Source organism: Microtus oregoni, unplaced genomic scaffold (assembly GCF_018167655.1).
Source record: "Microtus oregoni isolate MIOR12 unplaced genomic scaffold, Mior012 000097F_ref0000449, whole genome shotgun sequence".
In the NCBI taxonomy this organism is placed as follows: Eukaryota; Metazoa; Chordata; class Mammalia; order Rodentia; family Cricetidae; genus Microtus; species Microtus oregoni.
Genome location: NW_024544710.1, coordinates 2,500,915 through 2,573,003, shown reverse-complemented (window position 1 = coordinate 2,573,003; position 72,089 = coordinate 2,500,915). Strand labels below are relative to the sequence as shown.

At 40.8% G+C, this 72,089-nt stretch overlaps 2 protein-coding genes across 2 annotated transcripts; one reads left to right on the top strand and one right to left on the bottom strand.

The window, feature by feature from the left end:
• The first annotated feature begins 33,689 nt into the window (after nucleotides 1-33,689).
• Nucleotides 33,690-34,136, top strand: LOC121442832 (60S ribosomal protein L29-like). The gene has a single exon (XM_041644490.1). The coding sequence runs from the start codon at nucleotides 33,690-33,692 to the stop codon at nucleotides 34,134-34,136; it is 447 nt and encodes a 148-aa protein (XP_041500424.1).
• A 10,938-nt stretch (nucleotides 34,137-45,074) lies between these two features.
• LOC121442900 (polyadenylate-binding protein 1-like 2) lies at nucleotides 45,075-46,379 on the bottom strand. The gene has a single exon (XM_041644543.1). The coding sequence runs from the start codon at nucleotides 46,017-46,019 to the stop codon at nucleotides 45,150-45,152; it is 870 nt and encodes a 289-aa protein (XP_041500477.1). The 5' UTR covers nucleotides 46,020-46,379; the 3' UTR covers nucleotides 45,075-45,149.
• Nucleotides 46,380-72,089: the final 25,710 nt, after the last annotated feature.

Genomic DNA, 72,089 nt, shown 5'->3' with positions numbered 1-72,089 from the left:
AAAGAAGAACTAATACCAATACTTTTCAAATTGTTCCACACAATAGAAACAGAAGGAACATTGCCAAACTCTTTTTACAAGGCTACATTTACCCTGATTTCCAAACCACAGAAAGATGCAACTAAGAAAGAGAATTCCAGACCAATATCACTCATAAAAATTGATGTAAAAATACTCAATAGCATACTGGCAAACTGAATCCAAGAACATATCAGAAACATCATCCACCATGACCAAGAAGGCTTGATCCCAGAGATGCAGGGATGGTTCAAAATACAAAAATCCATCAATGATCTCCACCATATAAACAAACTGAAAGAAAAAACTACATGATCATCTCATTAGATTGCCTTTGACAAAATTCAACACCCCTTCATTAACAGTCTTGGAAAGAGCAGGGATTCTAGGAACACACCTAAACATAGTAAAGGCAATACACAGCAAGCCAACAGTCCACAACAAACTAAATGGAGAAAAACTCAAAGTGATTCCACTAAAATCAGGAACAAAACAAGGCTGTCCCCTCTCTCCATATCTCTTCAATATAGTACTTGAAGTTCTAGCTAAAGCAGTAAAACAACAAAGGAGATCAAGTGAATACAAATCTGAACACAAGAAGTCAAATTGTTGCTATTTGCTGATAATATGATAGTATCCATAAATAACCCCAAAAATTCTACCAGAGAACTCCTACAACTGATAAACACCTTCAGGAAAGCAGCAAGATACAAGATTAACTAAAAAAAATCAATGGCCCACCTATATGCAGATAATAAACAGGCTGAGAAAGAAATCAAAGAATCATCACCCTTTACAATAGCCACAAATGGCATAAAATACCTTGGGGCAACTCTAACCAAACAAATGAAGAATGTGTATGACAAGAACTTTACATCTTTGAAGAACAAAACTGAAGAAGACACCAGAAAATGCAAAGATCTCCCATGCTCTTGGGTAAGTAGTATTAACACAGTAAAAATGGCAGTCTTACCAAAAGCAATCAACAGATTCAATGCAGTACCCATCAAAAGTCCAGAAAAATTCTTCCCAGACTTCAAAAGAACAATAAACTTCATATGGAATAATAAAAATAAAACAGTATAGCCAAAACAATCTTGGACAATAAAGAAACTTCTGGAGGCATCACCATTCCTTGCTTTTAATACTACCGTAGAGCTACAGTAATGATAATAGATTAGTATTGGCATAAAAACAGATAGGAGGACCAATGGAATCAAATTGAAGACCCAGATATTAATCCAGATATCTATAAACACTTGATATTGACAAGAAGTTAAAATTATAAAATGGAAAAAAGAAAGCATATTTAAAACATGGTGATAACATATCTGGTGTTGGCATGTAGAAGAATAAAATAGTTTCATATCTATCACCATGCACAAAACTCAAATCAAAATGACTCAAATACCTCAGCATAAAACCAACCACACTGAGCCTCATAGAAGAGAAAGTGGGAAGTACCCTTGACTGTATAGGCACAGGAGACCACTTCCTAAACATAACCCCAGTAGCACAGACACTGAGAGAAACAATTAATAAATGGTATCTCCTAAAAGTGAGAAGCTTCTATAAAGCTAAGGACATGGTCAACAGAACAAAATGGCAGCCCACAGAATGGGAAAAGAACTTTACCAACCCCACATCTAAGAGAGGACTAATCTCAAAAATATACAGATAACTCACAAAACTACACCACAAAAGAATAAATAATCCAATAAAAATGGGATATAGACCCAAACAGAGAACTCTCAACAGACTGAAAGACACTTAAGAAAATGTTTGATATCCTTAGCCATCAGAGAAATGCAAGTCAAAAGTGACACTGAGAAACCCCCTTACACCTGTCAGAATGGTTAAGATCAAAAACACTGATGATAGCTGATGCTGGAGAAGATGTGGAATAAGGGCAACACTCCTCCATTGCTGGTGGGAGTGTAACCTTGTGCAGCCTCTTTGGAAATTAGCATGGCAGTTTCTCAAAAACATAGGAATCAATCTACCTCAGGACCTTGCAATACCACTTTTGGGCATACACTCAAAGAATACTCAATCATACCACAAGGACATTTGCCCAGCATTATTCATAATAGCCAGAACCTGAAAACAACCTAGATGCCCCTCAACTGAAGAACTGATAAGGAAAATGTGATACATTTATACAATAGAGTACTACTCAGCAGTAAAAAAATGGCATCTTGAAATTTGTAAGGAAGTAGACAGAGCTAGAAAATATCATCCTAAGTGAGTTAAGCCAGACCCAGAAAGACAAACATAATATGTACTTTCTCATACGTGGATATTAGACATAAAGAAAATAATAACCAGCCTACAGCCCACAACCCCAGAGAATGTAGACAAACAAAGAGAACCCTAAGAGACACATACATGGATCAACTTAGGAAGGCAAAAAGACAAGATCTCCTGAGTAGATTAGGAGCATGGGGGCAGAGGGAGTGTGGAACATGAGATGAGTGGAAGGAATGGAAGTGGGGAAAATGAATAGCTCAATAAAACAATGAAAAATGTACTACATTTATAATGTCTAATCCATTAGTATTTGGCAAATTCAGAGAAAATACTCTATTATCTGTCTTGGTAAGTCCAAAGTTTTTACCTAATTTGATTTCTATTATAACCAAGAAAGACTTTAACTATAACTATCTAGTCTCTAACTCCTTCAGAGACCTGAGAAGGATATAATATTACCTGAGTAAACAGGAATTGAAGAGTAAGAAACTTCCAAAACCATAAAATCATAGAGGCATCTGGGTGCATGGACACTCACTCCAAGGTTTTTCTGTAATGTTGGGGCATCCATCTTTAGCCTACAGTCCTAGAATATCTGACAGACTTTTATGTAAAGCAGGATTGTCCTACATTATCTTGGCAAAGTTAGGCAGTCACTTTCTTTTGTGCTCTGTTTATCCAGTTTGGACAGCATATTGTCACTGGTCAAGGCAAGGGAAGTTTCTTTCTAAAATGGGTATCTTTGCCACGTATTAAAGCAAATTCCAAATGGAGTTTTTTTATGTCTGCCATCCTCTTTTTGAGCAAATTGGAACAGATGTGTTTCACTGTAATGAAAAGACCTATGTTATTAAAACATTAAAATGTCATATTCTGTAGGTCTCTAGTGTTTGAAAACCATCTATTTATTTAAAGTATGTCTCTGATTGACCTTGAAATTATACCTAACATGATTATAAGTTTGATTGTTATAGATAACTAACTACTAACATGTATTTCTTTATTATCCTAAAAAGCTTTCAAGGAAAGAACTTGAAATTATATTTTTAAAAGAGCTGCATAGGTACAATACCTTAAACAATAACTAGAAACATATAATACAGTGTAACAAAAATAACCTTAAATTTGTATCAACATACAAAAATATCTTAAACAAGAATAGATTCACATATAATATGTTAACAAAAATAACCTTAAATTTGTATCAATAAACAAAAATCCATACCAATGTAAAATATTTGAGATTAATAGTTGTTTTTAGTTTAAAGTAGATTCAATAATCTGCCCTTTTATCCTATCATTTTCATGCAGCCTTTTTTTCTTTTCAGAATGAGATCCTTGAATCCAACCTCCCTTGTTTAGTTTCCTCCTTGACCATGACCAATAAAAACTTGTAACTGACTCCCTTAAATGATGAGAAACATCCATAATACACCTATTTACCAAAAACTACCCTCTCAATCTCTTGGAAATTTCGGTGTTGTGTTCTTAAAATTACTTCCTGTTGTTTAGGGGTGACAGTATCTTTTTTCCAGACAGGGTTTTTCTGTGTAACTAGCTGTCCTGGAACTAGCTCTGTAGACCAGACTGGCCTCAAACTCACAGAGATCTGCCTGCCTCTGCCTCCCGAGTGCTGGGATTAAAGGTGTGTGCCACCACCTCCCAACTGGCTGACAGTGTCTTTAAGGAACCCTGAGAATATTAAGATGATGGTCAAGTCCTGGGAGAGCTATCCATAACATTTGTTGTGTGGTCTTTGTGCAAAGGGAAAGCTCAAGGCTTATCTGTAGTCTTATTTGGAATAGTCTCTGAGACTGGACCATCTCAACTAGCAGCTTTGTAGTTGTTCTGGAATACAGACATTCTAAGAGGCTGGATCATTTGGGCTATTTTTCTTGTCTTTATTCATGTCTAGTCCTTTTGTTCTGAAAGCATATAAACTTTTAAAGATAACATAATACCAGTATTAACACAAATATGAAATATGCAGTATATGCAAAAGTCAGCTAAAGAGTTGTTTTATGTTTGATCAGATAAAAGACATCTGTCAACTTTTTTTTGAGACAAGGTTTCTCTGTAGCTTTGGTGCCTATCCTGGAACTAGCTCTTGTAGACCAGGCTGGCCTCGAACTCACAGAGATTTGCCTGCCTCTGCCTCCCGGGAGCTGGGATTAAAGCCGTGCACCACCATCACCTGGCAATATCTGTCAACCTTATAATTCTGTTTTGAGTTTGTAACCAAACTGTTATGAGGACTTTGTAGTCAACAAGATTTATCATGTCTCATTTCATCTCAGAGATATTCCCATGAGAGAGATCACCATATACATCACCTGTTGGATAGTCTTTCTTAGCTTTCCCCCTCATATCTATAGCTAAGATCCTCAGGAGGTCTCTCCTAGTCAAATATGATCTCAATTAACTTTGAAGGAACCATAGCTTTTCATTTTCAGTAGAAACAAAAGCATAACCTCTACCACAATGCAACACATTGTTCGACTTCCATTTTGAAAGCAAGTTATTCCTAAAGTATATAGGCTTGTTTAATTCAGTAGTCCCTCCCACAATCCAATGTCTCTCAGCAGCTGTCATTCTTTGTTCATTAGCATTCACAAAACTCAGTCAACTAAGCAGCATACAGGATCCAGATTCTTTGTGTATTTGCCATCTTTATATGGCTTTTAAAAACTGCTATTTTACCCTTTCTTTAAAGACTACATTGTTTTTAAACTATTTTTCTACAACTGTCTATCCTCATTTTTTCCTTCTTCAGCATCTAAGTACATTTTAAAAATACTCTACCATTTTAGAGTTTTTCTCTGTCTGGACCTGGCTATACTAAGCATTTGCAGTGTTCTCTGACAGAATGAAAACAAATCTCTCCCTTCCTTCCTTCCTTCCTTCCTTCCTTCCTTCCTTCCTTTGGATGCTTCATGATTTTAAATATATATCTTTCAAAAACACAACAGTTTCTATTTTCATTACAGTAGAGGTTTTCAGAAATTCATCTATTTATTTTATGTCCTGGCCGCATCCTCCCCCCATTCTTCCCTCCCTGTCAGTCTCCCAATTCCTACTCCCACCCCCAATCCTCTCCTCCTTTGTCTTTATCCAGGAAAGTACAGGTCTCCTATGAGTATTAATAAAACATGGTAGATAAAATTGCAGTAAGACTAAATACCTCTCCATGTATTAAGGCTGGGCAAGATGACCCAGTATGAGAAGTAGAATACCAAAAGCCACTAAAAAAGTTGGAGTCAGCCCCTGTTCCCGCTGTTAGGAGTTCCACAAGAGGACCAAGTTACACAACTATAGCATATGTGCAGGGTGCTTAAGTCAGTCTCATACATGCTCCCTGATTGTCATTTCAGTCTCTGTGAGCCCCTATGAGCCTAGCTTAATTGATTGTGTGAGCTTTCTCATGGTGTCCCTCTGGCTCCTATACTCATTTCCCCTCCTTTTCTACAGGACTCCCAAACTCTGCTTAGTGTTTGAATATGGATCTCTGTATCTGCCTCCATTAGTTGCTGGCTAATGCTTCTCTGATGACAATTGGGCCAGACACCAATCTGGTCATAGAAGATGGCCAGTTCAGGCTACTTATTGACTATTTGGTGTGGGAGAATTGTCTGTATTCCGTCAATCATATTATAAATAAATGCTAATTGGCCAGGCAGGAAATATAGGTAGGAAAACCAGACAGGAAGTAGAAATGATGTAATGAGACAGGAGAATTTTGGGAAGGAGGAAGTTAATTCCTCCCACTCTTGCCCAGACCACTGAAGCAGCAGGATGAGAGCTGCCCCACTGAAAAAAGGTACTGAGCCACATGGCTAACATAGATCAGAAAAATGGGTTAATCAAGATGTGAGAGTCATCCAGTGAGAGGCTAGAGCTAATGGGCCAATCAGCTTATAATTTATGGAGACCTATGTGTGATTTTTCTCTAGGGCTAAACAGTTGTGGGTGACCTGGTGGGAGGACAGAAACACAAACAAGCAGGCCTGACCCCTGCTCATGTTACAGATTGGCATCCACGTGGATAACTGCATCCACAAAAAGCCTGAGAAAGCTTGGGAAAGACTAGAGTAAAACATTTTGGTTTTGAGCCGTAGCAGGAAAAAGCTGCCGTTTTAAAATGCCGGCTTTCTGGGCCTTCCTGCCAGGGAAAACTCCTGACTCTTTCAAGCAGGCAGTCCAGACTATGGAGCTATGGACACAATGTTGCAGCTTGCTTCCTGGCAAGGACCTTAAAAAACACCATAGAGTTATGACAAAAAACTTCTCCATATTCCTTAGCAAATTAAAGACCCATGTGATCAAAAAAAGAGAGAGATACAGTAAAGAAAGATTCAAAGAGTAACAAAACCTCTAAATGGTTTACAGTGTGTTAAAAATATATACAGGCTAAAGATTAAAGTTCTCAAAAAAGAAAAAAAGAAAAAAAGAAAGAGTAGCCTGGGAGGCAGAGACAGATGGATCTCTATGAGTACAAGGATAGCCTGGTTTACAGAGGAAATTCGAGGACAAAGATACACAGAGAACCTGTCTCAAAAAGCCAAAAGTTAAAAGTAAAAATAAAAGAAATAGAGGTTAAAATATAGCCACGTAAAGATGGAAAATACAGAGAATCTTGATACTGTATGTTATTATGCTCTCTTTGAATTGTTTGAATGCTGATGAAGGAGAAACAGCTGCTAAAAGATACTTGCTTATAAATGCTGCAGAATTAATCCAAGATAGGTATTTTGAAAATGCCTTGGCTTTGAAGTCAAAAGGTATGTTACTTTGGAGAAGAGATTTTGCTTTTGTTTCTACAGAAAATGAGAGGCTGTGGATTTATTCAGAGTTAAGAAAAATCCAGTTTGATCAAGGAAGACCACCTGAGAAGTCTCTGACAGGAATAAATGGCCCAGATGTCTGAGTTCTTCATCCAAAACAGGTTCAAGACTGCTGCCTGAGATGATCAAGACTCACAGGATACTTCAGTCAGGACTTGATCATAACTCTAAATTTTCTTTAGGTCCCCATAAGATTATCAGTGCCCCCCACCAGCTGGAAGTAGCCTGAAATACTAAGCCCACATTCCCAAAAAATGGACTGTGGATATTTTCCCTTGTTTTCTTTTTTCTTTTTTTTTTTTAAAGAGGGGGAAATGGTGCAGGAGAATTGTCTGTATTCTGTCAATCATATTATAAATAAACGCTAATTGGCCAGGCAGGAAATATAGGTGGGAAAACCAGACAGGAAGTAGAAATGATGTAATGAGAACAGGAGAATTCTGGGAAGGAGGAAGTTAATTCCTCCCATTCTTGCCCAGACCACCGAAGCAGCAGGATGAGAGCTGCCCCACTGAAAAAAGGTACTGAGCCACATGGCTAACATAGATCAGAAAAATGGGTTAATCAAGATGTGAGAGTCATCCAGTGAGAGGCTAGAGCTAATGGGCCAATCAGCTTATAATTTATGGAGACCTATGTGTGATTTTTCTCTGGGACTAAACAGTTGTGGGGTACCTGGTGGGAGGCCAAAAACCCAAACAAACTAGCAGGCCCCTTCCTGTTACAACTATTGCTAGATGTCTTAGCTGGAGTACTCTCCATACACTTCTGGGAGAGTCCCCTGCATCAGGATTCTGCCAAACACCAAAAGGCCTACCCCCCAACAGTTCCCCTTAGCACTCTCCCTCTATATTCCTCCCCAACATGATAGTTCATGTTTCCATCCCCACCTGCCCTCAGTCCACTCATGAAATCTCTTCTACTTTCCTTTCCCAGGGAGATCTGGGTGTCCCCCCATGAATTCTTCTTGTTGCCTAGTTTCTTCGGATCTGTGAATTACAGCATAGTTATCCTTTATTTTACAGCTAATATCCACTTTTGAGTGAGTCTATAATGTGTTTCTCTTTATCTTCCTGGGTTTCCTCACTCAGGATGACTTTTTTTCTAGTTCTATTCATTTGCCTGCAGATTTCATGCCGTCCTTGTTTTTAATGGGCGAGTAATACACCATCATGTAAATGTACCACATTTTCTTTATCTATTCCTTGGTAGAGGTACAACTAGGTTGTTTCCAGGCTCTAGACAAATAAAGATGCTACAAACAAAGTTGAGCAAGTGTCCTTATGGTAAGTTTGAGCATTCTTAGGTAATGCCCCAGAGTGGTATAGCTAGGTTTTGTGGTAGATTGATTTCCAATTTTCTGAGGAACCACTACACTGACTTCAAAAGTGGCTCTACAAGTTTACACTTCCACTAGAAATGAAGGAGTGTTCCCCTTGATTCATACCCTCTCTAACATGAGCTGTCACTTGTGTATTTATCTTAGTAATTCAGAGAGCTGTAAGATAGAATTTCAGAGTCCTTTTGATTTGTATTTCCCTGCCTGATGACAAGAATGTTGAACATCTCTATAAGTGTGTTTTGGCCATTTAAGACTCTTTTGTTGAGAATTCTGTTTAAATTTGTACCCAATTTTTAATTGATTTGGTTTGTTGATATCGAATTTTTTGCATTCTTTATATATTTTGGAAATCAGCCCTCTGTTAGATGTTGGGTTGATGAAGATCTTTACCATTGGTTAATAAAGAATCTGCATAAGCTTATTGTAGCACAGAATAGGGCAAGACAGCAATTCCAAGAAGGTAGAGGAGGGGAGAGCAGGCGGAATCAGAGAGAAACCATGTAACTACCATAGGAGAAAGATGACAGACAGATGGAACCTTACTGGTTGGCCACAGCCATGTGGTGATACACAGATTAATAGAAGCGGGTTAACTTAATATATAAGAGCTGGTCATTAAGAAGCATGAGCTAATATGCCAACCAGTGTCATAATAATACAGTTTCTGTGTGATTATTTCAGGTCTGGGTGGCTGCAAAACGAACGAGCAGCCTCTGCCAACAGAATGACACCACCATCTGGGGTCATAGATCCACATAAGACCTAAAAAAGCTTAAGAAAAAAAAGGGCTTCTAGACCCAAAGAAATGGGGGTCAGTTGGAGCTTGTTGGTAGCCACATATTTTTAGATAATCTCTGTTTGCTGGTGGCAGTCAGAGGTGCAGCTCCATTAAGAGGTTTCCTAATTCAGCTTTAGCAACACAAACATTGCATGGCTTCTTTAAGATCCTGCTTCCTGGTTCATGCTGATGGAACAAACTCTGCCTTTTTAGGGAAGTCCTGTACTTAAATGGGGTCTGTGAGCAGTGTATTACAAATTGCTCAATGGCAACATAGACCTGCTGCATCCCTGGAGCTGAGGCAATGTTCATGGTGCAGAGAAGCAGTGAACATGACTCTGCCATGTTGGACTTGTTGAAGCAAACATCCAGGGGGGCCAAGGTTGGTCCTACCCATGCCTGCTTAGAATTTAAAAAGAAAAAAAGCACATCTGGTCAAAAAATAATTACAGATACACATGCAATAAAGACAAATTCAGATGGAAAAGATCCCTAAGTACATCATGGTGTTGGCTAAATATACATAGGCTTGGAAGAGAGAAATAGTTATAAAAGGAAGTAAGTGCATTTTTCAAAAAAAAAAACAAAGTCTTTAAAGAGACTGAGTACAGACAGTCATAGATCAAAGGAGTAAAGTAAAATAAGTCATGTAAGGATGGAATAGACACAGAGAGTCTGGATTATATATATTACTCCATTTTCTTTAAATGTTTTGACTGTGAATGAGCTATTTACAGAGAGACATTTCATTTTACGGGTTGCTGAACTAAACCTATATACATACATATATATATATATATATATATATATATATATATATATATATATTTAAAGATAGCTTGACTTCAAAATTTGGGTCTCAGGATATGTTGCTTTGGAAAAGAAGTTATTCTTTTGTTTCCACAGAGGATGAGAACCTGTGGATTACTTCCAGACTAATGTGGTTCAATGGAACAAGACCCCCTGAAAGGTCTCCATAAACCCCTAAAATTAATTTGCCCAACAAAAAGCAGGAAATTTTTTGGAGAAAACTACACCCAAATGCCCTAAATGATTGTTTATGTTTGTTTACGTTTAGAAAAGGATATTCTATAGAGATAAATACTTGGCATTTGTATGAATCTTGGCCTATTGATACAAATTTAAGGTCAATTTTGTTACATGTCTATTTTTGCCCTTGATTAAGGTATTGTATTTGTGCAGCTCATTTAAAAATGTAATGTATAATTAAGAAATACAGGTTAACAGTCATCTATAATAGTCAAGCTTATAGTCATGTTATGTTTTCTAGATATACAGAGATGTATTTCAGATGGATAGCTATTCTTCAAACCTTTCAAGGACATATAGAATATGGCATTTAAAATATTTTAAGAACTCAGACTTTTCTCAACAGTGAGACATGTCTGCTCCTGGCAGCACCAATTACTTCAGAGAAGTTGATGGGCATTGAAGAAACTTGTTATGGAGTTTGCCTTCAATGTGACAAGGCTAGCAACTTTGGTAAGAAACTGTTCTTGCCTGGACTGCTTGATAGTATGCTATATAAACTGCACATGTAGGACCCACAAAAGAATGACTGCTGAAGTAGCTTAAAGAAGGTTAGACAGTCCTTCAGGATTTCTGCTTCATGAAAGAGACTACCAGGCATTTTGCAGGACACAAAAGAAAGCAACTGATGAACTTAGCCAATAAAAGGCATAAGAAATGTTTAAATTTCCTACTTCATGGAAAATTCTGCCAGGTACTATGGACCTATAGGCTGAAGATGGATGCATCAATGTTACAGATGAACTTTTGGTGACTATACAGATAATGAGATGTCTCTATCAATTCTAGAGTTTTGGAAGTTGCTTACAATGCACTTCTTGTTAACTTAAATAATATTATATCCTTCTGGGGTCTTTGATGGAGTTGAAGAAAGATAGTTATAATAATTATAAAAGATAAATTAGATATAAAACTTTAGACCTACAAAGATAGGATAGATGATAGAGTATTTTCCTTAATTTGTCAATTGTAAATGGACTAAATATTATAACTATAATTCTTGCTTTATAACTGTTTTGTTATATGTAATTTTACTTTATTAAAGTTAAAACCTTCCTTTTTATTTAGACAGAAAAGGGGAGGTGATGTGAGATTCCCCTCTGCATGCTATGAATAAAGAAACTGCTTTGGGCCTATTGCAGCACAAAATAGGGAATTCCAAGTAGATAGAGGAGGAGGGAGTAGGCAGAGTCAGAGAGATGCCATGTAACCACCACAGGAGGCAGACATGCTGGAATCTTGCTGGAAAATGACAAACCTCATGGTAAAATATAAAATAATGGAAATGGGTTAATTTAAAATATAAGAGCTAGCTAGCAGTATGCGTAAGCTATTGACCAAACAGTATTGCAATTAATATCATTTCTGTGTGATTATTTCAGATCTGGGTGGCTGGCAAACAAACAAGCAGTCTTTGTCTACATCCATCCACTTGACTAGAGTTTCCTGGTAGAGTTTTGGGGGGGCACTTATGTATATTATTATATTTTCTGTAAATACTGATACTTTGACTTCTTCCTTTACAATTTGTATCCCCCTTGATTGCTAGACTTTAAAAAAGGTATGGAAAAGAGTGGACAAACATGTCTTGTTCCTGATTTTAGTGGAATTGTTTTGAGCTTCTCTCCATTTAATTTGTGGTTGGTAATCAGCTTTCTGTTTGTCGCTTTTATTATGTTTACGTATGTCCCTTGTATCCATGATCTTTCCAAGACTTTTAACATGAAGGGGTGTTGGATTTTGTCAAAGGCTTTTTTAGCATCTAAGGAGATAATTATATGTTTTTTCTTTCAGTTTGTTTATATGATGGATTACATTGACAGATATTCATATGTTGAACCCTTCCTGCATCTCTGGGATGAAACCTACTTGGTTATAGTGTTATGACCTTTTTTTTTTTTAACATGTTCTTGGTTTCATTTTTGCCAGTATTTTATTGAGTATTTTGCACCAATATTCATAAATGAAATTGGTGTCTAATTCTCTTTCTTCATTGGGTCTTTGTGTTGTTTGGGTGTCAGAGTGACTGTGGCCTCATAGGAAAAATTTAGTGATGTTCATTCTGTTTTTATTTTGTGGAATATTTTGAAGACTATTGTTATTAGCTCTTCTTTGAAAGTCTGCTAGAACTCTGCACTAAAACTATCTGGCCATGGGCTTTTTTTTTTTTGGTTCAGAGATATTTAATGACTACTTCTATTTCTTTAGGGGTTATTGGTCTATTTAAATTGTTTAAATGGCCCCAGCAACCCCCCCCCCCAACCCTGCCCTGCTGTATGCTAGAACCAGTGCTCAAGAATAGTTTTCTGTTCCTACACTAAGGCTACTCACCCAGAGCGGTGAGTGCCTGCCTATCGGGCAGGCCTCAAGGACCCCCGAAAGGGAGCCCGGGCACCTTCAGCTTGTGCTCCAGGGGTGCCTGTGCTCTCCTGGATCTCGCCCGGCCTGCCCCATTTTTCCTTTTGTCCCCAGATAATCGGGCTGCCAGGCGGCCCTGTTTAGGTACTGAGGAGTTCCATCTGGACAGGTGAGTGTGTGCTACCCAGGGGCAGATTGACCCAGAAGAGACCACAAACCCCCCTCCCCCAGCTCCTTCTGCAGGGCTGTCTTTCTTACACACGACCCCCCCCCCTCCCACAAGCCTGCGTTTTCTGCTAGGTCCTTTGCTCAGGAACAGTTTTCTGCTCCTACACTAAGGCTACCCACCCAGAGCGGTGAGTGCCTGCCTACCGGGGCAGGCCTCAAGGACCCCCCCACAAAGGAAGCACGCACACCTTCAGCTTTTGCGGCAGGGTGTCCTGTGTTCTACTCGTCCCCGCCCTGCCCCCGCCCCAAGTTCTCCCTTTTGTCCGCGGGTCATTGGACTACAAGGCGTCTATGTTTCGGTGCTGAGGAGTTCCATCTGGATGGGACGGTTCCTGCTTCTACACTGAAGAGTTACACCCAGAGAGTCAGTCACAGCAAAGACTGGACCAAGACACCAGGCCTCTCCTGGCTCCATTTGAAGGAAGAGATGGGAAGGCACCAAGGCAAGAATTCCTCCAACAACCTGAAAGGCAACATGACATCACCAGAATCCAGGGATCCCGAAATAAGAAGAATTGTACACCCTACTCTAGAAGAATTAGAGGAAATCGACTCAAAAGTGAATTATATGAAAATAATAGAAGACCTTAAACAGGAGGTGAAAAACTGCCATAAACAATTAGAGATCACAAACAAAAAGGTAGAGGAAATGAATAAATCGCTCAAAGATACCCAAGAAAACCAAGAGAAACAAGAAAAAGCAATCAAACAGGTAAGGGAAGAGGTTCAAGACTTGAAGAATGAAATGGAAGTAATGAAGAAAACACAAACCGAGGGAAGGATGGAGATGAAAAATCTGGGTAAACGAACAGGAACTACAGAGACAAGTACTACCAACAGATTACAAAAGATAGAAGAAAGAATTTCAGACACTGAAGATACCATAGAGAAAATAAACACACTGATCAAACAAAACAGCAAAACCAACAAATTCTCATCACAAAACATTCAGGAAATCTGGGACACAATAAAAAGACCAAACCTAAGAATAATTGGGATAGAAGAAGTATAAGAAGTACAGCTCAATGGTCCAGAAAATATATTTAATAAAATTATAGAAGAAAACTTTCCCAACCTAAAGAAGGATATTCCTTTGAAGGTTCAAGAAGCATACAGAATACTGAATAGACTGGACCAAAAAAAAAAATCTCCTCGCCATATAATAATCAAAACACAAAACATACAGAATAAAGAAAGAATATTAAGAGCTGCAAAGCAAAAAGGCCAAGTTACTAATACAGGTAAACCTATCAGACTTACACCTGATTTCTCTATGGAATCAATGAAAGCCAGAAGGTCCGGGATAGATGTACTGCAGAAACTAAGAGACCAAGGATGCAAGCCCAGACTACTATATCCAGCCAAGCTATCGTTCACTATAAATGGAGAAAACAAAATTTTCCAGGATAAAAACAAATTTAAACAATACGCAGCCACAAATCCAGCCTTACAGAAAGTAATAGAAGGAAAATCACAAACCAAGGAGTCCAACAATGACCACAATAACTCAAACATCTAGAGACCCTTCACGAGCACAACTAAAAGAAAGGAAACACACAAACTATACTATTAAAAAAGTGACCGGAGTTAACAACCATTGGTCATTAATATCACTTAATGTCAATGGACTCAACTCACCTATAAAAAGGCACAGGCTAAGAGATTGGATACGAAAACAGGATCCAACATTCTGCTGTTTACAAAAAACACACCTCAACCACAAAGACAGGCACCTACTCAGAGTAAAGGGCTGGGGAAAGGTTTATCAAGCAAATGGACCTAAGAAACAAGCAGGTGTGGCCATACTAATTTCTAACAAAGTTGACTTCAAACTTAAATTAATCAGAAGAAATGGAGAGGGACATTTTATACTCATAACAGGAACAATTCATCAGGATGAAGTCTCAATCCTGAATATCTATGCCCCTAATATAAAAGCACCCACGTACGTAAAAGAAACATTGCTAAAACTCAAGGTTGCCATCAAACCGCACACACTAATAGTAGGAGACTTCAACACTCCTCTCTCACCAATGGACAGGTCAATCAGACAGAAATCTAACAGAGAAATAAGATAATTAATAGAGGTAATAAATCAAATGGACTTAACAGACATCTATAGAAAATTCCACCCAAATAGGAAAGAATATACCTTCTTTTCTGCAGCTCATGGAACCTTCTCGAAAATTGACCACATACTTGGTAACAAAGCAAACTTCCACAGTTACAAAAAAATATTAGTAACCACCTGGGTCTTATCAGATCACCATGGATTAAAGTTAGAATTCAACAACAATGCTACCCCCAGAAAGCCTACAAACTCATGGAAACTGAACAGTCAACTACTGAACCACACCTGGATCAAGGAAGAAATAAAGAAAGAAATTAAAGTCTTCCTTGAATAAAATGAAAATAAAGAAACAACATACTCAAACTTATGGGACACTATGAAAGCACACTGAGAGAAAGTTCATAGCACTACGTGCCCACTTAAAGAAAACAGAAAAAGCACACATTGGAGACTTAACAACCCACCTGAAAGCTCTAGAAAAAAAAAAGCAGACTCACCTAGGAGCAGTAGAAGACTGGAAATAAACAAACTGAGGGCTGAAATCAACAAAATAGAAACACAGAAAACAATACAAAGAATCAATGAAACAAAAAGCTGGTTCCTGGAGAAAATCAACAAGATTGATAAACCCCTATCCAAACTAATCAAACGGCAGAGAGAGAATATGCAAATTAATAGGATCAGAAATGAAAAGGGGGACATAACCACAGAAACAGAGGAAATTCAGAGAATCGTTAGATCTTACTACAAAAGCCTGTATGCCACAAAATTGGAAAATGTAAAAGAAATGGACACCTTTTTAGATAAATACCATATACCAAAGTTAAACCAGGACCAGGTGAACAATCTAAATAGACCTGTTAGTCGCGAAGAATTAGAAGCTGTTATCAAAAACCCCCCTACCAAAAAAAGCCCAGGACCAGATGGTTTCAATGCGGAATTATACCAGAACTTCCAAGAAGAGCTAATACCTATACTCCTTAATGTATTCCACAATATAGAAACAGAAGAGTCATTGCCAAATTCCTTTTATGAAGCTACAGGCACTCTGATACCAAAACCACACAAAGACTCAACCAAGAAAGAGAATTACAGGCCAATCTCACTCATGAATATCGACACAAAAATCCTCAACAAAATACTGGCAAACCGTATCCAAGAACACATTAGGAAAATTATCCATTATGATCAAGTAGGCTTCATCCCAGAGATGCAGGGCTGGTTCAACATACGAAAATCTATCAATGTAATCCATCATATAAATAAACTGAAAGAAAAAACCATATGATCATTTCATTAGATGCTGAAAAAGCATTTGACAAAATTCAACATCCTTTTATGATAAAAGTATTGGAGAGATTAGGGATACAAGGGTCATACCTAAATATAATAAAACCTATATACAGCAAGCCGACAGCTAACATCAAATTAAATGGAGAGAAACTCAAAGCCATCCCACTAAACTCAGGAACACGACAAGGCTGTCCACTCTCGCCATACCTCTTCAATATAGTGCTTGAAGTTCTAGCAATAGCAATAAGACAACATAATGGGATCAAGGGGATTCAAATAGGAAAGGAAGAAGTTAAACTTTCGTTATTTGCAGATGATATGATAGTGTACATAAGCGACCTCCATAACTCCACCAAATAACTTTTACAGCTGATAAACAGCTTTAGTAATGTGGCAGGATACAAGATCAACTCCAAAAAATCAGTCGCCCTCTTATACACAAATGATATGGAAGCAGGGAGGGAAATCAGAGAAGCTTCGTTTTTTATGATAGCCACAAACAGCATAAAATATCTTGGGGTAACTCTAACCAAGGAAGTGAAAGATCTATTTGACAAGAACTTTAAGGCGTTGAAGAAAGAAATTGAAGAGGATACCAGAAAATGGAAGGACCACCCTTGCTCTTGGATTGGGAGGATCAACATAGTAAAAATGGCAATTCTACCAAAGGAAATTTATAGATTCAATGCAATCCCCATCAAGGTCCCATCAAAATTCTTCACAGATCTTGAGAGGACAATAATCAACTTTATATGGAAAAACAAAAAACCCAGGATAGCCAAAACAATCCTATACAATAAAGGATCTTCTGGAGGCATTACCATCACTGACTTCAAACTCTATTACAGAGCTACAATAATGAAAACAGCGTGGTACTGGCATAAAAACATAGAAGTCGACCAATGAAATCGTATAGAAGACCCAGATTTTAACCCACAAACCTATGAACTCCTCATTTTCGATAAAGGAGCTAAAAGTATACAATGGAAGAAAGAAAGCATCTTAAACAAGTGGTGCTGGCACATCTGGATGCCAACCTGTAGAAGAATGAAAATACACCCATATCTATCACCATGCACAAACCTCAACTCCAAATGGATTAAAGACCTCAATATCAGTCAGAACACATTGAACCTGATAGAATAAAAGTGGGAAGTACTCTACAACAGATGGGCACAGGAGATCGCTTCCTAGGTATAACCCCAGCAGCACAGACATTAAGGGCAACATTGAATAAATGGGACCTACTAAAACTGAGAAGCTTCTGTAAAGCAAAGGACACTGTCACTATGACAAAAAGGCAACCTACTGACTGGGAGAAGATGTTCACCAACCCCGCAACAGACAAAGGTTTGATCCCCAAAATATATGGAGAACTCAAGAAACTAGACTTCAAAATGCTAATTAACCCAATTAAAAATGGGGCACTGAACTGAACAGAGAATTCTCAAAAGAAGAAGTTCAAATGGCTAAAAGACACTTAAGGTCATGCTCAACCTCCTTAGCAATCAGGGAAATGCAAATCAAAACAACTTTGAGATATCATCTTATACCTGTCAGAATGGCTAAAATCAAAAACTCCAATGATAGCATTTGCTGCAGAGGCTGTGGAGGAAGGGGTACCCTCATCCATTGCTGGTGGGAATGCAATCTTGTGCAACCACTTTGGAAAGCAGTGTGGTGGTTTCTCAGGAAATTCGGGATCAACCTACCCCTGGACCCAGCAATACCACTCTTGGGAATATACCCAAGAGATGCCCGATCATATGACAAAAGCATTTGTTCAACTATATTCATAGCAGTACTATTTGTAATAGCCAGAACCTGGAAACAACCTAGTTGTCCTTCATTGGAAGAATGGATGAAGAAAGTGTGGAATATATACACATTAGAGTACTACGCTGTGGTAAAAAACAATGACTTCTCGAATTTTGCTTGCAAATGGATAGAAATAGAAAACACTATCCTGAGTGAGGTAACCCAGACCCAAAAAGATGAACAGGGGATGTACTCACTCATAATTGGTTTCTAGCCATAAATAAGGGTCATGGAGTCTACAATTGGTGATCCTAAAGAAGCTAAATAAGAAGGTGAACCCAAGGAAAAATATATAGTTATCCTCTTGGCTATGGGAAGTAGACAAAATTTCCGGGGAGAAAATTGGGATCTTGGGGGTGGGGTGGGATGGGGGTAAGGGGAGATGGGGAGAAAAAAGGGAGAAGGGGAGGATGGGGGGAACTGGGGAAACAGGATGATTGGGATAAAGGAAGGGTGGATAGGGGAGCACGGAAGCACAATTCTTAGTTAAGGGAGCCACCTTAGGGTTGGCAAGAGACTTGAACCTAGAGTGGCTCCCAGGTGCCCAAGGCGATGTTCCCAGTTAGTTCGTTGGGCAGCTGAGGATAGGTAACCTGAAATGACCCTATCCTATAGCAATAATGACGAATATCTTGCATATCACCATAGAACCTTCATCTGGTGATGGATGGAGATAGAGACAGAGACCCACACTGGAGCACTGGGCTGAGCTCCCAAGGTCCCAATGAGGAGCAGAAGGAGGGAGAAGATGAGCAAGGAAGTCAGGACCACGAGGGGTGCACCCACCCACTGAGACTGTGGAGCTGATCTATTGGGAGCTCACCAAGGCCAGCTGGACTATGACTGAAAAAGCATGGGATAAAACCGGACTCTCTGAACATGGCGAATAATGAGGGCTGATGAGAAGCCAAGGAAAATGGCACGGGGTTTTGATCCTATTTCATGTTCTGGCTTTGTGGGAGCCTAGCCAGTTTGGATGTTCACCTTTCTAGACATGGACGGAGGGGTGAGGACCTTGGACTTTCCACAGGGCAGGGAACCCCCACTGCTTTTTGGACTGGAGAGGGAGGGGGAGAGGATTGGGGGGAGGGGAGAAGGCTGGGAGGAGGGGGAAACTTTTTTTTCCTTTTCTCAATAAAAAAAATTAAAAAAGAAAAAAATTGTTTAAATGATCTTTATTTAACTTAGGTAAGTGGTATCTATCAAGAATTTTTGTCTGTTTCTTTTAGATTTTCCAGACTAGTGGAGTACATGTTTTGGAAGTATTATCTAATGATTCTCTGTATTTCCTTGGAGTCTGTTGTTATGTTTCCCTTTTTCTTCTGATTTTATTGATTTGGATATTCTCTCTTTGTCTTTTAGTTAGTTTGGATAAGGGTTTATCTGTTTTGTTGATTTTCTTGAAGAACCAGTTCTCTGTTTCAGTAATTGTTTGTATTGTTCTCTTTTCTATTTTATTGATCTCAGCCCTCAGTTTGATTATTTCCTGCTACCTACTCCTCTTAGGTGTGTCTTCTTCTTTTGGTTCTAGAAGTTTCAGGTGTGCTGTTATGTTCCTAGTTTGAGATCTCTCCAAATTCTTCATGAAGGCACTTAGTGCTATGAACTTTCCTTTCAGCACTGCTTTCATTGTTTCCTACAAGTTTCAGTATGTTGCACATAATTTTCATTGAATTCAAGGAAGTTTTTACTTTCTTTATTTCTTCCTTGTCACAGTTGTAACTCAGCAGAGAATTATTCAGTTTCCATGAGTTTGTATCCTTTCTGTTGTTTCTATTGTTGAAATCCAGCTTCAGTCCATGGTGGTCTGATGAGATAAGATATAGGGGGTTATTTCAATTTTTTTATATCTGTTGAGACTTGTTTTTTGGCCAAGTATATGATCAGTTTTGGAGAAAGTTTCATATATTACTGAAAAGAAGGCATATTCTTTTGTGTTTTGGTGCAATGTTCTGTAGAAATATCAGTTTTATTTGAGTCAAAATAAGTTATTTCTGTTATTTCTTTGTTTAATTTCTGTCTAGATGACCTGTCCATTGGTGATGATGGACTGTAAAGTTTCCCACTATTATTGTGCCAGGTTCTACATGTGATTTAAGGATTAATAAGGTTTCTTTTCCAAATGTAGTTGATCTTACATTTGGGACATAGATTTTCAGAATTGAGACATGACCTTGGTGAATTTATCCTTTGATGAATATGAAATGCCCTTCTCCAACTCCTTTGATTAATTTTACTTTGAAGTCTATTTTGTTAGATATTAGAATAGCTACATCAGCTTGCTTCTTAGGTCCATTTGATTGTAAAATATTTTTCAAACCCTTTACTCTGAGGTAATGTTGATCTTTGATGTTAAGGCACAATTTTTGTATGCAGCAAAATGTTGGATATTATTTCTGTATCTAATCCTGTCTTAGTTAGGGTTTCTATTGCTGTGACAAAATGCCATGACCTTAAAAGCAAAGAAGAAAGGGTTTGTTTAGCTTATACTTCAGCATTGTTGGTCTTCACTGAAGGAAGTGAGGATAGGAACTCAAACAGGGCAGGATCCTAGAGGCAGGAAATGATACAGAGACCTTGGAGGGGTGCTGTTTACTAGTTTGCTTCCCATGGCTTTCTCACCCTACCATCTTATAGAATCCAGAGCCAGCAGCCCATGGAAGGCACCACCCACCATGGACTGGGCCCTCCCCCATTGATCACTAACTGAGATAATGCCTTGCAGCTGGATCTCATGGAGGTATTTCCTCAGCTGAGGCTCCTTCCTCTGATGACTTTATAGCTTGTGTCAGTTTGACACACAAAACCACCCAGTACAAATCTGTTAGCCTGTGTCTTTTCATCAGTAAGTTGAATCCACTGGTATGGAGGAATATTAATGACCAATGTTTGTTAATTCTTCTTTTGTTGTTAGTAGTGTGTGTGTGTGTGTGTGTGTGTGTGTGTGTGTTGTTCCAATTCTTTGAGTTTTGCTGGTGTGAAATTATCTATTGCCTGTGTTTTATGGGTGTAGTTAACTTCCTGGAGTTGGAGTTTTCCTTCATGTACCTTCTGTCAAACTGGGTTTATAAAAAGAATTGTTTAAATTTGACTTTGTGCTGAAATATCTTGTTTTCTCCATCTATAGTGATCGATAGTTTTGAGGGCTATAGTAGTCTGGTCTGACATCTGTGGTGTCTTAGGGTCTGCAAGACATCATGCCAGGGCTTCTGAGATTTAGGGTCTTCATTGAGAAGTTGGGTGTGAGTCTAATAGGTCTTCCTTTATATGGTACTTAGCCCTTTTCCCTTGCCACTTTTAATATTCTTTTTTTGTTCTGTATGTTTAGTGTTTTATTAGGTGGTAAGGAAATTTTCTCTTCTGATCCAATCTATTCGGTGTTCTATATGTTCCTTCTACTTGTATAGGCATATCTTTATTTAGTTTGGGAAAAACTTCTTGTATGATTTTGTTTATTCTCTGTTTTTTTTTAACTGGGTTTCTTCTTCTTCTATTCCTATTGTTCTTATGTTTGGTCTTTTCATAGTGTCCCAGATTTTCTGGATATTTTGTGTTAGTAATTTTTTATATTTAACATTTTCTTTGGCTGATGAATCTATTTCCTCTATTGTGTCTTCAATGCCTGAGAGTCTCTCTTTAATTTGTGTTTTCTTTATTGCTTCTATTTCCATTTTCAGGTCTTGAACAGTTTATCTGTTTGTTTTTTCATGGTTTTCTTTTAGTAATTTATTGATTTCTTCTAATTTTTTTGTTTCTCTTTTCCTCAATGTCTTTAAGAGATGTGTTAATATCCTCTTTAAGGACTTCTATTATCTTCATAAAGTAATTTTAAGGTCATTTTCTTGTGTTGAATTGTTCAGGTATTATTGTTGTAGCATAACTGGGCTATGGTGATGTCATAATGCTTTTTCTGTTATTGACTGTGTTATTACACTGGCATTTAGGACTTATGATTTGAAATGATTTTAGGTCTAGGTGATGATTCCTGCATTTGCCTTTGTTGGATGGGTGTTTTTTCCCCTTGGTTTCTCTGTCCTTTCTGGTGTTCTGGCTTAAATCACCAAGTATTCTGCTGACTAGTATGTTTTCAGGTTCAGTAGGGTGTCCCTTCTGGGATTTGGGAGGCTAGGGGTTCCCTAGATCCACCCCTCTCCTTTCCTAAAGCCAAAGTACTCTTCAAAAGTTGTAGACCAGGATATGAAGAGCAGGGGAGGGGGTGTAGACTGGCATCCCTAGATCTGGTCTTGCCTCTGTGATCCCTAGGATCAGCCTGGCTTCCAGTACAGCTGCCAGCCTGGGGGTCCCTAGATCCATCCTGTGCTCCAGTAAGGCTGAATTCTTCTGAAGTTGTAGACCTGGGGTTTCTAAATCTGGACTGGCCTCTGGGGTTCCTAGAATCAGCCTGGCCTGTTGTAAGAGTGCGGGGCTGTGGGTGCAGTCTGGTGTTGTTGGGAAGGCTTTAAGGAGTGTTAGCTGGCAGCAGGCAGTGCCTTACCTGAGGTTCCTTGAGTCTGCCTGGCCTCTGGTAAAGCCAAAGACCTCTTCCAAAGTAGTCATCTGAGATATGGGGCCCAGGGATGGGTCTGGGGTTTTACTGGATGGTGGGTAGAGTTTTTTCCCCTGGGGTCTCTGGGACCACTCTGGCCTCCAATACAGCTGCCAGGGGCTGTGAGACTTAATGTTGAGTCCAGGGGAGGGAGTGCAGTCTGAGTTTGCTGGACAGGCTTTGAATAATGTTAGTGGGCAGTGGGTGGTACCTGAGACAAATCTTAAACTGCCATGTCAGTTGCTATGTGGCTCAGTTTAGTGCATGGTGTTGGTTCCTGGTGCTGGTGCTGGTGGTTGGCTCCAGCCCACAGGCAGCAGCCAGTAGCTGTGTCTCTGTCTGGCTAGTTTGCCTGAGAGACAACAGGAGTAGGAAGCTACATCTGACTCCTTGTCCCGAACTTTTCTTAACTTTCTCAGGCCATGTGTTTGTATATTCAAGCCTCCACATTGGTTGCAATATGTAGACAAATTTTTCTTTAGGCCACCAGCTCACAAAAAAATATACAGAGACTTATTAATTATGAAAGCTCAACCTATACCTTATGTTCATCCCACTAGCTCTTATAACTTAAATTAACCCATTTATATTAATCTATGTCTTGCCCTATGGCTTTTTACATCTCTTCCATTTTGTACCTCCTGTTACCTCCCCATGTCTTCTGGCACCTAGATTCATTCTCCTCTCTGCCCAAAAGTCCCACCTAAACTCTTCCTGCTTAGCTATTGGCCATTCAGCTCTTTATTAAACCAATCAGAAGATGCCTTGGCAAAGACACATCTTCGCAGTGTACAAAAAAAATTCTGCAACAGTGTGCTTTGGAAAATAACATTGGGTTATCACAAGCTTAACCATGTTGTGACTCCAATTGCAGCTTCCGTATAGTACATGATTTCATTGATTGAGAAAATTAACATATTCAGCACACAGCTACTGACATAGCAAATTCCCTTTTCCTCTCCTACATCAGGCCCACCAGAGGCAGTTTGATTTCAGGTTACAAGGCCACCAATAACCACTGGTCTATCTCAGATCATATTATCTGTGCATATGTACAAACAAACTTAGATTTTTAAGATTCTTTCATCCTCTGAGATTATGTGCTTGCATCATTTCCTCTTTCCTTTTCTGTTTCCAAAGGCACCTACATACCTTCCTTTTTCTTTTTCAAACTTATGGCCTCTTTTTTTCTTTTTTTATATATTTTTATTTTTCGATTCAAAAATTTCCACTTCCTCTCCTCCTCCCATTCCTCTCCTGATCTCCCACTCACTCTCCTCTCTGCCCCTCCAGTCTTAAGAGAAGGCAGGGTACCCTGCCCTGTGGGAAGTCCAAGGCCCTCCCCACTCCATCCAGGCCTAGGACGGTGTTCATCAAAATAGACTAGGGTCCCAAAAAGCCAGTACATGCAGTAGAAACAAGTCCCAGTGCCTTTATCAATGGCTTCTCAATTAGCCCCATTGTCAGCCACATTCAGAGAATCCAGTTTGATCACATGCTCATTCAGTCCAGCTGGATTTGGTGAGCTCCCATTAGATCAGGCACACTGTCTCAGTGGGTGGACCAACCCCTCACGGTCCTGACTTCCTTACTCATCTTCTGCCTCCTTCTGCTCTTTAACTGGACCTGGGGAGCTCAGTCCAGTGCTCCAGTGTGGGTCTCTGTCTCTATCTCCATCCATCACCAAATGAAGATTCTATGGTGATATTCAAGATATTCATGAGTGTGGCTTTGGGACAAGGCCAGTTCAGGCACCCTCTCCTCTGCTGTCCAAGGACCTAGCAGGGGACATCCCCATGGACACCTGGGATCCCCTCTAGAGTCAAGTCTCTTGCCAACCCTAAAATGGTTCTCTTAATGAAGATATCTTCTTCCCTGCTCGTATATCTGTCCTTCCTCTATCTCAACTCTCCCACTCCCCAAGCTTTCCTAATCCTTCCCTTCTCCCTTCTCTCTCCCCCTCTCTCCTTTCCCTCATCCCACCCCCACCCCCGTGCTCCCAAGTTTTGCCTGGCGATCTTGTCTGCTTCCAATTTCCAGGAGAATCTATAGATGTCTTTGTTTGGGTTCACCTTATTGTTTGGCTTCTCTAGACTTGTTAACTATAGGCTCAATGTCCTTTGTTTATGGCTAGAATCCACTAATGAGTGAGTACATACCATATTTATCTTTTTGGGTCTGGGTTATCTCATTCAGGATAGTGTTTTCTATTTCCATTCATTTGCATCCAAAATTCAAGATGTCATTTTTTTCCACTGAGTAGTACTCTAATGTGTATATGTTCCACACTTTCTTTATCCATTCTTCCATTGAAGGGCATCTAAGTTGTTTCCAGGTTCTGGCTATTACAAACACTGCTGCTATGAACATAGTTGAACAAATGATTTTGTAGTATGATTGGGCATCTCTTGGGTATATTCCCAAGAGTGGTATTGCTGGATCCTGAGGTAGGTTGATTCCCAATTTCCTAAGAAACCGCCACGCTGATTTCCAAAGTGGTTGCACAAGTTTGCATTCCCTCCAGCAAAGGATGAGTGTACCCCTTACTCCACATCCTCTCCAGCATAGGATATCATTGGTATTTTTGATTTTAGCCATTCTGACAGGTGTAAGATGGCATCTCAAAGTTGTTTTGATTTGCATTTCCCTGATCGCTAAGGAAGTTGGACATGACCTTAAGTATCTTTTGGCCATTTGAACTTCTGTTGAGAATTCTCTGTTCAGTTCAGTACCCTATTTTTTAATTGAGTTATTTAGAATTTTAAAGTATCTTGGGGTAACACTAACCAAGGAAGTGAAAGTTCTATTTGACAAGAACTTTAAGGCTTTGAAGAAAGAAATTGAAGAGGATACCAGAAAATGGAAGGATCTCCCATGCTCTTGGATTGGTAGGATCAACATAGTAAAAATGGCAATTCTACCAAAGGCAATCTATAAATTCAACGCAATCCCTATCAAAATTCCAACAAAATTCTTCACAGACCTTGAGAGAACAATAATCAACTTTATGTGGAAAAACAAAAACCCCAGGATAGCCAAAACAATCCTATACAATAAAGGTACTTCTGGAGGCATTACCATCCCTGACTTCAAACTCTGTTGCAGAGCTACAATAATGAAAACAGCTTGGTATTGGCATAAAAACATAGAAGTCGACCAATGGAATCAAATCGAAGACCCAGATATTAACCCACAAACCTATGAACACCTGATTTTCAACAAAGGAGCCAAAATTATACAATGGAAGAAAGAAAGCATCTTCAACAAATGGTGCTAGCGTAACTGGATGTCAACCTGTAGAAGAATGAAAATAGATCCTCTATCACAAGGCACAAAACTCAAGTCCAAATGGATTAAAAACCTTAATATAAATCCGACCACACTTAACCTGATAGAAGAGAAAATGGGAAGTCGACTGCAACACATGGGCACAGGAGACCACTTCCTACGTATAACCCCAGTAGCACAGACAATAAGAGCAACAATGAATAAATGGGACCCCCTGAAACTGAGACGGTTCTGTAAAGCAAAGGACACTGTCATTAAGACAAAAAGGCATCCTACTGACTGGGAGAAGATCTTCACCAACCCCGCGTCAGACAAAGGTCTGATCTCCACAATATATGGCCTCTTTTTTCATTAATTGTTTCACAATATGCCTAAAATACACATGTACAATTGACTCAGTCTGTGTTATTTGCACATATGTTTTCTGGGCTGACCATTGGGTGCTGAATAACAAATTGGTGTGCTCTTCACTAGGGAAGATTATTTTGCCTACTCTCAGCATTCCTAATTGTCCATAGTTTTTTGTTTTTTGATTTTTGTTGTTGTTGTTCAGTGGTGAAGTCCCCTGGCTCTTCCCATCCGCTTTAACATGTCTGTCGTTGCTTTCCTTGTTTAGCTCATGCTTTGGCAGTCAGGTTGATGAGATTCTACAAGAGTAGCTTCTGACATTCCTAGCGGACACAATTTCACAGTAAATTCCCCATTTCTCTGGCTCTTACAGTCTTTCTCCCCCCTCTTCCACAATGATTTCTGAGCTTAGGTATGGGAACTGTATTGTAGTTGTTTCTGTTGGGACAACTCTGGAGTTTGCTTAGTTGTAGTTCACTGTAATGGTCTCCTTCTGTTGCAAAGAGAAATTTCCTTGATGAGCAGTGATGGCTTATCCATGATATGCATGTGGATATTAAGATAAATATTTAAAATGCAGTTAGGGATTATGCTGGTTTATTAAATTGGTAGCTGTAGGTTTTTCTCTAGGATTCATGAGTTGACTAGCCCTGGGTAGTTGACAAGATTTCCAGTATCAGGCATGATTTCCTCTTGTTGAGCAGGTCTTAAGTACGATTAGAGAGCTCTACCACCAAAGTATGTGTGCCACTACTGCACTATTATATTTATCATAGGTTGGGCAAGACTGTTGGTTGCTTCTTCCCTTTGAAAGCTTGCATGGTATCTTCTGGTACCATGAAGCTATTAGCCTTTAGGTCAGTTCCAGCTCAGGGGCCTTTGAACTCTGTATTTGAAGTATATGGTGTCTCTAATGATTGGAACTTACCTTCTACTTCTGGGGATAAATACTGGCCAATAGCAATAATAGTCTGTGGTGTTTGAGGAGTCTCCTAGAAAACAACGACAAACGATTCAAAAGAGGACATTTTATGTCTGCTGTTGGGGTTTTTGTTAGATAGTCTTTGGCTTTTGGACTGTGCATTAACAGCCCAGATGGGGAAACTTTCTTTAAACTATACAAATATATTTATACACTAATTTATTTGCATTATAAGTATTTTATGTAGGTAATTAAATATGATTCCCTATGACTTTTTCAGACATCTTTAGTCTTATTATATCCTCCTCCCTTCTCCTTCTGTATTTACCTCATTCCACCCTCCTAATTACAGAGCCCATTTTCCCATTTCTCCCATAAGACTCCTTATACCCTGCTATTCTACTCTCCATGTCTTATCCCAGCAATGGTCCCTTATCATTTTCTTGGTTCCTGGATTTGCACCTGAAGATTTGGAGCTAAGGAGCCACAGATGAGAGAGAACATGCTACATTTGTATCTCTGTGTATGAGCTCTCTTTTATACTCCATTTACTTGAAAAGTTCATGATTTCATTTTTCTTTACAGCTGAGTAGTATTCCATAGTGTATATGTACCACATTTTCATTATCCATTCATAAGTTGAAAGACATTTAAGTTGTTTCCATTTCTTAGCTATTGTGAATAGAGCAACAATGAACATGGCTGCGCAGGTACCTGTGGAGTAGGTCAGATCTTTTAAGCACACGAGTGCTGTGGGATCCTGTATACTGTGAATATGTATTGTTCTCATTGGTTGATAAATAAAGCTGCTTTGGTGTTGAAGGGAGCTGCGGGCTGCTTTCTGCCACCCAGCTCCTGGCCACCTGGCTAGCTTATGCCCTGAAATAACAACACACAAACTGTATTCATTTAAACACTGCTTGGCCCATTTCTATTAATGTGTGTAGCACCGAGGTGCACTTACCAGGAAGATTCTAGCCTATGTCCATCCTGGGTTGGAGCTTCATTGTGTCTGCCCCAGAGAGAAGAGCTAAGGCGTATGAGCTCACTTTCTCTTCCTCCCAGCATTCTGTTCTGTTTACTCCACCCACGTAAAGGCTGGCCTATCAAATGGGCCAAGGCACTTTCTTTATTAGCCAATGACCTTCCTCCATCACTTTGGCCCATGGCAAGGCAGGATAGTACCAGGTGGAAAATCCGAGCAGAGATACAGATGAAGAAGGGCAGCGTCTGAGAGATGCCAGTCATCCACCTAGGAAGCAAGACATGTAGAAAATGAGGCAACACCACAGCGATGTGACAATGCATAAATTAATAGAAATGGGGTAATTTAAATGTATGAGCTATTATAGTAATAAGCCTGAGCCATCAGTCAAACATTTATAATTAATATGAAGCCTCTGAGTAATTTGGGAACTGGCAGGTGGGAGAGAAACCTCCATTTACATATGCCAAAGAATAGTTTAGGTTTTCCAACTTAGGGAATACACCTTAAAGTATTGCCTTAAAATGTTCTTTTTAAAAATTATTTATTTATTTATTATCTATACAATATTCTGTCTGAATGTATGCCTGAAGGCCAGAAGAGGGCACCAGACCTCATTGCAGATGGTTGTGAGCCACCATGTGGTTGCTGGGAATTGAACTCAGGACCTTTGGAAGAGCAGGCAATGCTCTTAACGGCTGAAGCCATCTCTCCAGCCCCGCCTTAAAATGTTCTTAATGTCTTTTTTGTCTATTGTAATGTTTTCATGTTCATTTATGATTCTGCTAATTTGTATCCTCTTTTTCTTTCTTTTGGTTAGTTGAGCCATTGAGAAATCAGCTGTTATTTTGTGGGTTTTCCTTTATATATGCCTCATGTGTTTTCTCTCATAATGTTCAAGTACATTCTTTGTTGTATATACTTAGTGTTTTTACTATAATATAATATTCCATGGAGATTTTCTTTTCTGGTATTATCTATTTGACTTTATGTGTGCTTCTTGTACATATATGGTTATATATTTCCTTAGTTTGAAAAAGTTTTCTTCTATAGTCATTTTAAGATCTGTTGTGTCATTGACTTGGGATTCTTCTTCTTTACCTAAGCCTGTAATTCAAAGATTTGGTCTTCTGAGGCTAGATAGCCCAGTGATCTAAGGGAAACTCAAAAACTACTGTACTAAAAAGAATATAGCAATAAAATGACTCCTAATGACATTCTGTTATACACATAAAGATCAGGACCTTGTTTAGCCACCATCAATGAAGCTTTCTCCTACAGCAGACAGGAATGAATACAGTGACCCACAGCCAGACATTAGGCAGAGAATGTGGAACCTTGGAATACTCAGCCCTGTATTGGATGTTTCTTCACCAGAAATCTTCCCTCAGGGCTTAGAGAATCCCCCACAGAAGAGGAGGCATAAAGAATGGAAGAGCCAGAAGAAACAAAGATCTCTAAGTCATCAAGATTAGCATGTATATTAACTCACAGAATTTGCATGGATCTGCACCAGATGGGGCTCTAACTCATAAAAAATCTCCAATTGATAACAACTTGCAAATGAAAATTTAGTTTCTTCCAAAGGGAGTGTCACTAGGGAAACAAACTATTCTTAAGGGCAGGCTGCATGCAGTAGTAGATGACCTACAGAAATGGTCAACAGAAAATGAACTCAATAGCATCTTTGAGGGGCTTCCTTATCTTATAATGTCATGTCAGGGCTTTTATTTTTTAATTCTCTCTCTCTCTCTCTCTCTCTCTCTCTCTCTCTCCTACAGATCCTCTGCATATATATTATGGCTTCCAGTTTTATGTTTCTATGGGATTCCTAAGTGTGTGAATGAATGAATCTCTGCATCTATAGCTGTTTTTTGTATCTTTTCTTGGTCTCTTTTCCTTCTGTTTGTTTATATTTTATTGTTATCCCTTAGGGGCCTGTTAGGGGTTTTTTTTTTTTAGTTTTTCAAGACAGGGTTTCTCTGTAGGTTGGAGCCTGTTAGGATTTTAATGAGAAACAAAAAGAGTGGATCTAGATGGGAGAGGAGGTGGAAAGGAACTAGGAGGGTAAAGGGAGGGAAAACTGTAATCAGAATATATTAATGTGATGAAAAATCTACTTTCTTATAGAACCCAGAATTACAAGCCCAGAGGTGGTACCCCCTACAATGGGCTGTGCCCTCCCCTATCAATCACTAATTAAGAAAATGCTCTATTGACTATATTACAGCCCAATGTTATGTAGGCATTTTCTTAGTTGAGATTCTTTTCTCTCAGATGACTTTAGTTTGTATCAAGATGACATAAAACTAGCCAGTCCTGGATTGTCTTAGTCATTTCCATAAACTTTATCTTTGTGTTTTCTTGGATATCTCTCAAGCGTTTATTCTTCTTAGTTTGAGCTGTTTCTTTGTGTCTTCTTTAAATTCTCTGATTACTTTTTAACCTTTTGTCTTTTAATTTACTCTTTTCTTATAGAATACATAGCAACCACAACCTCCCTGCTGTGAGAGCTCCTTCAGCCAATAGCCTTTAAGAGACCAACCCACTTGAGCACAGTCTCTTATACTATAAATGCAGCTGTAAAACATTTGCTCTCTCTTGCTCTCGGCTCTCTATTCTGGCTGCTAGATTCAGTTTCTGTTCCCTGTTCATGCAGAGGACTGTGAGTCTACCCCAAAATAAAGAATCCTTTATTATATGTAGTTCTGAACTAGTGTGGGATTATTTTGTAACTTCAGTCATCATCATCTGGCACCCAAACTTTGGGTTTTCTCTTTATCTTGGGCCCCCAACTCAGAATCATTTGATTGCCTTAATAACTGCTCTTAATTTGTTAAACAAAGGATTTTTTCAGTACCTAAGTAAGCAACACGTGCTATTCACTGCTGCTAGCATCTCCCAGCCACGTGGCTGCAACTGTGAAACCTGGCCAATAATGATTATTACACCTACTCCAATTCATTGTAATTGCCTTATAACAAATAAGACAAAAATTACTGGTAACATAACGAACCAGGAGTTCAATAATTATTTTGCTTATACTATGAATGGTATTCTACAAAGCTTATGTGATTTTCCTTCTACATATCATTATTTGATTCTAGGAATTAGTTTTGTTTCTTATATTATCTCATTAAAAGTTGTTTGATAATAGGACTAAGATTGAGGCACTTTCAGAAATAATAGTCTTTACAGATTAACAATGAACGGCTAGTTGAGAAGATCAATACTATAGAGAGGGATAGCATCATTTTGACAAAATTATTGGAAAGAATTTGTGTTGTTGAATTTAACAATCATAATCTGTTGAAAAGTCATGATAGATTAATGGATAAGGTATCTCTCCAGGAAGGTAGTAGGCTAACAATCAAAATTATGTTCAAGGATGAGACATCTTTATTGGACAAGTTTCATGCCCTGGAATCCTCAGTTAGAACAGAACATTGGAAAAGAGATTCAGACATCACAAAAGGCAGTAGTAAAAAGAATTGAAAAGATTGAAGAATTTATTGAAATTGGTGATCAGGGACAGAAGGTACAAGGGCAGGATTTAGCTTTATCAGTACATGGCAGACTCTGGGATGACTTACACAAAGTTTTGACTGCATATCCAGTAATTTCCTCAGAAAAAAACATCTGGCACAAAGTGCCCTAAGGTAGTCAAAGAATATGCATGAGAAACAATACATATGTGCAATCTAAAAGAAATTAAACAGGCAATAGTTTCATAAGGGCTACATTCACCTTTTGTCACAGAAAGGGTGATAATGTGGGCTTCAAGCACTAAGGCTACCCCGCACGATTGGCTTCAATTAGTCTCAGTGGTCCTAGAAGATGTACCTCAGCTGCTTTGGAAATGTTATTGTAGAGAATAGGCCAAAATTTTAGAATAACAGGGGAAAGCAAAAGGATTTGAGACTTCCCAAGATCAAATTCTTGGTGAGGGTCATTACTCTGATCATCAGGAACAGGCTCACTATGATGAACACACCTTGTCCCTATGTAGCAAGCAGCCTTAAATGCTTGGGAAGGATTTAGGAACTATGAAATAGAATTGAATCATGTATTATGGTTAAACAGGGTCAGAAATAATGCTTTAGTGACTTCTTACAAAGATTAACTAAGGCCGTAAAAATAGAAGTGACAGACCCTGAAGCTAGACATGCACTTATTGAATCTTTGGATTTTCAAAATGCCAACATAGAATGTAAGAAGACCCTTGAGCTTTTAAAGGCTAGATCAGAACCCATAGATGAATGAATATTGCATATAATAAATGTTGAAATATTTGACTATAGTACTGAGGCTTGGGTAGGAGAAGTGATTTCCAATGGTATGAGGAGATACCAAAATGCCAAAAGTTTTAATTGTGGTAAAATATGACATCTAAACATGGAATATAGACAAGAAATTCCTAGGAATAATGTCTCTTCTAGGAATGAAAAGAATAGGAGGACTCAGTCTTCTGGTATATGTAGGAGGTGTGACAAAGGCTGACATTGGACCAATGAATGTAGGTCAACAAAAGACAGACAAGGCAACCCAATACCACTGGGAACTCCTTGGGGAAGCCTCTCACAGGCTCCCATATCAAACAAGGTCCAGTCATTCTCAGTCACTGTGAAGAATATGTCTCACCAGGAAAATTAAACAATCCAGTGCCTAATTTAAAAAAAAACCATACTATTATGGATGATGGAATAGACATGGAGGATGAATCAAAACTCCAGTAGTAAATATATATTTTGGAAGAGTTCTATAAATGATCAAAGACCAAAGCTAAGGGTGCATATAAATGACATTGTAATTGAGGGATGACTAGACATAAGTGTGGATGTGAGTATCATTACTCCAGAATCTTGGCATACAGATTGGCCTCTTCAAGAGGCAGATATTTAATTTCTAGGAATTGGAACCCTATCTCAAGTGAAACAAAGCATGAGGTGGGTTGAATGCATAGAGCCAGAAGGACAGAAAGGGAGGCTAATGCCATATGTAGCTAATATTACAGTGAATTTTTGGGGTCATGGCCTATTGCAGCAATGGAATACCCATAGTAACACTCCTTTCATCTCCAAAACTCATGTTACTGAGAAGGATATTATAAGATATTAGAAACAAAGGTCACAAGCCATTCTTGCTGTACAAGAACATAAAGCAATAGCAAACCTTTAGAGTTACTGATAGCCTTGCCTTTAAAATGGTTAACTGAGAAACCCATATGGGTTAAACAATGGCCTTTAACAGAAAACAAACTATAGGTTTTAGAACAGATGGTACAGGAGCAACTAGATGCTTGCCATATCAAAGAATCTACCACCTCTTAAGATTCTCCCATATTTGTTAAAAAGAAATCTCGAAAATGGAAAATGGTGACAGATCTAAGAGTGGTCAACAAGGTTATTCAACCTGTGGGCTCTCTACAATCTAGAATTTCTGTCTTCTCTATTACCAAAAGGATGGCCTCTCATAGTTATTTATTTAAAAGATTGTTTCTCTCTTTCTCTTCCGGTCGCAGGTGCTTTGGGAGCCGCCGATTACCGTCCAGCCATGGCCAAGTCCAAGAACCACACCACACACAACCAGTCCTGGAAATGGCACAGAAACGACATCAAGAAACCCCTGTCACAAAGATACGAATCTCTCAAGGGGGTTGATCCCAAGTTCCTGAGGAACATGCGCTTTGCCAAGAAGCACAACAAGAAAGGCCTGAAGAAGATGCAGGCAAATAATGCAAAGGCCATGAGCGCACGTGCGGAGGCCATCAAGGCCCTGGTGAAGCCCCAGGTGGTGAAGCCCAAGGTGCCAAAGGGCCCCACCTGCAAACTCACCCGTCTGGCTTTAATTGCTCACCCCAAACTTGGGAAGAAGGTTAGAAGCTACATGGCCAGGGGTCGTAGGCTCCAAAAAACAAAGCCCAAGGTTCAAGCCAAGGCAGAGGCCTCAGCTGCAGCTCAGGCTCCCAAAGGTGCCCAGGCCCCTGTGAAGGCCCCATAAAAAAGGTCGCAGTCTGCCAGTGTGAAGACAGATGGACTGGTGTGAACACCTACAAAGTATTTGCAGATGTTCAGGACCTTATGCTGTTTTTACAAATAAACTTGAGGCAAGTTCTGTCAAAAAAAAAGATTGTTTCTTCACTATACCTTTAAAAGAAAAGGACATATAAAAATTTGCTTTCACAATGCCTACTTATAATAATTCTCAGCCTACTAGGAGATACCAGTGGACTATCCTCCCACAGGGAATGCTCAATATCCCCACCCAGTGCCAATACTTTCAAAGGCAGCCATTGAAAGTTATATGTAAGCAATTTCCAAAGTCTGCAATGACATTTTTATCTGACCCAAATGCAGATACTTTAGAAAGAATGTTTTAAGAAGTAAAGAAAGTTTTACCTAAATGGGGATTACAAATTGCTCCTGAAAAAAATACAAAGAGGAGATTCTGTCAGTTACCTATGTCACAAAATAGATTTACAGAAAATTAGAATACAAAAGGCACAAATTAGGGGAGACCAATTGTAGACTCTTAATGACTTTAAAGATTGTTAGGAAACATTTCCAGTCCACGACTGACTGTTGGGATAACACCTGACCTAATAGATCATTTAAACAAAACCTGAGATGTTGACAAAGACAAATAGTCCCAGGGAATTGACAGCTGAAGTGAAAAAAAATTGTTGATGATTGTTGAGGAGAAATTACAGGAGGCACATGTCGATAGAATGAATCCAAATCTTAATTGTATTCTAGTCATATTGCCTTTCAGAATTTTCCCTACAGTAATTTTTATGCAGAAGGAAGGTATTAACTTAGAATGGATCTTTTTACCACATAAACCAAGTAAAAAATTAGACTTATGTGGAAAAGTCTCTGAATTAATTATAAAAGGAAAATGGCAACTTCACCAACTAGCAGGTATAGACCCAGCAGAGATTATAGTGCCTTTTACTACTAATGAAATTTTTAAAAAAAAAATATGGGAAGACAATGAACCCTGGCAAAGGGTTTGTAATAATTTTTGGGAGAAATTAATAGCAATTATCCAAAAAGCAATAGACTTAACCTTATAGAGAGAACTTCTTGCATTCTTCCCCAAATTCTACGTGATGCACCAATAACTGGAGCCATACATTTTATACTGATACAAATAAATAAGAAAAGGCAGGTTACAAATCAGAAGAATTAAGTAAGGTGGAACAAGGCCCTTATAATTCTGTCTAAAAGGCAGAGTTGTATGCTATTCTCAGGGCACTAAGGAATTTTAAAGAATCTCTCATAATAGTTACTGATTCACAATATGCAGAAAGAGCTGTCTTGCATGTTGAAACTGCTGAATTTATACCAGATGATACAGAATTGACTTCATTATTCATTCAAGTTCAAGAAATAACCAGGAATAGGCTATGTCCCACATACATTAACACACATCCAATCCCATACGGGTCTGCCGAGTTTTCTAGCACAATGTAATGCAGAAATTCATCAATTATTGATTAGAAGTGTGCTGAAGGCCTCAGAATTTCACAAGAAACATTATGTCAACAGCAAAGATTTAAAGAAAGAATTTTCTATTGCGTGGCAACAAGCTAAGGAGATTATAAAGAGATGTCCTACTTGTTCTTTCTATAACCAAACATCATTACCTGCAGGGAGTAACCCAAAGTGTACTCAAAGGAATTAAATCTGGCAGATGGATGTGTTCCACTTTACAGAACTTGGCAAATTAAAATAAGTACACTACACCATTGACACTTATTCGGGTTTTCAATGAGCAACTTCCTTGAGCTCAGAAAAGGCTGATTCAGTAATAACACATTTATTAGAAGTTATGGCCATTATGGGTATACCTGCACAAATAAAAACCGACAACATGTCTCTAAGAAAATGAAAGTTTTTTTGCTTTTTATAATATAAAGCATATTACAGGTGTACACCAAACAATCCTATAGATAAGTTAGTTGTACACACATCAAATCGAACTATCAAGGATATGCTAAACAAACAGAAAGGGATGGAAAATACCCCAAGAAATGAATTTCATAAGGCTTTATTAACCTTGAATTTTCTTGACGCTAGTAAGAAAGGAATGATGGCTGCAGAGAGACATTGGATAATAGAAAAAAAACCTTCTGAATTAAATCAGCCAGTATATTTCAAGGATGTGTTTACCTCACAATGGAAACCAGGAGATGTGTTATATTGGGGAAGGGGTTTTGCTCTTGTTTCTACAGGAGAAGAAAACCTGTGGATACCATCAGAATTAATATAGATTCGGCTTGAAAAAGAGAAACCTTTTGAGAAAGAGAAATGCCAGCTCATCCACAGAGGTGACAACCAATCATACTCATCTTCAAATACTCGAGAGACCTTGGACATCTAGATGCTTAGACATGAAAAGGTAGCTATCCAGAAAGAATCAACAAGCAAAGAGAAATCTGATTTATGATGCTGTATCATCTACAAGGTAAAAATCTGGACATGTTTACATCTCTAATTAAAATAAGGCTTTGGAATTGGGCAATGGCTATTCTTCTCTACATCCAAGCATGTTTTTAAAAGAAAAAAACAGTATTTCTGTCTCATGTCAGGAGCCATCTGGTATGGGACAGAAACAAAATAGATTTTAAGGAAATATTTTACTTTTCTCCATGCTCATTTTGCATATATTGTATCTTTCATTGAATATATGTCTATATGAATCATGATTAAGTTTTCAACAATGAACAGTAGATTTTCCTGAAGTAAGTTTTGAAGCTTCCAGGAATAAGATGGGGCCCCACAAGAATGACTCCACCTGGTTGATATGATGTCGTAATGCTGATACCGCGACTGTGAGATTGGTTTTGGGGTAACAGCTGTGTAAATGGTGCACCTTCTTACAACATTCTGTCCAGAACTCCAAATAAGAACTAAAAAAAAGGCAAAAAAAACCCTATTGACTACTCAGAGACCATTTGCAATTATACAAAACATCAATCTTGAAATTCAACCATCATTTTGTTTTTACAGGATCCCATAGAAAGAATATCGCCCCCGTGACAGCTGGAAGCAATTCTAGAAGATGACATCCTCTCTCCCAACAAAGTTTGTCCTCATGATTAGAGACATAATTTAGGTGTTGATTATTACTTGTATAGGGTTAGGGGTTGGGGTGAAAATTATGTAGGCCCAGAGATCTCAAAAAACAAAAACAATGACAACAAAAACAAAACAAAGAGGGAAAACTGAATGGGATAATAGGTAGATTAGTGTGAATATACTCACACTAATAATAGTGAGTAATAGAGTGAATACTTGTGAGCTATTTTTTATGGACAATTTACATTGGTATAGATTTTTTATATTGATACAAGTTCAAATTATATTTGTTATATTGAATATGCTCCTATTTCTGTTTACAATGTTTGTACACCTATGCTAAGTTATTTTCTCAGAATGTGTGCTTACATGTTTCTACCTCAGTTTAAGACATTTTGGATATTGATACAATTTTAGGATATATTTATCATATTGCAGTATATATTTCTACTTCTGATCAAGATATTTATACATTGTTTATATTTTGAGGTCATTGTCCTCCTTTACTGCACAGATTTTTTTAAAGATTATTTAATAGTATTCTACTATGAAGTCTTAATCTTTAAGTTATATAGGTATTAAGTATTATAGGTCAATAGTCATTCATGTTTGTTATATTTTTAGTCAGACTAATTAGGTTCTTTAGATACACAGAGATTGGTTTCTGCATAGATAGATAACCTTCAATCACTTCAAAGATCTGTAGAACATGGTATTCAAATAACTTAGGATTCTGTTGATGTGGGACACAATTGCTCCTGGCAGCACCAATCTATTTCCAAGAGAGTATTGAGCACCAAAGACACTCCACTTGGAGCTTGTTTTCTTCTTGGCACAACTGGCCTTTGGGCAAAGAACTGCCCATGCCTCGACCACTGACAAAATATATAATGTCCAGACTGGTCAAGCAGGATAAGAGAAAAAAGACTGCCAAACCTTGCCAAGACAGGGTAAGATGGTTCTGTAAATTTTCCTGCCTCTGAAAATAGTCTGTCAGTTACTCTATGCCCTAGCCAAAGTTGGTTGCTCCAACACTGCAAATGAGACTTTGGGTGATTACCCAGGTAGCCAGTTGTCTCTGTCATTTGTTGCACATTTTGGAAGCTGCTTGATTGTACTTCCTGCCTACTCAAGTAATATTATCTCTCTTCTCTGGCCTTCAATGGGGTTGAAGATTAGACAGTCATAGTTACCTTCCTCTTGTGATTTATCCAAGCTCTTTCTAATACAAGATTTAGACTTCATAGGATAGAATGTTTATTAAAAGATTAGAATATGTTCCTTGCTTAATATTGTTTATGCTGGTTGTAATTCTAACTTTGTACATGATATCTGTTCCTAGTGTATATAGTTTCTATTGGGTTCGGAACTCTCTTATTTAAACAAAAAGGGTAGGTGCTGTGGGAGCTCCTTCAGCCAATAGCCTTTAAGATACCACCCCACTTGGGTGTGGACTCATCCTATAAACACAGCTGTAAAGCATATGCTCACTCTCTTGCTTCTGGCTGCTAGATTCTGTTCCTGTTCCCCATTTGTGAGGAGGACTGTGATTTGTGAGTCTACCCCTAAATAAATAACCCTTTATTATACATAGTTCTGAACTAGAGTGGGATTATTTTGTAACTTCCATCATCACCTCCCCTTCCTCCACTCCTCTCATCTCCCCCTACACACACACACCTCTCTTCTTCCTCAAGTCTACTGCTATTCTGTTTTCCTTCAGAAAAGAACAGTCCTCCCAGTGATATCAACCAGATGTGGCATAACAAGATGCAATAAGACTGGGCACAAACCCTGATATCAAGGCTGGCCAAGGCAACTCAATGGGGGAAAGGATCCCAAAAGCAAGCAAAGAGTCAGAGATACCCCCACTCCCATTGCTGAGAGTCCCACAAGAACAGCAAGTTACACAGCCATAATATATATGCAGAAAACCTAGCTCAGACCTATACAGGCTCCCTGATTGTTGCTTCAGTCTCTTTGAGCACATATAAATTCTGGTTAATTTATTTTGTGGGCCATGCTCTTGCAATGTCCTGGAAACGTCTGACTCCTTCAATACCTCCTCCCCCTCTTCTGCGGGGTTCCCTGAGCTCTGCCTAATGTTTGGCTGTGGATCTCTGCAGCTGCTCCCATAAATTGCTTGGTGAAGTGTCTCTGATGACAAATTGGACTAGGCACAAATCTATGAATATAATAGATATTGCTAGGAAATATTTCATTAAACTTTTAATTGCCAGTCTTGTTTGATTTTACCCTAGGTCTCTGAGCCATCAGGCCATCCTGGTACTGTCAGGCATTGGGCTCCCTGTTGTGATCTGGGTCTCAAGTTAAACCCACAAGTCATTGGCTGGCTATACCCACAAGCTCTAGGTCACCATTCCCCTGAATTCTTCCATGAAGTCTGTTCTTTATAATTTTGTTTTCTGGAGTTCATCTAGGTAATTATTAATGACAAACATCTGTACAGGACTGATAGGTTTTAGAGGGGAGATACTGGTTTTATATTGCATTTTTATGGTGAGGTTTTGTTAATTCTTTCTGATATGAACAGGTTGGGGCAGAAGAGAGGATGTGTGAGTTATTGGAAATGGTTTAAGTGAAATTAAATCAGATTAACAAAGAAGACTGAGTTGCTGTGCAGGATGTACATCCTGGTCAAAGCCTGGAGGTAGGGATAGATCTGCCTGGATAGAGAATTTAGATTTGGTATAGAAGGATTCTATGGATCAGGGACAGGCAGGGTAGGTTCTGTAAGAAGCCTAGTGGGTGATTGCACTGCAGGCAGGGGTGGACAGGCTAGGCAGGAGCACTAGATGTGGGGCTGGGATAGATCTGGAGAACTGGGAAGAGTACATGGAGGATGCAGTCAGGCATATCTACTGGGATAGACCCTGAAGAAGGATGTATATGATCTGGCTGGGTGGGGAAGTTGGATCAAAAAATTTAATTTAATCTTGAATTATTTTCTCTTCAAGTTACATTGATAACATTATGCTAATGGCATCTAGCAACATCTCTTGACTTAATGTTAAGACACCTGTCAGAGACTGGAAAATAAATCCAATTGAAAAGTCATTTCTATTTTCATGAAATTTCAGCGAATCCAGGGATAATGGGACATATTGGGATAAACTGTTACATCTGGCCCTTCCCATAATTAAGAGGTACTATGGTCATTGGAAGTATTTAGATCACCAAGGCAACACATTCTTTACTTGAATGTGTTACTCTTGCCAATTAATTAATTTACCTAAAACTGCTAGTTTTCAATAGATACCAGAATAGTAAACTTTTAAAGCTTGACTTATGTTTTATCCACTGGTAGTATAGCAAAGTCAAAATTAAATGTAGTAGTTGAGAGCCTTGTACAGAAAAATGTGTACATTTAGATAGGTAAGAATGACACAGAATATAAGTAAATCCAATCTTAAAAGCAGAAATTGGGCCACAAAACTAACATTCTTTTAAAATGCACTATAATATTTTTCTGTTTGTTATACAAGCATTTGCTGTAGAAATGATTATGGAAGTAACTATGAATTAAAATAAAAAGTCAGCATAGATGTTTTAAACTAATGCCAAATGGAGAAGAAATAAAATTTCTGACAACATGAAAATGAAAAATGAGTTAATATACAGACACAACAAAATTTGAAAGACCACTTGAAGTGATGTGAAAAAATAACAACAGAAATGCCAGGTGTGCATTACTGAATAAAGATTGTGAATCAATGTAAAAATGTAAGCATGGTTTGATATTTTACATACAAGAAATATGTTAATTATAATATACAACAAAATATGTATATATTTCTGGAAATACATTGTACAGAACTAAGTAAGAATCAAAGTATAAGAAATTGCTAATGTTTGTCCTCTATTAATAGAACTATATGAAATTAAAATCACTATATAACAGTAATGTGAAACTCTAAACTTGTCTATAAGAATGTGCAGGGACTAATATTAAATGACAGCCATGAATATTCTTAGCATCTTTGGTTCAAATGAGAAAAACCGAAATAACAGACATACATTTTAATTCAGAAAAAAAATGGGGCCAGACAAAGATCAAGCTTATCAAAATAGGGCTTTGGCATAGATCAAAATATGATACAAATAGATATACAAATACAAATAGATATACATCATATAAATAGATAGACTAATCATTGATTTTTACTTTTGTAACTTTACCTATATTTTAAAACTAAGTTATTTGACTTACAAGAAAAAAAGTGTATATAAAATGAAAGCAAACAAAAAGGAGGTATAGTTTTCATAGAATGATATTAGTAAAAACAGTTTCTAATAACTGGGGGGAAACTTGTGCAGGAAAATGGACATTCATCTAACATGTTAATATAAAATGATACATCTAGGTTGGAACAGTTAATGGCATTTAAAAGACCCCCACCCCTCTTTCTCTCTCGGCTTTTTGAGACAGGGTTTCTATGTGTAGCCGTGGCTATCTTGGAACTAGCTTTGTAGACCAGGCTGGCCTCGAAATCACAACAATCTGCCAGCCTCTGCCTCCCAAGTGCTGGGATTAAAAGTGTGTACTACAACTGCCCAGTAACCTCTACTTTTTAATACTTTTAGGCATTTATCTGAAGCAAACAATACAAGGCTACTACCTAATATATATATATATATATATATATATATATATATATATATGTACGTATGTATGTTCAGGTGTTCTGAGGAAATTTTAGAAACTACTTTTATGTCCAAGGTAAAGAAACACTTAAAAAAATAATGATATGCCTATAGAATTAGCGAGTTTTGAAAAAATATTAAATAGCAAAAAATGTGTTTTATGTGTGTTTATATGTGAGAAATTCCACATAATATATTCAATATAAATATTTAGAATACACATTTAATATTGAATATATTCAGTATTTGATATTTGCTTTAAAATGTACTAATAGGCAGTAAAATAAATGCTTATTTTAAAGCAGTTGGTGTGTTTAATAGTTATGTCATTTTCTAAAAAAAGAACTCTATTTGTAAAATAAAAGAAAAATATCTACAAGTCTCATCAATTACTTATGACTTGAAAATACTAACACAAGAAGAGAAATATGTAATATTTATACTGTTGACAGGCATAAATGTTATGGAAATAGCATTTGATAAAAGTGACTAATGTATATAAGCCAAATAAATATCCCTAGAAGTACTAGAAACACTTAAAAGTACTTTCTTCATAATACTGAGCATACTGGAGCTTCAAAGACTCAAGCCATTGAAAAGTATGGTAGAAATTATACCTCATCCATAAAAAGGAAATTTTAAAACATGTATATTTAATATGTGGAAAGTGTGTGCTACTTGTAAGTATCAATAACATTATTGATACTAGGCTTTTGTAAGTATCAATAATATATGCAATATATTATGTGGAATTTCTCACATATAAACACACATAAAACACATTTTTGCTATTTAATACTTTTTCAAAACTAGCTAATTCTATAGGCATATCATTATTTTTTAAGTGTTTCTTTACCTTGGACATAAAAGTAGTTTCTAAAATTTCCCCAGAACACCTGAACATATATGTTTTTTTTTTCAGGTAGTAGCCTTGTATTGTTTGCTTCAGATAAATGCCTAAAAGTATTAAAAAGTAGAGGTTACTGGGCAGTTGTAGCACACACTTAATATAAAAAGCCTCAAATAGTGAAAATATCTCAAAGTAAAACATATTTCACTTTAGGCTTTTGTAAGTATCAGTTAGTTTTATGCAGATGTTCCACATTTCAAAATTTATGTTGTCAAGTAGTTCAGTAGTTTTTGATTTTGACTTAGTGAGGATACTTTAAGTACTTCTATGAATTTAATAAAGATATATAATTAAATAAATAAAACAAGGTCTCCAATTGCCCTAAAAAATAATAGGTATACAAAAGTGAATGTCATACCCACTCTAGAAAATTGACCAGATGCTTAAAACTTCTGGCACTTGTGTTATTCTGAGAAGAAAATATGACTACCTTGATAGAAGGACACTTACAAAAAGCATTAGACCTCCCTTTATACTTTTTACTTTGGACATTTTATCATTTTACTTTGGACAATATATGATCAGGAAAAATATCTTAAATATAAGGAAAGTTCCTTTGGGTTTCATTTTTAAGAGCATTGATGTAGATAAGGAAAAAAAGGCAAGTGGATAAAAGAGGAGCAGTGAAAATCATAATATTCCAAAATCTGTGTGGAAATATTGATATAGAAGCCTGTATAATCTGAAGCCCATATTTGCCTCATTCATACACTGACACTACACAAGCACAAGAAGTATTTTAAAAGAATATTTAATGACAATGAAGGGAAGTTCAAGAATATCTATACATCTATGTCTATAATCTATATATTTATGCATGAAAAAGCAGATATTGAAATATCATATATTAAATACACATTTATATCACATGAAAAACACTGCGCACATACAGATCAGTACAATTCAAGAAGGCATGGGATTCATTAGCATTGATAGCTGAGAGCGTTCAGTTTCTTCTGTTAAATGGTCTGCTTAGTGATTTTTTTTTCCTGCAACGTAGCTGATTTATTTTTCTGGCAAGAAGGAAAAGGAAAGGAAGCGGGAATGCAGAAAAGGGCGATTAACAGCTTTCAGTTCCAGTGAAATAACGACAGTGAAATACCATTGGCAGCAGCTCATGATGCTGCACGCGCGCCTGCAAGCGCGCCTGCAAGCGCGCAAGCACACACACACACACACACACACACACACACACACACAAACACACGCACAATTACAGTGGACCATGAGACTGTGCAGGGGAGATGGGCATACTCTTTTTTTTTCTAGCTGCACTGGCTGGCTGGCACAAATACAAACTGGCACAAGGCTTATGAAAGGGAGCCTTTTGGCAACACACAGGGAAAGTCATTGAAACGTCTATATGTGAATCCTGCAAGTCCACAGTTAAGGAGAGGCCATCCAGGATGCTAGCCTAGATTTGGCTTGACAAGGAAGGAGTCACTCATCAGGGCACACAGTGTTGGTTTTTAAACACAGGGAAAGAACTAGGCACCTGAATGTCCAACAGTGCGGGAATGATTACAGAAATGTTAAGGTCCATGGATAGATACACAGGAGCACTCTGCAGGCACTGAAGATGATATTCCATAAGCCTGTTGAATAGCATGGAAAGAAGTTCAATGCGTTGATTTGTTTGGTTTTCATCGCTGAAGAAAGCAGGTTAAGAAACACCACATATATGAACCACTCTACAAGAATATGTTAAAGGGGAAGGTGGGTCTGGGGTGAGAGGGGGAGAAAGGGGTAGCAGAGAGCCTGGGAAAAGGGCACACCAAAGAAGGTAAAAGAGGTTCTCTCTGAGTATTAGGATGATGGGAAGCAATTGCACTCTTGGTTCTTTCTCCCACATCAGACTTCCTTCTCCTTCCAGATATTTCTACCAGGAAATTGCATCACCTGTGCAGTAAACAAAGAGACAGAAAACGCTTTTAAGAATCAGACCGACCACGGGGAGAAGAGGCAGCCTTTACCCTCTCAAATGGCACAGATTAGTGGGATTATTGGCAGGGTGGGGGGAGTTGACTGGGGGTGGAGAGAAAGGAGGGAAGGAGAGGATAGAAGAGGGAAGGGGGGCTGAGAGCAGAGAGGGGATGGGGAAGCTAGCTTGCACTGGCTGGCGGGGGGGGGAAGAGAGGGGAGGGAGAGAAGGCAAGAGAGGGGAGGAAGGAAATAGGAAATGGGGAGGGGAAGGGGAGCGGGGAGGGGTGAGGAGGGAGGGAGGGAGGGAGAGGGAGAGAAAAACCTGCACTCCCAATACAATACACTGCTGGTGGGTTGGGGGATTGGGGGGTGGGGGCTGTAAACGGGGTGGGAGCCAAGCTTTGGCTCTACTGGCTGGGTCCTGGGATGTCTTCATCGAAAGGTGGCCTCTTCATCGGAGTCATCGAAATCCTTGAAGTCGGCGCTGGTGGACTGGCGGGCCCAGGCTCCCCTCTCGGCCTCTCTCTCCTTGTGGGACTTGAATCTCCCCACGAAAATCTTGCGGTAGTTGAGGAACATGCCATTCAGCGCATCTATGGCGCGCTCGGCCGACTCCTCCTTCTGGAAGTGCACGAACCCGTAGGCCTTGGGCCCCTTTTCGTCACAGGCCACCTTGCAGGACAGGATGTTGCCAAAGGCCGAGAAGATGTTGTACAGCGCCTTGTTGTCGATGGTCTTGCCCAGGTTCTTGATGAAGACGTTGCCCACTCCGCTCTTGAGGAGCGATGGGTCCCTCTGGGACCACATGATGCGCACCGGCCTGCCATTGATAACGTCAAAGTTCATGGTCTCCAGGGCCCGCTTGGCATCCAGCGGTTGCTGGTAGTTGACATATGCGTAGCCCAGAGAGCGTCGGGTGACCTTGTCCCTGCAAAGGCGGATGGACAGGATGGGCCCGGCTGGGCTGAACTTCTCATACAGCATCGACTCGGTCACCTCGGGATGCAGGTCGCCCACGTAGAGCGAGGCATTGGGATAGTCTGGGTTCCCATCGGAGGAGCCCCCGGCCGCCGCCTCTTCCTCTTCTGCAGCCAAGGCCGCCGCCAGCTCTTCATCCATGTCCACCCTCCCGTAGGAAGGCGACGCAGCGGCCCCCGTGGCCTCCGCCAGGCTGGCCTCCTCCAGGCTGGCCTCCGTGGCTGCCACCGCCGCGGCCGCGCCGGCCGCCCCCGCCTTCTCCCCGGCCAGGGCCGCCGCCTCCACCAGGCTGGCCTCGGCCTCGGCCTCGAACTCGGCCTCCATCTCTGCTTCCACCTCCGCCACGGAGGCCTCCGCCACCGCCTCCGCCACGGTCGCCGCCGCAGCCTCGGCCGCCGCAGCCGCCGCAGCCGCCGCTGCGGCGACCTCCGCCGCCACTGCTGCCGCGGTCGCCAGGGTCACCGCTGCCGCCGGGTCGCTGCCGCGACCTCCCTTCCTGCGAACTGAGGGCACGGAGAGGCGGCGAGAGCCGGTGGGCGCCGGAACCCGGGCCGGGGGCTCGCGCGGGCGCTGCGGACAGGGACCCCGGTCTGGCCGAGCAGGCGGGACCCGGTCACCCGGGGTGGCGAGCACTGGCCGCTAGTGCGCACAGCCCGCTCTCCGCAGCCTGCAGCCGCCGCCGCTGCCGCTCTCTCTGGGCTGGCTGGCGTGCGGGGCGCGGGCGGGAGGGCGGCGTGTGGTGGGGGGCCGGGGGGGGGGGGGGGGGGGGGGTTGGCGTCTGTGGTCCGGGCAGCTGGGAAGGCTTCTGTCTCTTTGGTTCCCCCTGTGGCTGCTGCGGGGCAGCGGGGCTGCGGGGGCGGGGTGAGCTTGGGGTGGGGGTGCCAGTGCGCAGCCTCTGGGGCGCCCACGCGTTGGGGAAGAGGATGCCAGGGACCGGACTGCGCTCTGGACCAGCGGAATTCGGGTTCCATGTCTTCAGCTGGCGCGGGGTGGTGGCGGGGGGGGGGGGGGGGGGGGGGGGACGGGGGTTGCCCCTTCCCCCATAAAGGAAGGTTGCCATGATTCAAGCAAGAACCTTGCAAGGGTGGGTGGGGTGGCCTTGAAGCCAGGGTAGTCCTGCCTGATGGAGCCTAGAAGCAGTGTCTCAACATCCAGGGGGTCTCCAGCCCAGCAAAAAGAGGCAGGCACATACTCATGCACACACACACACACACACACACACACACGCACACGTGGGGGAGGGAGGGAGAAAGGGAGAAAAGCGACAGCATTTCTCTCTCTCACACACACACATACACAGAACACACACACACAGAGCTAGAGAGAAGCAACAGCATTTCTCTCACACACTCACACATACACAGCACACATGCGCAGACACACAAAGGCAACAGCATTTCTCTCTCACACACACTCACACATACACAGCACACACACACACACACACAACAGCAACAGCATTCTCTCTATCTCGTGTGGTGTGTATTTGTGTGTCTCTCTCTCCCTCTCACAACACACACACACACACACACACACGCACTACCTAATGTCACAGCCACCCCTGACACCCAGGAAAGCTTGAGTCTTCCCAGCTCCCCACGCAGCCTGCTGAGCCATTTTCTGAGTCGGCTCCCCCTTCCCACTCCCCACCCCCACTCTGCAACATTTCCAAAAGAGAGAATAAAGAATGTGTGCTCATTCATAACGCCCTGCCACAAATACTCTACATGGAGCCTGTGCCAGTCCCTGGGGATGCAGAGGTCTGGAATACAGAGGAATAGGCGCTGCCTTCAAGCTTCTCCTGGGGAGCACAGAACCTGGACTGGAAATTGCTCCCCACTCCACCCTCAGCCTCTCCATGTCTCTCCCCAGCCCCTGGACTACTGTGGACCTGGGGTTCTGCAGAGCCTCAGCTCCCCCTGCCATGTGGGGAGTGAAAATCAAGAGCACCTAGTCTCTAGGGGAGCCCTCAATGGCAAGTTAAAGCCAACTGGAGGGGGGGCACTGGGAGGGGTGTGCTGGGGGATGGGAGGGGTGCTGAGAAGGGCCTGGCCCAGAGACAGGAGGTGCTATGCCTTTGAGGTGCTGAGGTCCCTGACCAGAACCAGGAAGTGCTCATCCCTGCCCAAGAAGGCAAATGAGACAGGACCTGAAACATCTCTTTAGGGTGAGATGCTGAGTCCCCAGTCAGCAGCTAGTCCTTCTGGCACTGGGGGCTGGGACTGTGGAAAGGCAGTAGTGACTGCTGGTATGTTAATGTGTGGAGAGAGCAATGGGGGCACACAGAGCCAAATGCTGAGGGAGCAGGCAAGCTGGCAGCCTACAGAGTGTGGACCAAAACAGGGACTGGAGTCCCAAGTCCAGAAGGAGGACCAGATGTTGAGAGTTCTGATAGGACTCAAGGGCAGCTGTGCTCAAGAGGGAATGCACAAGTGGGTTGGGAAAGGAAGTGGAACTGCTCCATGCCTAGGCAGGAGGGAAGGAATCCAGGCAGAGGAATCACTGTCTATCTGAGGGTCAGTGGTGCAACAGCACCCACATGGTCACTGGTGCTCATACCACATGACCTAGCTTGGATAGTCTCCAGGGCTATGCATAGAGTGGACGGTAGCTAGGAGACTGTATCAGTGGGCTTGCTCCCAACTCAGCCCATGCAATAAAGGGGTGAAGAGATCAAAACGGCAGAGAGTGATTTGAACATCAGTGCAAATACAAGTGTGGGTTCCCCCACACAAATCTGTGGCACAACATGAAGAAAATGGTCAGACAGAACTAGCTCCAAGAGAGTCAGAACCAACTTGCCCTCTGACTGCACTGCCATTTCAGACATGTGGTCTCGTGTTTACCACAAACCAGTGGCATCATGTGGATATGTTTTAAAAATTGAAATGCCCAAACCATGGTGCCTTTCTTTGAGACTTCTAGACTTCCCTACAGTGACTCAAGGTGCTTCTTTACATTGTACAATTGCCCCCCAGAAGACTGCGTGTTTTCAGGGTTTTTTTTTTTTAGTGAAATTTGATGGAAAACAAAATGTAATAAGTTTGATGTTGACTTCTTCATACAGGATTCCTTATGCCTTGTTCTCCTTCATCATCACCCCTGCCATCTGCCATGCCCAGCACTGCTCCAGCTTATCCCCTTCATTCTCCAGTTAGCCCTTCCCTTTGCTTTGTATTCCTCTAGTCTAGTTCCTGGCTACATTAAGATCTCTTTGCACTCATGACCCTCCTGTTAAGTCTGATCTTCGTCCCTCCTTACTTCCCTCCTTCCTTCCTCCTCCCTCCGTCACTCTCTCTCCCTCTCCCCCCTCCCAGACACACACATACATGCGTGCGCACACATATACACATATATATGCTCTTGCAGGAACACTAGCCCCCCCCCCCCCCCCCCCCCGTTCTATATCTTCGCTGCACGCTTGCTGAAATATGGGTGTTTTTCTGAGTCTGGGTCTCCAGTTGCATCCATTTTCTTGTAAGTATTATGATGTCAATCCTCTTTAGAGCTTCTTTAAATTGCATCCCATGTGTGTGCACACTGCTCTGTTCATGTGCGCATCCCCAGAGGTTCATCTAGCTTTTTCCACGTACAGCCATACCCAAGGATGCAGAAATACCTCTGTGGTGTGTAGATTTAGAGTCTTTGGTGTTTATGACCATGAGTGACAAAGATAGGTCTAATTTGTGAGGAGTCACCATAATCAGTCACATGGTGGTTTTCCAGGTTCACACTCGGCCAGGCAGTGAATAAGTGTTCCCCTTTCCCCATATCCTCATGGCCACTTGTCCTGTTTTTCCTTCAGTGTCCATTCTGACTTGGGTTAGATGGACTATGGGAGGTTTCGTATGTGATTTCCCCCAGATGAGGTTGAACACTGCCTCAAGTATTTATTCGCCATTTGTGCTCAGCATCTCATCAGGTCTGTGTGACCAGACTATGGTGACCACGGAATTTCGCATGCCAGCACAGGGTCCTGCCACCGCAACCCAGTCCACCTTGTGTATACAAGGCTTTCTGTGTGGCTTTCTCTATTGGCAGAAGCTACTCAGGATAGGAGAACATGAACTTGAGAATGAGACCTCGTCCCTGTGGGGTGAGGCAGGACTTTCCATCTCCTCCTGAGAAGCGGGTATGGAGATAGGATTCTTGCCTTGTGGAAAAGCCCAGTTCTCTACACCTAGACAGAACTTGAACCGGTAGAAGCAAAAAGCAGAGAGAGACCTAGGACTTGGGAGTCAGGTGCCATCCCTTCCTTGCCCTCTGGATATGCCCAGCTCTCTGCACCTAGACAGAGCTTGTCCCAACAGAGCGAGGGGCAGGGACCTAGGGCTTGACTGAGCTTGTCCCAGCAGAGGCAAGGGGCAGGGAACCATGGCTTAGGAGTCAGGGGCCATCACCTAGTGGTCTGGGGTGGGATGCTTGCAGGCAGAGGGAACAGACAGATGAGCTGCGCCTCAAGTTTTCAGGTGTCTGTCCACGATGGCCAGGATAGGTAAAGCCATGATTGTTGTGTAGGGCTGGATGATATGATGGCGCCTTGTGCCCATAGCAGAGGATCTGCTCTTCATGGGAGCAGGAGACCTATGAGAAGGGAAATGAACTCCAGACAATCCAGGACCAGGGTTCCACAGGATCCTACTCGGCCTTTGTAGATATGAACACTGACCCAAAGACATCAGTGGCATAGATGGAGAAATGGGTACAGGGAAGTGCCACCAAAGTCTGCACCCTGGTCCTAGAGACAGTCCTTAAAATCCCCAACCACAGTAATATAGTGACCAGTACAGTAACCAGGACAGCAGCTGGAGACTGTCCAGGTCCTTTCTCTGCAGGCTTCATGATGTCCCACATTCAGTTCTGCACATCTTCTGTGTGGAGTTTATCCCACCTGTAATCAGTAGTGTTCAGAATACTAAGCACTGTGATGGGGTAAAGAAAAGAGCCTTGTGGAGTGTTCCTAGAGGGAGGAGGGGGCCTTTCAATGGGACAAAGTGCCAGTGATGCCCCTCATTTTATGATTCACGGGTATTCTTGAAGGGTCAGGCTAGATACCATGTCCCCCTTTCCTGGCTAGGCTGTCGTCCCTGTACTCCGGGAGCTTATTTCACACCGAAAATGTGACAATATAGACTTGTCAGAAAACATGGAAAATGATAAGGAAGAGGTAAAACTCTCAGGGCCATCAAGGAGATGCTTGCTTGCACACTTTTCTAAGATCCAGGAGGCTGTAAAGGAGCACCATGGAGCCCAGGGAAGGCTTCTCTCAAGTCAATGGCCTGCCAGTCTTGCATGGAAAGCCTGCCTAGCAGACAAAGCTATAATGTGCCCAGTCACTGGGGCAGGAGCACCAAGTGGTAATGGAACTTACAGGGTATCTGGAGCTTAGTGTAACAGAGGGGAGACGGAAGGAACTAGGGAGGAGGAGGGCACAGGGGTGGGCAGCTGCCCAGGTCAAGGTCTGGTCTTGTTCAGATGGTGTGGGGAATCAGGAAGATCCCCAAGTCTGGGCAGTGCCCAGAGCCACACTGACTCATTTCTCTCCCTCTGGCTGCTGTGTGTGGGAGGTATTGCTGACGAGAAGGGCAGGAAGATACGCAGATAGAGAAGTTGCTAGGCTCCTGCCACCTGACAGTCTTTCACCCATGAGATTGCAGTATGTTGTTCCAGACTGACGCATGAGTCTGTGCATGCTAGGACATGGCTTCCCAAGGAAATTTCCAAGTCAGGAGACAGCTTTCTCTAGTGCCTTAAAGGGAGTCACTGACCAAACCTCTGAAATGCCAGACAGAATGAGTGAGGCGTGGGTCAACAAATAACACTGCACCTTCCTCTTCTTTGAGTGTCCTCCAGAAGTCTTCTCCAAAGGATAACGATAGCTAGCATTCATCCAGGATGATGAGGAAACCGTGGCGGAGAGACCTCACTATGTCCTCCTCCCTCTCCTCATGTACCTGGAGATACCATCCAGAGTCTAGGCGGTTTCTGCGGCCACCGACTATCAAATGCCAGTGGACGTTCTTAAACTCCACTGCCATCATGGTCCCTGCATTGCCGCTATAGTCTTCCAACTGGTCACTTCTTTCCTCCAAATTCCCAGCTCGAGTGAGTGGCGGGACTCATCCGTAAAGGTGAGTTATTACATCCTTGGCTTGTCCTAAATGACAGAATGGCAGCCTGTTTCGTTTTGACTCAAGGGTAAACTTCTTGGCATGGCTGAAACAGGATGGACCCTTGCCAAAAGACCCGCCTCTGTCTTCTCTGGCCAAGTGGAGCTCTCTGAGAATCCCATTATGCTGCTCTGAGCTGTGAGCCCTGCACTTCCTGAGGGCTCCCACCTTCTTGAAATAGTAGATACTTTGTTTAAAGCTACATTGTTACAGCTGGTCTCAGAACACATGCTCAGACACCTGTCATTCAGAACAGAGCAACAACAACAAAACACTGTGTTTTTAAGTCCAGAAATTTTGGTCCTTTGAGATGACAAAAGTATAATAGATACATAATCAAATAACTACCCCTTTGTGATTCTTTGCAATTCATTCTCAGATGCTGTTTTTCACAGAATGGACCCTGGGTCTCTTCTGGGTGTGTCTATAACAAGAAGTAAGATCTTGGCCTGTCACTATCTAATCATTCTATTTCTCTCCCCCTTTCTCACCCCCCTCTCTTACTTTCTGTCTGTGCTCCCCGCTCTACCCCCTCCCTGAAGTTGGGAACCCCTTTGGCTCTTTGCTCTCTGTCATTCCTGAGTAGTCAGGTCTCAGGAGGGTTGGCCTTTGATCTCAGCATGGGCTGGAGATATTGAGAAGCAGTTCTTGCAGTTCTGATGCACCGCTGGCCACCTGCTTCCTCAGGCATGTAGAAGGTGGACCTGGGAACAAAGCTGACTTGGAAGCAGAACTTAGAGCTAAGACTTACGCCTCTGCACTTTCGTTCCTTCCTGAAGTTGGTATGTTTGAAGCTCTCTAGAAGGGTTCTGGCAGTTTCCTTCAGGGTGGTCCCTTTGCCTTAATCCCACTTTGAAACCAACAGCCAAGAGGGATCAGGTCTCAGGGTTGGGTCAAGCCTCTCTGTATGCTTTTTTTCTCTGGTGACACCCTTTTATCTGGTAACCAATTCACCTTCCATCACGTTTCAAGTTTTCACGGGGCCTGTCGGTCCTAACCATGCGCACTCCTCAGGAGTGTCACATAACTGTGCCTGAGATGCAGCAGTGGCTTAGGAGAGGGGCTCACCTTGGACACGTTACTGTATTCTCTTTTCTTTTTTTTTAATATTTATTTATTTATTTATTATGTATACAATATTCTGTCTGTGCAGGCCAGAAGAGGGCACCAGACCCCATTACAGATGGTTGTGAGCCACCATGTGGTTGCTGGGAATTGAACTCAGGACCTTTGGAAGAGCAGGCAATGCTCTTAACCTCTGAGCCATCTCTCCAGCCCCTGTATTCTCTTTTCTTTTCCTTCCCTTTGGAGTCCTAGGCTGTACAAAGAGGTATTTATGAGCGTGAAAATTGGTCATGCACGACCCATGTTTTTTGAAATGCCCAGTACAATAGACTGTTTCTTAATCTCTTCTCCCTCTGTCCTGAGGATGTCTTATTCATCTGATTTTCCTTCTTGTACCCCTGGATATCTGGACATTTCTCTCTGTCCAGGATCACAGTGTCAGTATGAAGGGAGTCTGACCTCCTGGCTTTAGTCATTGGTAACGGCCACATTTCACTCCAGGCCACTGCCTGATTCTCTGACATGAACTCGCATAGCTAACCCCCTCTGTAGACCATCTCCCAACTAGAGCAACTTTAGGATCCACTGAATTTTGTCAAGGGGGTCCAAGGGTTTTCAAATGAGCATATGAAAGCCTGGTGCTTCTGTCCCCAAGAAAAGGACCCCAGATGTGTGAAGCTACCTACCTGCCCAACAAAATGTTGAGTCAGGAATGTTTTCCGTCTTCTCTTTCAGAATCTTTCTGGGACACATCTGGACACACTTCACAAAAGGTATTGCTTTGCTGTAGCGCAAATGTACTGGGTTCCTTTGGATGCTGCCGTGCTATCGTTGGAACAATATTACTGGTGTCTAATAAGTCTATGAAGTGACAGTTCGTGGGTTTCTAAAGTGTGAGTTCTATAGGTTGTTGTCAGTTCAGGTTCTGCTCTGCCTAACAGACAGACCATTGACTCCCCCTCAGTGTGGTAAGTAAGGTCTCAGTCAGTCAAGATGAGGAGCCTCCCCACCTCCTCAACACCTGTATTGTCCAGAAGGCATAAAGGAGGTGAACCCTCTTGGGGGTTTGTATCTTATCCTTTTTATTGTCCCAGGATCTTCTGACCGTGCTGTACATGTGAGTTCAACTTGGACTCAGTGCATCAATCACCAAATACATTCTGTTTGTCAGTGCCCTACACATGCAAGTCCTCAAAGGGCAGGCAGACAAATGATCATTAAATATTCAGCCTGTAATCGTCTAGGGATTCACACTATCTCCATTTTACCCTTGACAACATGTTGGTACAGTGCTATTCAACCGAGTGTCCAGAGTGCGGAATCTGGGTTATGACTCAACACAAGGCAGTCCTGTCACACTGTTGATCGTAAAAAGCACCATGTGTGCTTGGAGCAAACCTATGCTGTCACTACAGAGGCCACGGCTGCACAGGTCGTTAATGATTAACAGTCCCCGCAGAACCCACATATTCTGGGTCACAGAGAACACAGGGATCCGTAGTGTTGAGCTGCTTTTCCTGCCCACACAAATCCCCAGTTGGCCCTTTCTGTGCCTCTTGCTAATGGATCAAGATCTTAGCTCCTAGCTACTGCTCCAACATCATGCCTTCCTGCCGCTGCCTTGCTCCTGACCATTGTAGTTATGGATTAATCCTCTGAAACTGCAAGCAAGCTCTAGTGAACTCTTCCATAAGTTGCCTTGGTCATGGTGTTTTGTCACAGAAGTAGAAAAGTATCCAAGACACACGCCTTGTAGTAGCAGTCTGTCTGTCGTTTGGAAGCCGCTTTCTCTTTGTCAGCTTTTTGTATAGGTTTGCTTGGCGTTCATTCACTTCCCGGAGCTGTGCTTTCCTCATCTTGCCCCCCCCTCCCCCCCCGTTTGTACCGTTTCTAACATTGTTTCTTCTGATAGTGTTTCAACACTGAATCCCTCTTTCTTTGTATCAGAGACGACAATGTCTAACAAGTTTAGCGACTTCCTGTTTCCAGGCAGTTTAAATGATTTTCTAGGTGATTTTTCTTCCCTTGGCTTTTTGAGGCTATATTGAGATAGATTTCTGGTCCACGACAAAATGTTCATATTTCAAGTATGCAACTGGGTAGGTTTGACACGTGACGGGTAGAATATTCACCACAACTTGTTCTCAAGCCCTTGGCAACACTTCCCTCTCCCTCACCCTGACACTCTCCTCCCTGTCTCTAGGCAAACACAGATATGCTTTCGGGAAATGAGAGCTTCTTTGTATTTTCTGGAATTGTGCACAAATGCTGACTGTCCAATCCCCACAGAGACACACATGCCATGGTATGGGCCTTTTGAAGCGGCTGGCTACTTTCAATCCTAATAGTGATTACTTTTGAGATTTTGCTGGCTTATTACTCTTATCTTTCTGCCTTGGTTAAGGTTCTGTCTGCTTTCTTTGCTGTCTAGTGCTTTCCTGCTTAGTTACATGGCAGCTTGTTTATGCTCTCAGCTTCTGATGGACATTTGGAAGTTTCTAATCTATGGCTACTTTAAATCAAGCTTTTCTGGGTATCTGTCTACAAGGTTTCTGAATGTATGCTTTAACCTGGCCTTGGAAGACACTTATACATAGAATGATCTAATTTTATTGTAGGTTCAAGTGTTTAAGTCCTTAATAAAATTTCATAATATTTTCCAACATGGTTTGTAAACTAAGCATTGCTAACTGGATTTCTACCCAACTGTTCATTTAGCTCACCTGACTGTCTGTATTCACAATAATCAGAGGAATGCATTTGCTTTTATAACTACCAATTTGATGACTAGCAATTAGAGCTCAGGGCCGCCATCCTGTAGTTATGTATGTCTCGACCACTTTGGGTGTCAAAGGATCCTCTCACGAGGACCATCTAAGACCATCAGAAAACACAAGAAAAGTACATTATGATTCATAACAGTAGCAAAATTACAGTTAAGAAGTAGCAAAAGATAATTTTATGATCAGTAGTCACTGCAAAATGAGGGACTGTATTATAGGGTCAGAGTGTTAGGAAGTATGAAAAGCACTGCTCTGCCTGTTGTTTTTGTAATATGGTACAAGCTGCACTTACGGATGCAAGTCAGTAAGAAGAATAAACTTAGGAAGTAATGATCTTTGTTCTTGAAATTTGCTGAACTGGAAAACATCTTGTGCTTAGGAGATCATGTCATTTTTCCAGAATATTTCACTTGTCTGTGATGATCCATGTCATAAAGTATGCTAAATCAAGGTGTCTATGGTCGCTTTCTTCAGCAGAGATAGCTCATACTAATGATGTCTTTTTCTTTACTACCACCTTACCTCTGGGCCAACTTGTTTCTGTCATCCAATGGCAAGACTGATGAAGTGCATGATTCCAAATTGGAGAGCCAGCCAGGAACCTAGAGCTCTTCCTAGGGTTAGCTAACCCAAATTGGCTATCTTTTTTGATAAACCTGTAGCATCTTCCAAGGCAAGCTGCCAAAGGCAGCCAAAATAGGATGTGTATGAAAAGGGTAATGGAGGGAAGTGCTGAAGAGGGGAGAGAATGAGCCCCAACTTCAAATGCCATTAGCATATGACTTTGAGTTTTAATTCTAAGTGATATAATTTCTAACCATGGTCCTGTTTTTGTTTTTTTTTTTTCAATTGAGGCACATGTTAGAAGCTCTAATTTGGTTTAGGTGTCCACAGTGGACACCGAATAATCTGAATATAGAAATGAATTTTAGCCGGGTGGTGATGGCACACACCTGTAATCCCAGCACTTGGGAGGTAGAGGCAGGTGGACCCCAGTGAGTTCGAGGCCAGCCTGGACTACAAAGTGAGTTCCAGGACAGCCAGGACTGTTATTCAAAGAAACCCCATCTCAAAAACAGAAAAGAATTTCAATCATTTCATAGGAAGAGCAATAGGATAAAGGGGGCTGGGCGGTGGTGGCGCACGCCTTTAATCCCAGCACTCGGGAGGCAGAGGCAGGTGGATCTCTGTGAGTTCGAGACCAGCCTGGTCTACAGAGCTAGTTCCAGGACAGGCACCAAAGCTACAGAGAAACCCTGTCTCAAAAAACCAGAAAAAAAAATAGGATAAAGGGGAGGATGAGCACTGGAAACTCTCTTTATTAATTATGAAACTATATACTGTTAACTTTGTGGTCAGCTAATGATCATTCAGATTGCGGTGCGTGCATGTGTGTGTGTAGTATTGGGGATTTTTTAAATCCAGGGCTTCACCTGTGCTAGCCTAGTGCTTGTCCTATTTACTATTGTATTGCTGTGATAAGACAGTATGACCAATGTCATAAATAAATTAAAGCATTTAATTGAGAGGTTTCCTCCAGTTTTAGAGTGAGTCCATGACCACCGTGGTGGGGACCATGGCACAAGGCAGGCAGGCAGGGTGCTGGAGCAGTAGCTAAGAGTTTACATCTGATCCAGTACATGGCAAAGAGAAGACTGGGCCTGGCATGGGCTTTTGAAACCTCAAAGCCGATCCCCACTGACATACCCTTCATCAACAAGGCCACACCTCCTAATCCTTCTGTGTTGGTTGGGGGGGGTCTTTCTAGAGGAACAGTGTGTGTGTGTGTGTGTGTGTGTGTGTGTGTGTGTGTAGAGAGAGAGAGAGAGAGAGAGAGAGAGAGAGAGGATTTATTAGAATTGCTCACAGGCTGCGGTCCAGCTAGTTCAACAGTGGCTATCTACCAACAGAAGGTTCAAGAATCCAGTAGTTGTTCAGTCCATGAGGCTGGATACCTTGGTTGTATATGCCAGAATCCCAAAGAAGTCATCTGTAATGCAGTGTTAGGAATGGACTTGCTGGTGAGAGCAAGAACAAGGAGCCAAAGAGAGGGCAAGTTTCCTTTTTCAATATCCTTTATGTAGACTATCGACAGAACGTGTGGCCCAGATTAAAGGTGGATCTTCCCACTCCAAAGATCCACGTTAGAAGTGTATCTTCCCACTTCAATTGATTTAATTCAGAAAAAAAATCCCTCACAGGTGTTCCCAGCCATTTGGGTTTTAGTTAATTCCTGATGTAGTCAAGTTGACAACCAAACCATCACACATTCCAAAACAGTTCTACCAAATGGGAATCTATGGGGCCATTCCCTCTCAAACCACCTCAGTACTCTCCCACTGAGTTAGGCTTAGACCAGAAACATGCATTTCCTTCTATCCATGGAACCAAAGAAAACCTTTCAGAGCTTGCAAAAGGACTCATATTCAAGACTACTTGCACTCTTCCCCAATCTTCAGAGCTTATGGGTCAATCCTCTGAGAAAGCTTTGGGCTTCTGCAGCTCTCCGTATTCTTCTAGACTCTTCCAGAAAATTTTCATTTGGTTTCTCTTTAACATTAGCTTTGATTCCTGTTCCAGGCACTAGTGACTAATACTAATTAATGTCTTTGTCTTTAGGTGGGATGGTACTCAACCCTGCATTCCAGTTCTCTGAACACCCGCAAGCATCACAACCAGCTGCAATTTTTTGTGTCAAGGTTTGTGCTCTCACTTCTGATTCTGTAGCTGTTGTAGGTATTTGGTCTGTTGTCTGCCTGCCACCATCAGTTTAATATCCTCTTTTTTCCGTGAGCTTTTAATTAGTTTCTGAAGCTCCAAAACAGTTGACTAACATTTTGGTTGTTTCTTATCTGCTTTTGGAACTCCTTTCTTTGCCATTTTTCTGCTATTCATTAATGGCTTTTGCTAAATTTTAAATTGACTTGACTAAAAATCATGAACCTCCATTAGGTTCCCATATATGGGAAGGAAAATGGTCCTGAAAGAGAGTAGATCCAAAATTGGCATTAAGTGTGCACTCAGTTAGTTGGACAGTTATCTACCTTGAGTCTCCATTGTTGATAGTGGAACATCCAAGGCTGCAAGCTCAATCTATGACTCTCATTCTGTTATCAGAGAACTAGGAAGGAAAACTTTATCATGTTGTATTAGTTTTTATGATTTTATGTATTAGTCTTGATGATCCCCAATCCCTTCTGAGGCACAGCAGTAGGGACTAGAACCAAAGAGGTTTTCAAGACCATAGATGCTAATTGGGCCACCTGATTTCTAATGGTCCCCCACCTTAACAAGTGTCTAACCCTGCTGCCCTCTCTTTTCCTAAGCTTTGTATTTGGGACACTCCTTCTGGGTATCTACTGCACGATATTGCTGACAGGAAGTTACTCCACTGTATTCTGATTCCTCATGCTGATCTCTTAGCCCCAGAGCTGCCATCTTTGTACCCCAAGATCAGGTATTAGTGTTGTCTAGTTTCCCCTCTATATATTCCAGCTGTAGATTTGATTGAGGAAATTTGCCGAAAGTGGTTGTGGCTTATGTTGGTTAGTTTTTGTCAACTTGAAACAAGCTGGAGTCACCTGGGAAAGAACTGAAATTGAGGATTTACCTCCACCAGACTAATATGCGGAAATGTCTGTAGGCTATTTTCTTCATTAATGACTGATGTAGAATAGCCCAGACTACTGTTGGTGATGTTGTGCCTGGACAGGTGGGTCTGGGATGTATAAGAAAGCAAGTGGAGAAAGCCAGTAGGAAGGGTTCTTCCACAGTCTTTACTTCCATTCCTACCTTCTAATTCCTATCCTGAGTTGATGTCTTGGTTTCCCTTGATGATAGATTATAACATGTAAACCAAATTAACCCTTTCTTTCCCAAGTTTCTTTTGGTTGTGGTGTTTATCACAACAACAGAAAGTAAACAAGAACAGAAATTGGTACCAGAAGAGCAGAGTTGTTTCTGCAATGGACCTGACTATGTTGCTTTTGGCATAGACTCTTGTGGGAGGAAGGTGGACAACTTGAGGCTTTGGGATGGAAAAACCATTTGAGTACTCAGGCTATTTTGTGGCAGCTTAGTAGATAACTTGAGACAAATTAGATGAAGGAAGCACAGTTTGTCAAATGTAAAATGGAAGTTTAAGAATCCCTCAAAAATCCTATTCATGGTTCATTCATGTGATATATTTGAATTAAGAACCTGTAGTTTCTGGTTCTCAGCTGTGATTTGCAAGAGTCCAATACCATTGAAAAGAAACCTTTGCTTTAACTGTGACAGTTGTTCACGTGTGATGCTTGTTAGGTGGGACTGAAAAATCTGTTGTGATTAATAAGAGACAAGCATCACTGGGGAGAAGTCTTCTGAGAGGTGTTTTCCTAGGCTCAGCACACAGAACTGTGGTCTGGGGGAGGCAAAGCTGCCTCTTAAACCAGAGGTCAAGCCTAAAAATATAGTAGAGTGTCCTCCATGTGGTACTGGTTTTGAAGGTCAAAATAGTCATGATGAACAGCAGCTGAGACTTGGCACTGTAGGAGGTCACTGGTGAAAGTTTAGCTTCAGTTACAGTGAATACCCAGGGATATTGGAGATTCCCAGACCGTAGGACAGCCACGTGAGATACTCACAGGTGTAGAATGGAGCTGACTGGCATGAGCCTACCAGATAAACTTTCTCTGCAGATGGTAGAACTGGAGTAGTAGAATTTCCTAAACCTTTTAGAGTCCAGAAAACCATGAGTGAGTTCTGAAAAATTGTCTCTACCAGACTGATCTTTGGGCATATCTATGGGTTCATATATTGAGTTTCTATACTGTTGATTGATATAGGAGGGTCAGCCCACAATGTGTGGTACCAAAATTGGGTAAGTGATCCCGAATTGTACAACAAAGGTAACTACTAAGTAAACTAGGGGAAGCAAGCCCACACACAACATTCCTCCATGGTTTCTGCTTCAGTTCTTGCCTTCTGGTTTCGGCCTTGAGTTCTTACCTTGGCTTCACTTGATGATGAACCATAACCTGTAAATCCTCTCCTCCCTAATTGCTTTTGGTCATGTTTATCACAACAACAGAATACAATCTATAATATGACTGCTTAAGCCCATTATTCAGTTAGTCCTGGTGATCTTCCATATGTGGTTTACATGTATGTCAAACAACAGTGCCACTGGAATGACACCCTTATTGCTATCCTGAAAAGACAACTAGTATGTGGCCCCATTGTGAGTTCCTGAATCCACTACCATCCTGTCCAGAAAGCTCTGCAGGAGCCCTGTCCACCCTAACCCCAACACGTCTCCAAAATCCTAATCCTGGCTGTGTTCTTCTTCCTCTGAGAACCCATTTCTCTAATTCCAGGCTTCAATTCTCTCACTGTTCACCCATGGCCTCTGTGGTGGTTTCAATGAGAATGGCACCCATATACTCATGTGTATGGAATACTTGTTTTCTCAGTTGTTAGAACTGTTTGGGAAGGATTAGGAGTATGGCCTTGTTGAAGAGAGCAGTGTCACTGCAGACAGGCTTTGAGGTTTCAAAAACCCATTTCATTCCCAGTTTGTCTCTCTTTCTTTTTGTGGAGGTTTAAAATGTGAGCTCTCTGCTGTTCCTGCTATCATGCCTTTGTTCTGTTATTGTGGATTTTAACCCTCTGAAAGTGTAAGTTGAATTAAATGCTTATTTTATACATTGCCTTGGTCATGGTGTTTTGTCACAGGAATAGAAAATTAACAGTCTCCTTCCTCATTGTGTTCTCCTACCCAGTACCCCCTTTCTCCCATTTGTTCATATGTCTTATATATTTCACACTTCTTCAAATTCTCAAATATTTCCCAAAATCTGGTGGAGGAGTTAGTGCAGCACAAATCCTGTCTGTCACTAATGATGCTACCAAGGCCTAGACTCTAGAGCAAGCTCTTTGGAGAACCCATTATCTTCTCTTGTATACAAGGAATACCAGATAGCCAATTTGTGAGACAACCAAGGTGTAGGCCATATGTATGGCTCCTAGCCCTTAGTCAGATTATGAAGTTTATAGATTGGCCTCAGGTTCCTAGTTAATCATAGTGGTAAGTTACGCCCTACCATTTCTTCTGGAGAGGAATCTAAGAGTGCCTGGTCAGTCCTGAACATTCAGAGGGCCCCTATCCTTGAAGATCGCCTTATTTTATGAGATTGGAAAAAGTCTTGAAAAATCAGATGGATGATGCCTCTGCAAAATATAATGTTTAGTTGAATTTCTGTTTAGTAGGACGTTTGCAGAGTTTGCAGAGCATTTCAGAGTGTCTGCTCTATGGCTGAGGGCAATTCCTCACAGGAATGGTTTCACGTCATTGTTCATCCTACCACCCCCTTTCTCCCTGGCATAGTGTTTTGGACTAGTATCAGATGAATCAACAAATGGAAAATTATTTAATTGCCAGGAGGGCCCCAAATACAATGCCGCAAAAAATATGGACCCTGTGGTTCTCCAGTTGTCCACTAAATAGTGGTGTAGGCACTTAGGTTGAGAATACAGATGTGGACAAGAACACTGCTAACAGCATGAAGCCTGTGATCAGTTGAAACACTACATGCAGTACCTGTGCCTGGAACCAGATTCCTTCCCAGTTCTTAGTCCTGTTTGTTTTCCTCTGTAACCCCCCAGATTCCTCCCCAGGATTTTCCTGTGGTCTCAGAGCCCATTATCATATAATGATATTATACTCTGAATGTCCCATATTGGCAATGCCATATGTACTTGCACAGCCCTATGATCCTGGGATACTATGGAAGGCTCCCAATCTGCCTATTCCCTTTGTTCCTGTGAGATTTACCAAGGCAGCTTACCTAGCCTGAACCCTTCATGTCCTCACCCTTTACTCTGCACACACAGATCACAGTATATGTGCTGAGGCTTCTGGAGCTTATCTTGCAATGGGAATGGGGCTGATGTCCCTCTACGGCTTCTGAACAAACGGTTTCTCTTTTCAATGGGAAAGTGAGTCATAATTTTTCAATCAAATGACTCTTTGCAATAGCTGATTTATTTTTAAATGTCTGCCAATGTTTCCATTGCACCTAGACTCTAAAACCCCCCTTGAAGTGTGCTCATGAGGCTTTAGCGGATATTGCATCTTTTGGGGCCAGAGACCTATCCTCAGAGCTCTGTACTGGAGAGATCACCATGGCAACCATATCCGGTCTTTGGGCAGTGTGGCAGATGGGGAAGAGGATGACTCAGACACTGCAGAACAACACTTAGCGTGGTTAAGGCCAGGAATATGGCTTTATTAAATGCGTCAGGAAGGCCCCTGGTGAGGAAAAGCCTAGTAAAACAGTCCCAGAGTCATGGATCTGGGTCCCAGGATGCAGAAAATGAGGTAATGGGAGTCCACACTATATATGAGGAGGCTGTGTCTGGGCTCATAGTATGTGTCTGTATGGAGGGTGAAGATTTCCTGTAGACATTCTCCCACCTCACTTGGGTCATGGTACATATGGAAAAGTCAGGGCCAGTGCCTGGCCAGAGTGGTGGTTTTGATGGCTGGGGTATGCATTAGATTATAAGAATACTCAATATTATCATCAGAGATATTCAGACTGCTGGCCGGGAAATCTGTGAGGTTGTCACTGCCATGCTTAAGCCCAATACTTGGAATTATCAGCTGACTTCCCTCTATACTCAGGAACTGGGTTTTCCAGAACAACAATAATCTTTGTTTTCTCCATTTTCATAGAAATTTCTCCTTACAAAATGTTTGATTATGGGCCTCAACCAGCAGAGGTCCTCTACTACAAAGCCTTAACACATGATTCAACTAGTTTCTAATAAAAGGTGAACAAATGAGACAGCTGATTGTTGAAAGGAAGAGGGAATGTTTCTTCATTAATTTTTAAATATTTGTTTAGTGCTGGAAACCAAACCCAGAAGCCATCCACAGGCTAGGTAAGTACTCTAATGTTACTAAACCATATACCCAGCCATCTTTTTAATTTACTTTGGGCAGAGCCTCACTGAGCAGGCTGGCCTTGAACTCAGTTTATAGCAAAGACAGGCTGTGAACTTGTGACCCTCCTACCTCAGCCTCCCAGATAGTTGGAATTGCAGTCCTATACGACCAAGATCTCTTCATATTTTGAACAAAAGCCAAAACAAAGATTCTCTAATTAATTAAACTTTATCCAGGCTCCCGAACCTCTCTTAAACTCACCTACAAGTTTTAGAAGATTCAGGGTTAACAAAGAACCCTTGCTAAGTCAATTTATCAACCATTCTCTACTCTGCAGTATCTAATGTTCCTCAATTTCAGATGAAGTTCTTCTTCCTCTACATAACTTCAATGATAACTGAGAATCCTGACCTGTTTTCAGTAAGAATCCTCTTAGATAGGTTTAGCCATATCGCCTTTATTGCCCGTTTCTTCTTAGTCATTTTCCATCTATTGACATGTATCAATATGCTTCTTGGGTATGAATTCCATTTTGCCCAAGCTGTGTTTGGGGTGGAACCCAATGTCCCTTTCAGATGTTCCTTCCCAACTTTAATAATCTCTTGCAAAGCAAATTTGGTTATGTTTTAATAAACAAAGTTGAATAATTACTTCTCTAAAACTATTCCAAGGAGCACCAAATACTGTTAGCAACATTTGTGGACAGGCGGCTCAGTAGTTCAGAGTAGTTAATAGTTGGGTGCTATGCCCAGCACCCAAACAGTAGCTCACAATCATCTATAATTCTAGTTCCAGGTGATTTGACTATCTCTTTGGTCCCTGTAGGCACCAGGTATGCAAGTTATGCAAAGATATAGTGTAGGCAAAAGACCCCTACACACAAAAATAAAATAATAAGAAAATTGTAGTATGAGCTGTGGGCCTGCTTTTCGTCCCGCCCGGCTCCCACACGGCTAGCTTTACACCAGAAATAACAACACACAAACTGTATTCATATAAACACTGCTTGGCCCATTATATCTAGCCTCTTACTGGCTCTCATATCTCGCTTTAACCCATTTCTAATACTCTGTATAGAACCAGTCTTACCGGGAAAGATTCAGCATGTCTGACCTGGCAGCTTGTTTCATGGTGTCTGCCCAGGAGAGGGGAGCATGGCCTCTGAGCTCACTTCCTCTTCCTCCCAACGTTCTGTTCTGTTTACTCCTCCCACCTATGTTTTAACCTATGAGGGCCAAGCAGTTTCTTTATTTTTTAACCAATGACCTTCCTCCATCAGAAAATTTTAGAATAAGTAGATAAAATTTCAACTAAAGAAAAGCCAGGAACTAGAGGAAACAAGAAAAGATTCTCGTAAGCAACTTTCAGGGGAAGCATGGCCTTATTGATGTTTTGATTTTGGAATTCTAGTGTTCAGACCTATTTGATAATGAATATCTGTCTTGAACTGTATGATTTATGGCATTTGTGACAGTAGCCCTAGGAAATAAATGCATACATAGCCCGTCTCTTTAGTAAAGATATCATTTATTTCTTCTACTTCATCACTTTGCTTATCACATCAAGAGGACTAGGAGATTATTCTAAATTTGAAGATACAGACTTTAATCAAGGAAGAAGACTAAGGAAATTGAAAATGGCTTTGGGAAGAATATTCGAAAAATCACAGTGGTGCATGGCCTCAGACCAAGTCAGAGATAGGTGTACAGCTAGTAGTTGTGGAGCTAGTAGATGTGTAGCTAGGAAGGAAACTGACTTGATTTTGAACAACTATCCTCCCTATGCCCCCTCTCCTTTTTTCTGAGTCTGCTTCCCATATTATCATGCTCTGGGATCATTTCAGGCTGACAGTCTTGTGTCATCAGAGAAGTGATCCATGTCCAAGATTCAGGAATGAACTCTTATTCTACAGGCAGAAAACAATGACCCCCAAATATTGAGGCCATTTGTCCTCTTCTTTGCACATTTCTGTTCAACTTTTTCCTGTAAGGAAAACTTCAGCACATTTTCATCCTGTTCTACTGGAGTATGAAAGGGAGATCTGATTAAAGCCTATGCCAGGAGCACAAAAAAGGACTGTAGTAGTAGGGGTTGAAGACTTCTCTGTAGGACTGTAGCCATGATGTCTCTGCCCTCCTGAGCTGGGCTGGGTCCTGACAGAGAATTATGGATTTTAGTAATGGGCAAGCTGTAATGCTAGTTCTTTTTATGTTCTTTCTTAAAGAGGACTGGTGGGTTTTTTTTGTTCTTAGATTGTGTTTCTTTGTACCATGATTAATAAAAAGCCCAGTGACAGATATTGGGATTCAGCCTGGAGACCAGAAAAGTAAAGCAGTCATCCACTGGCTCTTACCTCTACCTCAGTCTGAAATTGCGATCCTACCTCCAGGAATCCTCAGAATGAGACTGACTGAGAGCTGTCTCCTCCCATCTTATATTCTGCGCTAGTGCTAGGATTAAAAGTGTGCACCACTACTGCCCAGTTTCTATGGCAAACTAGTGTGGCTATTGGGATTAAACGTGTGTATCACCACTGCCTGTTCTGTAAAGGCTGACCAGTGGGGCTGTTTTACTCTCTGATCTTCAATACTCCAGGCAGGACTTGACCATAATCCTAAATTTTCTTTGGGTCCTCACAAGATTATTAGTACCCCCAATCAGCAGGAAGTAACCTAGAAAACTATGCCCACATTCCCTAGAAATGGATTATGCATGTTTGTTTGTTTTTTTAGAGTGTTGGTTACAAGTTGTTATGGATAATGCTCAGGAAAAAAAAAGCTAAACAAAGAAAATTAGATTCAAAATAGGTTCAATTAGTTCTTGTTTTGAAAAGAAAAGGGGGGATATAGATATGATAGGATAAAAGGGTAGATTATTGAATCTACTCTGAAAATAAAAAGTGATGATATAGATTTGATAAGATAAAAAGGGTAGATTATTGAATCTACTTTTAAAAAGCTACTACTAGTTTTGAATGTTTTACAGTGGATTGGACTTTTGTATCTTGTATACAAATTTGAGATTAATTTTGTAAAAACTTACTGTACATACATTTCTAATCTTTTTCAAGGTATTATACCTATATAGCTCATTTAACAATTTAATGTAAATTTCCTTGAATGTTATTATCATCAATTATTTAGGAAAAAAAAGGAAATGTGGGTTATTAATTAGTCTCCTATTATAACTGAACTTGTAGTCACATTAGGTATGTTTTCAAGGTCAAAGAATATATATTTTAGATAGACAGGTCATCTTCAAAACTTCAGAGATCTACAGAATATAGCATTTAAGATGTTTTAATAACATAGGCTCTTTTTTATGACAATGAGGCGTGTCTGCTCCTGACAGCACCATTCTACTTCAGAGAAGATAGTGGACATTGAAGAAACTCCACATGGAGTTTACTTTCTTTTTGACAAAAGTAAGCCACTGGGCAAGAAAATGCCCTTGCTTCAACTGCTGACAGTATGCTGTCCAAACTAGACAAGCGGGACAGAAAAGATAGTGACTGCCAAACATTGTCAAGACAAGGAGGGACAGTCCTTCAGAATATCCTGCTTCACAGAAAAGTCTATCTGATATGATAGGCCTATAGACTGAAGATAAATGCCCCAGAATTTCAGAGAAACCGTGGGTGACTTCCAGGCAGCCAGATGTTTCTGTCATCTCATATTTTTTGGAAGTCAGTTGCTCGCACTTTCTGCTTACTCAGTTAATATTATATCCTTCTTGGATCTCTGAGGAAGTTGATGGCTAGATAGTAATAATTTTCCTTGTTTACCTGATGTAGAAAACAAGTTATGATAGAAAATAACTTTGAACTCACCAAGATGGGATAGATGTGGAATATTTTTACTGAATTTGTCAAATACAAATGGACTAGACATTGTTGATGTATTTATTGCCTGTATATATTGTATATAGTCATTGTATTTATTGAATATAGTTTTCTTATATTAGTTAAAGCCTTCTTTTTATTTTTGACAAAAAGGGAAAATGTACTGAGTGATATTTCATTTGTATTTTAGTAAATAAAGCTTGCCAAAAGATCAGAGGGTAAAACAGCCCCACTGTATGCCATGTGGGCTCCCATTTTCTAATGTCTTCCTTAATGCCTTTCTTTAGAAATTTGAAGTTTTCATTGTAGACATCATTAGTTTCTTGAGCAAGAGCAGGATCAGTGATCAATAATTTCACAAAGAGGCAGGATACAAAACTAATCTTATAAAATTAGTAGTCTTTCTATATACCAACAAGAAAAATGCAGAGAAAGAGATCATGGGCATACTCCCATTCACAATAGGCTCAGAGAAAATAAAATATTTTGGAATGAACCTAATCAAGGAGGCATGACTTTGTTGGAGGCTCTATGTCTCTGCTTCTAGTACTCTTTAGGCTTGGTTTGGTAGACATAAAATTTTTGAGGCTGTTTATACCACAAACAGTTTTTCTTTCTCCTTAAACCATAGTGGATGGTTCTGCTGGGTACCACAATCTAGGTTGCCATCCTCTGTCTGTGTCCTGAGGTTCAACTGGGTAGTTCTCATTAGAGACCATTTCTACAGGACTGGAAGATTTGGAGGGGACATGCTGTTTTGACCTTTCATATTTTGTGATGTGTCCTAAGAATGTGGGCTTTATTTTTATTGGTTCTGTATCTGTTCTGGATACAGGTTGCTTGACTATGCACGGAATGTGTGTCTGGTCCCAAGTCTGGAGGTTGGAAAGGTATGGGCAATGTTCCTCAGATTGGGCTAAATTACTGGGCATGGGACTCAAGTTCTGGCTGAGGGTTAGGGTAAGTGTAGGAAGCTTATGGATAAGAAGATGGAGTAACTAGGCTGGGCTGGGCAGGTTTGTTGGCCTGGCTGGGAAAATGTAAGGGGTCAGGAGACCACCTCTAATGCTTCTAAGAGTTGTGAAATGGAAGTGTAAAGGACATTCTTCTATGTGATGCTTCACTCACACTACCTGAAAACATCAGCCCCCTTTCCATATGTCCCCTCTGGTACATAATATGTGACTTATTAACAAGTCTTGCACACACACTGCTGATAGTATATAGCTACTTTTTCTCTGTGTTTCTAGTTCCACTCTTGATAGATAATGTGCAAAATTTCTGATAATTCATCTATGGGCTCTGTTTTGCCACTAAAGGAAGTGATTGATTCAAGGTAGAAACTGTGAAGCTGTTTACACTTACAGCTCTCTTATCCCATCTTCCTACCTCTTCCCTTAACTATGCCCATGTCCTGTGTAACAGGCAATGGTTTCTGGTGTTTATAATACTTCTGGAATCCTGGCTGGTCCCTAGATTCCTTACTTTGTGGCTATGGTGGAGTGATTGGCCCATCTTAATACTTTGTGCAGCTTTCTGGTACCATGACCCACAAGTGAATCCTGTATGTTCCTACTGGATAAAAAAAGTTGCCATGGTTTCTCCCTCCCAGTTATGAGTTTCTGAGTAGCTTCTGGACAAGAATGACCCGGTTCTTTCTGAAGTCCTCCCTAATTGGCAACTTTGACCCTCTTTCCATTCTCCGGGTATGGACATTGTCTTGACATTTTATCAGTGTCCAGAGTATTACACAGAAAACTTGATTTTTTTCTTTCACAGGAAATCTCGCTTTCCCAATTTTTATTCAAAATGTTACTTAAAGATTAAAACTGAGCAACTGCTTTTTGACATCTTCCTCCAGAACATTGGATGTGACTCTCAAGAACCCAAATAGTTGAAAGTAAAGGCTGAGTGGGACAATAGTTGTGATTGGTGCTTTGGATGTGCCTTCTCTGTTGTAGGCACTGCAAGCCTTCTCTGCAAAGACATAATAGCCAGTGGCTTTTTAGATCTACATCTATCTAGTTTAGTGCCATGCATCATCTCTCTAGTAGTAGCCCAATGTTAGGGGGCTTGAAGTATGCATGTGTATATGTGCCTTGGAAGGTATATTTGGTAAAATTTCTTGGTCCCACCAAGATAACACCTTACTTTTGGTGATAGGGATTTCCTGTGTTTCTGATGGATATTGATCACATCTTCTATTTATGTGTACAAGTGGAATTTAAGGTGGAACTATTCAGTCTCTGCAGCTGCAGAAAGACCCAAGTCAGGATGCTTTAAGGATTTATTTCTTTGGCACATATAAGAATCTGTATACTAATTTCAGCCTCTGTGAACAAACAGCTTTAAACGAGGGTATCAGTAAGTTTCTTGATGGACTCAGTAGAGTCCTGTGCTGAAGGTAGAGTGGCACAAGATAGTAAGAGAATATTCTGAACAATTATGTTGTTGCATGTTCAAGAGGAAAGTCAAATACAAGCCAAAGTTCCACTATCTAGAATCCTCAGTGGGCTCAGTGTCTAAGGGTGAGAGATACACTGATACATAGGAGTGCTATATGTAAGGGAGGAATTTTTGATCTACCACTCCCAGATACTGCTGAAAAATTCACTTCTGAACTTTGTGTTCTCTTCATTTTGACACTGACAATACTGGCTGTCTTAGTCACTGTTCTATTGCTGTGAAGAGACACCACAAGCAAGGCAATTCTTATAAAAGACAGAATTTAATTGTTTGTGAGCTTGCTTATAGTATTGGAGGGTTAGTCATTATCATTAAGGTGGGGGCATGGCAGGGGCCATAGTGAGAACATGGTGATATTCATGATACTGGAGTCACACCTCCTAATTCTTATAAATCCTTTCAAAGAGTTCCACTCCTTAGTGACTAAGCATTAAAATATATGAGCATATGGGGGTCATTATTATTCAAATCACCACTCCCTGGCTTCTTATAAAAGAAATAATTTAATTCTGGGTTTGCTACAGTTTTGGAGGTTTAGTCCATCATGGCATGGACATAGAAAGATCATGACAACACTCATGGTTCCTGAACAGTAGCTGAGAGCTACACCCTGTTCCATAGGCAGAAGTAGAGAAAGACTCTGGGCCTGGTACAGTTTTTTGAAACCCCCCACTGACACACTTCTCTAACAAGGCTACATCTCCTAATCCTTCTAAAATCCTTTCAAATAGGATTATCCTTTCAAGAAATTCCCTGATGACTAAGCATTCAAATATATGAGCCTAAGGGGACCATTCTTATGCAAACCACACTGGCATTGGTATTCTTGAAACTCATGATCCTAAATGGGGCTAATGAGTAGAAAAGACATTCCCTCTTAAAGACTCTTCCCTGGGACCTTAATGTTGGCTTTCCTTTTCTATTTCTATTTCTAAGGCATAATTGTTGGTCACACACTTTAGCAGTGTGCAGTTGCAGGTCGCTATTCTGACCTGCTGTGTTCATATTTTACGGCATTACTTTTGAACTCATGAACTGTGGAGGTTAAAATTTCTTCTGAGTTTGAGGATAAATGTGACTGACTACCAGTAAAGCCATCAGAACAGACTTGATTCAGTAAGGACTGACAATAGAGGAAAGGGATGAGCTCCATTCTGGTTTGTGTAGAGGTGATTTGCATATTGTAAGCAGAGTATGAGGAAGGGGAAAGTATGAGGACTCATGACAATCAGTGAAGTTAAAAATAACAAAGTTGTGGCCAGTGTAAATATGATTAGGTTATCTATTTTTGTGGCAGCCAACTGTGTGCATTCAATCTTCCTGCAGAATGAGAGACAGACATTATCCTCCTTTCTTTTTCTTTCTTTTTTTAAAGATTTATTTATTAGTTTGCGTACTGTGTTCTGCCTGTGTGTATGCTTGCATGCCAGAAAAGGACACCAGAGCACCAGGGCACCAGATCTCATTAAGATGGTTGTGAGCCACCATATAGTTCCTAGGAATTGAACTCAAGACCTCTGGAAGAGCAATTAGTGCTCCTAACCTCTGAGCAGTCACTCCAGCAGCCAGTGCTCTTAACTTATGAACCATCTCTCTAGTACATCTTCTCTTCCTACCTCCCTCCCCTTCTTCCTTTCTTTTTTTTTTTTTTTTTTTTTTTTGGTGTTTTCGAGACAGGGTTTCTCTGTGGTTTTGGAGCCTGTTCTGGAACTAGCTCTTGTAGACCAGGCTGGTCTCGAACTCACAGAGATCCGCCTGCCTCTGCCTCCCGAGTGCTGGGATTAAAGGCGTGCGCCACCACCGCCCGGCCTTCCTTTCTTTTAAACAGAATCACGTTATATAACTCTGACTGTCCTGGAACTCACATTGTAGACCAGGCTGAACTCAGACTCACAGAGATCAGTCTGCCTCTGCCTCTGAGTGCTGGAGTTAAAGGTGTGCACCAATTGCCTAATAGACCTTACTATTTTTGATGATCATATATCAGAAAAAAAATGTTCTCAGGCTCACAGAGAAGTCCTTCTGAGCTACCAATTATACATATTTCCTATTTTGGTTGTTTTTCAGTATATGCTTCAAGACGGAGCGTGCCACAGGCCTGTCTTAGGCTATAGCATGATAAGGCTTTTGGCAGTGCTG

Bases quoted from the DNA above. Each gene is read 5' to 3' on its own strand.
- LOC121442900 (XM_041644543.1), bottom strand. From the start codon at position 46,019: ATGGAGGCCGAGTTCGAGGCCGAGGCCGAGGCCAGCCTGGTGGAGGCG.
- LOC121442832 (XM_041644490.1), top strand. From the start codon at position 33,690: ATGGCCAAGTCCAAGAACCACACCACACACAACCAGTCCTGGAAATGG.